Below are 72089 nucleotides of genomic sequence, written 5' to 3'. Positions count from 1 at the left end.
TGTACTTTGCGATTTACCTTGCTCACATAAAATCAAATGTGGAATAAAATCAAATGTGCGTCACCACTTTGGGTTAATACATTTACAAGTCCATTCATATTCATAACTATATAAAATCAAATGTGCTTGTGGCAGGTTTATACCGAGGGTTAATACATTTACAACTTGTATCTTACATCTTATACTACTACCGTGCACTGTTTTCAAAATAGCTTTGTCAAGACGAAAGTGCACAAATCATCCAGATCTTTTTTGCTATTTTTGTGGTAGATTTACTAGCAAAAACCAGCAAAGAGATATAACTCAAGATATCAAGAAAATATACATGGCATATTTTGGCTGTCCACTTGGTGATCTAGACAAGACATGGGCTCCTCATAAAATATGCGTTACTTGTGCCCATGGCTTGCATAACTGGTTGAACAAACGATCATTGTCTATGCCATTTGCAGTTCCAATGATTTGGCGAGAACCAAAAGACCACTACCAAGATTGCTATTTTTGCATCACAAAAGTAAAAGGATTTTCTTTCAAGCAAAGGGACAAAATAACTTATCCAAACTTGTAATCTGCTAGCAGGCCGGTTCCTCATGATGAAACCATGTGATGAAACCTCATGATGAAACCACCTTTACCTCCACAGGGAGGCCTAGATTCCATTGAAAATGATGGTGATGACGTCGCTTCATTAAGCGAACTCTCATCAACAAGTTCTGAGTATCAAGAAGAAGAAGAAGGCAGGCCACAGTTATTTTCCCAGGAGCACCTCAATGATTTGATTAGAGACCTTGATGGCCTTTCAAAGCAAAAGTCAGAATTTCTTGCGTCAAGATTAAAAGAGCGAAATCTGGTTGAGGAATTTTAAATCTAATTTTGGGATATTTGAAGGCCTCTGGAAACCACAAATCAAGATTAGAAATTTTGGACCTCGCCTTCAAATCTGGCAGACTTTTTTCTTTAGAGTTTTTGCAACTGTCGAGAAGTTTGTGGCATAAATTAGTGGTGCAATACAGATGAGCCTAGCTAAGTGGGCGAAGCACATGGCTATCGCTGTCAACTCTTCCTACGCTCAATTGCCAAAAAAACAGATTTTTTGTAGTCGGACACTGCTGTAAAAAAGTTGTTAAAAAGAAACAAAAAATTTTAAGGCCACTAAATAAACAATCGTAATTAGGAACGATGGACCTGGTTTTAAAATTGGAAAATTTGAAAGAACAGACCTTTCAAAGATAAAAACCTTTTTTCCATTAAGATAATCACTTGAATGCATAAATATCACCCGAGACTATGAGGCCCTTTTCTTATACTGTATTTAAATATCTCGTTAACTTTTGCAGAAACAAGCACAGCGCTGTATTTCTGAACGTCAATAATAGGTAAAGACATTTCTCTAGACTAGAGACTCACTGCAAGAAAGAAAGACTGGCAAATTGCGTGTAAAATAGGGACTTTTTGAGACGGCAGTGGGGAAATTAATTTGGCGTTGTTTAGCAACACTCTCAAAAACAATGAAAACGTACATACGGTTTAATGGACTGCAAAACTTCATCTAGTTACCATCAATTTTGAAGTTTTAATGCTAGTTTTCATGTTTCAGGTGTTGCAGTGAGCCATTACAGAAAACTGTCACAATCAATGTGCAAAGCCTCGCGTCGGGCTGCTTTGCGTCTTGACAGAATGTGCTGTTTTCATTATGGAATTTTTGAGCGGTATGTTATTATCGGGTATTGACCTAAAGTAACCTCTGATGACGAAATCTGTATTATGTAACGTGTTTTCTGGAATCATTTTCTCCTACGTGACATTCTTTAAACTTGGTTGTTTACATTTAAATGCTACGTGACCGAACGATGGTTCTTTATGATGTAACCTTCTCGAAGTTACTGGACTGAACCGCCAACTATAAATAGTGGTGTAGTTTGTGTAATGTTTATTCTGAGATTCTGATGATGATTCTGAGATTATTATTATGGTAATTATTATGAGTTGATTATGAGAGGTGTGCTATGAGTTGTAGATTGGTAGTTGATGCAGAAATTAGAGTTATTTGAGAAGCCGTTCGTTAAAGTTCTTCAAGAAGTCAGATTATCATTTCGCTAGTAGAATTATTCGACATTTAATTGACTGCTTTTCGGTTGACCCATTAAACTACGTCATTGAACCTTTCCAAGTCTTTTTCCTGGTAAGAGATAGAAAGAAATCGTGACAAAAACGAAACAAAGACCTCGCTGCTTTGTTTAAACTTGATGGCCCTCTGTGCTTTTGTCATGATATTGAAGAACTTTTTCACAATTTGGGAGAAGTTCACAATCCTCATGAGTGGCGATTTTTCATCGATTCCTCGAAAAGAAGCCTGAAAGCTGTTCTTTTACATAACGAAAATGAAAAGCCATCCATTCCCATAGCACACTCGGTGCACCTAAAGGAATCTTATGAAAACATCGAAATTCTTCTCAATGCTATTAATTACAGAGATTATGAGTGGAGTATTTGTGGAGATCTGAAAATGATTGGAATCTTAATGGGGATGCAAGGGGGATATAGGCTACAAAGTACTGTTGTTTCTTGTGTCTGTGGGATAATCGCACTACTACTGAGCACTACCAGTAAAAGGATTGGCCAACAAGAAGCTCCTACAATCCTGGAAGACAAAGTGTCCAAAATGTCCCGCTAGTTAATCCTGACAAAATTCTTTTACCGCCGTTACATATCAAACTCGGCTTGATGAAGAATTTTGTGAAAGCAATGGGCAAATCAAATTCAAACGGTTTTCTGTACCTCTGTAAGAAATTTCCAAAACTAAGTCATGCAAAGCTTAAAGAAGGAATATTTGTTGGTCCACAGATTCGAGAAGTTTTAAAAGATACTAACTTTGAAAAATCATTCACTTCATCAGAATGTCGAGCATGGCAATCCTTTAAATGGTTATGCTCTAACTTTTTGGGAAATTTCAAGGCTACTTCCTTCAGAAAAGGTGTTGAAAGGTTGCTCTCAACTTACAATGACATGGGCTGCCACATGTTCCTGAAGATTCATTTTCTTCATTCCCACCTGGACTTTTTCCCTGAGAACCTTGATGCAGTGAGTGATGAACAAGGTGAAAGGTTTCACCAAGATATCCAAAGCATGGAAGCACGCTATCAAGGGTTCTGGAACGAAAGGATGATGGGTGATTACTGCTGGATGCTGCATCGCGATGACCCAACATGTACACCTAAACGAAAATCATATGCCCAGCGATTTTAATGCAGCAATGTCTAAGTGTCATTGCAACATTCTACACACTATCTTTGGTATCATGCTGAGCGTTTTTCTTGTGTTTTTGTTTGTTGGTTATTTCATGTATGCAAGGTGTTGCAGCTGATCTTGTGTAGCTTGTTTGAAGCGCACATTCAGCGTCAACCATGACTGTTTGAAATATAATACAGGGAGCTTAAAAAACCTGACACTTCAGTATTGTGCTAGCTCAAGTATTTAGTACCTCAGACAAGGTTTAAGAGGCATTTTTTGCACTCTAGTGTCTATGCATACATATGCAACTAAATAGTGTTGAATCTGTGAAAGCAATGCACAAATCTGAAACACTCTGCTCTCTGAAGCTAATCTAAATTTAAAAATTGTAACGACAAAATTGGTATTTGAAAGCAATATTGACGTTTCTGGTCAAAAATTTTCAGACCAATAACGTTAAAACCTGATGTGCTAAAGCAAAACTAGGGCCAGATTTGAAATTAGCAGCAAATTGTGGTGTAAGAAAAGTTACTCCCATTCTCGATTAAAAATGTTTTTCAAATTTTATTTACCTGTGATATTCAGTACCACTTATAAAACACAAATCAATCAAGTGCTTCAAGCAAACAGTTTTTAATAACATCAGGTTCAAAATCAGTTGTAAACATTACAAATCAACGTGATGAACAAAAACAAGCACTGCTTGGTTTGGGCAGCCTATAACAATAAAAATGCAACAATTTTTGTTGGCTATGTAGTATCACTGAAAGTTTCATAAAAAACGAATGAAGTTGTGATGGAAATTTTACTTTTGTACCACAGATAGGGCCTACATAACTTAGAGTAGCAGTGAGGTTTTGGCGATTACAATCATTAAAAATGGTAGTCAGTCCACGAACGTTATAGAAAAAAAGAAAAAAAAAAGCAAGAAACAGTGTAGATCTTGATCGGGAAAACTTTTGAGACAACTTTTGGTAAAAAATCAAAACCAAGCAACAAAACAAAAATGCAAATGCGCTTTTACGATACACTTTTTTCCGCTGTGCGATTGTATTCTTGATCTTTTAATTTTCTGTTGACAAAATGGTTTCTTTCCATTGTGACAAATGACATGATATTGCTTGCTTTCGTTTATACTTATGATCTAGCAAAGTAACTTCTTAACCAAAATTATAGGCTATTTGTTTATGGGTGAATACAATAGTGATATCGAGATTTAAAAGAATACACTGCTTTGTCACATTCTTATTAAAGTTAAAACTATTTACCCTCTCTAAACTGCAAGACCAAGTCACTGCTGGTTGTCGCATTGGTCGAGATCACACTAATATCTATTGTTGTTCCAGGTGATGTGTATACCTGTTTAGGGTATAGTTGAGTATTTCCATAATATGGAGCTTTCACCTGAAGAAAGAAAACAAAATAAAAGCTCAAATGACGAGCCAGTAATGTCAGATGGTAATTTTAAATCTAATTTTGGGATATTTGAAGGCCTCTGGAAACCACAAATCAAGATTAGAAAATTTGGACCTCGCCTTCAAATCTGGCAGACTTTTTTCTTTAGAGTTTTGCAACTGTCGAGAAGTTTGTGGCATAAATTAGTGGTGCAATACAGATGAGCCTAGCTAAGTGGGCGAAGCACATGGCTATCGCTGTCAACTCTTGCTACGCTCAATTGCCAAAAAAACAGATTTTTTGTAGTCGGACACTGCTGTAAAAAAGTTGTTAAAAAGAAACAAAAAATTTTAAGGCCACTAAATAAACAATCGTAATTAGGAACGATGGACCTGGTTTAAAAATTGGAAAATTTGAAAGAACAGACCTTTCAAAGATAAAAACCTTTTTTCCATTAAGATAATCACTTGAATGCATAAATATCACCCGAGACTATAAGGTCCTTTTCTTATACTGTATTTAAATATCTCGTTAACTTTTGCAGAAACAAGCACAGCGCTGTATTTCTGAACGTCAATAACAGGTAAAGACATTTCTCTAGACTAGAGACTCACTGCAAGAAAGAAAGACTGGCAAAATGCGTGTAAAATAGGGACTTTTTGAGACGGCAGTGGGGAAATTAATTTGGCGTTGTTTAGCAACACTCTCAAAAACAATGAAAACGTACATACGGTTTAATGGACTGCAAAACTTCATCTAGTTACCATCAATTTTGAAGTTTTAATGTTAGTTTTCATGTTTCACAAGCATATGTAAAAGCGGAAAACATTAAAACTACATAACACCATTATCACTTTCTACACACAATCACAAAGAAGAATTTTTAGAATCGCATTGAATGAACGTATTCTCAATGACTTGTAATATAGGGCTGTAGGAGAAACTCTTTTGCTTTAACAAATCAGCAATCGTCAACTTCTCTGGTTAGGACATAGAATACGACATCTAATAAACTCAAATTATATCAAATTATAATAAAGTTCGTTTAATCAAAATTGATCAAAGGCAAACGAAACCAAAGAACATCCGCAGAAAACATCCATGCAAACAATTCAATCACTTAAAAAACACAACCCAGAAGAACAACGACAAATTAATTGGCTGAAAATTGCAATTATGGAAACTTTTTTATTGACGCTATTTTGGTTTATCTGGTGCAATGGACATAAAACGTGGAGTTCGCCAGGGATGTATACTATCTCCATGTCTATTCAACCTGTATACTGAAATGATTTTCAGACAGATTGATGGAATGGAGGGTATCAGCATAGGAGGTATGAACATATCCAACCTAAGGTATGCAGACGATACTGTTTTATTGGCGGAATCAGCAGAAGCTCTCCAAACAATAATAGAAAAAGTGAACAATATTGGAAAGGAATATAACATGAAAATCAACATAAACAAGACGAAAACGATGATTATTACAAGAAAAGAAAATGTACCAAGTTTAAATATTACTATTGGCGGAATGCTGATCGAACAAGTCAAAAGTTTTACCTATCTGGGACACACAATAACTGAAAATGGCAGATGCAATACAGAAATATTGAGACGAATAGAAAAAGCAAGAAACAACTTCGTGAAAATGAAAAAGATATTAACAACACGCAAAATTAACATCAACACTCGAAAACGAATTGCGAAATGCTATATATGGACTACACTACTCTACAGTGCAGAAACATGGACACTGTCATCAAAAATGGTTAAACGACTTGAGGCATTTGAAATGTGGATTTATAGAAGAATGCTTAAAATTTCATGGAAGCATAAAATCACAAACAAAGATGTACTATCCAGAATACAAACCAACATGGAAGTTTTACAAACAATTAAATTAAGAAAATTGAAATATTTTGGCCACATGATTCGCAATAATTCTATTCAAACACAACTACTAGAAGGAAAAATGAACGGCAAACGAAATAGGGGCAGACCACCAAGAATTTGGACTAATGATATTGAAGACTGGTCAGGACTTAACTACAAAACTGCAAAAGAAAAAGCTCAAAACAGAGAAACTTGGCGTCTCATTGCCTCCAACCCTCGACGAGAGGAAGGAACTTAATGATGATGATGATGATTTTGCACCCAATTGGTGTAAAATAAATTATTATTATTACCATCAAATGTTTTATTAACCCTGTTTCTTGATGCCAACCAATTGTTAAAAAAGTTTCGATTCACAACTGTCACAACAAATTTTATTAGGCTAGTATAAAAAAAATTACATAATTTTAAACAAAATATAAAAATTTGAACTTGCTGAATTCAGCTAAAAACAAATGAATAGTTTTCTGAGAAATATTAAACTTCTTAGAACTATATAGTAAAAATACTTTACAAAGAGATTAAACTGCGCAGTTGTCAAAACAACATGGAAATTATCAATGAGACCTTAGTCTGGAACAGCAAATGAATATTTAATTAAAATTGGAAAGTCATCTTGAGAACTTGTTAAGAAATAATATACAGCAACAGCAATGATGAGACTCCGAACTAGGGTATGAGAACCTACTTTTGGAATATTAGTGATTTTCCCGAACCAGTTATTTGACATACTACATGGTTTTAACAAATTACTTAAAAAGTATAGTCACCACCTATGAATTCTTACCATAACTCCAGGTTGTTATGGTATTGCTATTGTGGTGTTGATAGAGAGAGAACCTATTGTTAAAGTATTTGAATTGCACTATTGTCCTCCGGTATACTAGTTAGACTAATCTGAAAAATGTTATGATAGTTAAAAGTTTGCTTTGTAATTTTCTAAATCAATTGAACAAAAAACGATGCGATGCTCGTAAAAAGAGTATTTTACTCTTTTCGATTTTGGGTCACACTTTTATAGCTAAGAACATCACTCAAGTTAAAACACTTTTGTTTACCTGAATTTGAGTGCAGCATGTTTTGTTGCCAATATCAACTACAACCACTTCAATGATGTGATAGGTTGCTGAATGAATTGTCCAAGTACAGATTCGAAAAGGACTCGACGCTACAAGTCCAGATATGAACTGTGTGGCGGCTGTCGCCACTCGAACCTTGCTGTTTGTTTGACACGATTCTGAAAGTTACACACTAAGGTTGACAATGGCGTAAGTTGCAGTGGGTCGATTGTTTGAGGGTTAAGTTCGAATTAAGTTTGAAAAGAATTTGCATAAGATTCGGCTTTCAATCTCGTATATATATACATATATATTGTGATAAATCATCATATGAGCCAAGTTTGTTTTTGTCAAATTTGACCCCATTCAGCCTTATCGCTGGGTTCGAATATAAATATACAACTTGTGTAGCCTAATGATAGTTTGGTGAAAATAAATTTTTGTTAGCAAACGTAAATTGGAAAACATGATCATTGCTTAGCCAGTAGCTGATTCAAATAAAAAATTTTGGGGGTCACGATAGTTTTCAAATAGTAAAAAACTTAAAGGCCTACTAAATGATAATTTCAAACGGGAATTAAGCATTAAAATGCGTAAACTGAACATTCAAGAACACATTTAAAAAAAAATTACGGAAAAAAATTGTTTTCAAAGGCGCTGGCAAGGCCCAAAGTCCAATATTTCATTTATTTTCATTTTTTTCAAAATAACCAAAAAGTGCAAACACTGCTCGAGAATATGTCACCAAAGACAGCAATAACAAAAGCCACGTTACCGCATCTGATGTTTTGAGCAAATTGTCTGATATTTTGATGTTGAAATCTGATGTTTTGATGTACATACATACATAGCCTACAGTCAAATCGCCCGCAGTAACAATTATTCCGAGATCAGCTGATTGCTTCTTCTTCGTCGTATGAGCTGTTCTTCTGGACTATATGTTTGGGCATGATGTCATCAGCCACTCGACAGTCTCGTCATCCAGGGCCTTCAGTCCAAGCGCTCCATGTGGTGGTTGATGGATTGGGCAGTCATGGACGACATGATCTACTGTCTGGTCTGTGGCGCCACACTCGCATCCCGGTGAGGGAGCCAGGCCCCATTTGCACATGTCTGAACGAAAACGACCGACGCCGGTTCGTAGGCGGTTAAGCCGGACCCACGCAAGTCTTGCGAGGGACATTCCCGGAGGGTGGGGATCGACGTCGGGTAGGAAATCACGGAGTCGGGAGGTGTTGTTTTGCCACTCCATGTTCCATGTGTAGTTCGTCCAGTGTGCCGCACTTATTTCAAGATCTTCAACGTTGTTCAGAAGCTGTCGTGCGGCGGGCACAAATGGGCGTCTTGATTTCAGTCGCTGCTGTCCTCCAGGCAGGCGCTGGAATGTACTGTGGAGGAGGTGGTCGGGGTCCAGTGCGCGACGAGCAAGGGAAATCATGGCTCCTTTACGGCGAAGCTCAGCAGGTTGGATGCCTGCAAGGATGGGAAGGCAGTCCGTTGGAGTGGGACGCAGGCATCCAGTCACAGTGCGTAGTGCGTCATTGATGGCGGTGTCAATGTGGCGGGTGTGAGAGCTGCGGCACCACACTGGTGCGCAGTACTCAGCGGTAGAATGGACAAGGGCCAAGGTAGCTGTGCGAAGGGTTTTCGCATCAGCTCCCCAGCCGGAACCCGCCAGCCGCCTCAAAAGTGCAACGCGCGCAGATAGTTTTTTGCGCAGTGACTCCAGGTGTCGTCGGTACGTGAGTGACCTGTCCAGGGTTACGCCGAGGTAGGTGGGTTCGGCGCAGTAGGGGAGGTGTTCGTCATCGGTGGTAATGTTGATCTCACGTTTTGCTTCCTTGTTGTTTAGGTGGAAGGCCGCCGACACTGTCTTTGCCTTGCTGAGCTGTAGCTTCCATTTCTGGAGATATGTTGATATAGTTGACATGTCCTGGCTTAGGTTCCTCTCCATTGACTGCCAATCTCCGGCTGGATGCAGGAGAGCCAGATCGTCTGCATAAGCATACTTTCTGGAGATGGTGTCAGGCAGGTCATAGATGTAAGTGTTAAAGAGGAGGGGAGCCAGGACAGAGCCCTGTGGGACGCCGTTCCTGAGTCGACGTAGTCTACTTCGTCGGCCGCTACCGGTGGAAAGGGTAAAGCTGCGGTTTTGCACAAGTTCCATAATCATATGGACCATGTGCCTGTCAGAAAGGAGACGGAGTAGTTTGCAGGTAAGGCCGCTGTGCCATACAGTGTCGTAGGCAGCCGTGAGATCGACAAACACGGCGCCAGCCTTCTTTTTTGCCGAGAAGCTGTCCTCGATGTCTTGGGTCATCAGGGTGACCTGGTCTACAGTTGATCTTCCGTGGCGAAAGCCGGCTTGTTCCCGAGGGAGCTGAGGGTCTATTATCGGTTCGACACGGGCGTAGATAAGTCTTTCGAGTATCTTGAAGGGGATACAGAGCAGAGAGATGGGGCGGTAGCTCTTCGGATCCCCTGGAGGCTTCTTCGGCTTTGGGACTGCAACCACTAGGGCTCTTCTCCAGATTCTTGGGATGCGCAGGTGACGCAAGCAGCAGGAAAGGAAGTAGCTGATTGCTATAGCTGTAGCTGTAGCTGCTAGTAGCTGTAGCTGCTAGTAGCTAGTAGCTGTAGCTGTATAGCTGTAGCTGCTATAGCTGTTGCAGTAGCCGATTGCTAGTCTTTTGTGACGCAGACTGTACAGTTGCATGCTTCGCTGCTCAAGCCCAATCTCGTTTTGAAAGCTCTGACAAAAGCACGCGCGCAATGGTGGTCAGACCGCAATGGGGCAAAATTTTATTGAAAATCGTTTTATGGTAGCATGTTAAACAGAAAGAACTTAGAAAATCGCCAAGTCAGGTTTTTCCTTTAGTATCCCTTTAAGGTTGTAAAATGTAGGTTAAAGTTTTAAATCTGTAAAACCAAGTAAGTCGTTATAGGACCCGCAAGGCTTATTGTATTCCAATGAAATTGCTTTTTGGACCCATACTTTATGCTTTACTATAGCCTAATTAGCAAATTAAAGTTAAATTTATGTACTAGTTGGAGTTTAAGGTTTTGCTTTATAGATAAATTTAAATTTGAACCTAATTTTCTATAACGAAAAAAAAATTTTTAAAATGTTTTACTACCTAAGTACCGTCGTTTAGCCTATGTATTGAAAGGAGTCTGAATAGCCTACATCACAGTATGCCTACTTACTTTGGCATATAAAATTTGTTAAAAAAGGAAGCGGCTATTTTTACACACTTGTTGCCATGGGTAAAATCAGGTGTTGCCAGAGTTAGGATTAAAGTTTGGAAGGATAGGATTAAGGTAAGGGTTGGAGTTAGGTATAAGGTTAGTGTTTTGATCTTTGCCCAGGACCAAAAAAAATTCCAAAGTACAACTTCAGTTCAGTTGTTTTTTATTTTTGACCAGTTTTTTGTTTTCAACAGCTTTAAACTTTTATTAGCGCAGAATTCCTTATCTGGCAACGCTATTAAGGCTAATTTTACACTATATAGTGTAAATATAGCCACAGCCTAAAAAAAAACTTTTATTAGTTGATTTTCTATGCAATGATTTAGGCTAATTAACGATTTTTTTTAATGACAATTTAGTTTGTATGCTTTTCATGATTAGCCTATTTACGGAACAGAGAAGTTTTGAAAATCTGCTCTACTTCCTCTAACCACAGTCTCTATATTACTAGTCTGGAAGGCTAACGAAAAAGGCAGTGTCATCGCTAGTGAAACAGCGCCCTTAAGTGGTGGTATGGCCTGTTATGAAAGCAAAGCGCCAGCAAGCAGAAAAGCAACTTCAATAGATTGGATTTTGGCGAGACTTAGATAATATAGTACCGGTTCTAGTAATATAGAGACTGTGAGTCAAAGGCAAATCTGACAGAGGTTGTTGTTTACAGCGCCACCTAAGAAAGCTATGGTCAATTCACAGAATCTGCTTGGAAGGTATGCAAATACAGGCATGTTGTCTACTATCAATGGTGAAACTGTGCATGATATTGTCATTGCAGACTTGTTTTTAACTAATAAAGAATGTTGGTTACTTACAGTTATTATCTAGAAAAATTCGTTTGGTCTACTTTTCTGAGGCTTAGGTTAGCATGACTACAAGTAGTTAAAAGATGATGTGAGTTCCAATTATTAAGAAATTGAATTTTAGCTTCTTCAGCAGAAGACCAAAACATAGGTTGTTGAAAGGCTGGTTAGTTGATAAACTTTTCTGCTGGGAATATTAGGTACTGGTTAGTTTAAAGGAAGGCACTTGTTGCCAATGGAAATTGACCTAGACTCAAAATTAATTAATTGAATCTTTATCCTCCAACTGGGAAAGCTTCTTGCAGAGCTTAATCCTGGCAATTTCGCATACTTTTAGAGGCTTTGATTCACTGACGCAGGCCCGGTCACCGAGATTGACAGAGTGAAGTTTCCGATTGTTGAAGTCTTGTTGCTGGGGAATCATTCCATCCACTAGATATCGCTGAATGGAGAGCAGTCCTTTAACATGCGTTGCTCAAGCGCACACCCCGAGAGTCGAACCAGCGCTGCTTGATCTTGAAGTTTCTTTGTTACAGAAATAGCGCTAACCAACTGAGCTATCGGAGCGGAACTTTTATCTATTACTTACTTTTGTCTATTCAAAGTTTATAAATATATATGTACGATTGAACAGGTTATTTATTCTGAAGAATTTTTAAAAGATATTAATTACATTATGTAAATCTAGAAAAGGCTATATCAGACATGTGCAAATAATGATGCACTGGTCAAGTCTATACTTGTCACAATCAACAATTTTTCTGTTCATTAAGAATATGTGAATTACAGTCCAAAAATTGCCCATTTTTGTGGCTAGTTTTCTAGGTTAGGCCCAATAAGTTTATTCTAACTTGCCATTGAATATTTATTGTTTGTCAGTTTACACTACAGACTGCAGATACACTGGCAAAAAACTTGTTTGTTTACTACTGATAAAAATATAAAGTTTCGTTATGTATGTAATCTCCTTTCTTGTTCCGCTTAAGATATTTCGCACGAAAATGAGGAAGTGCATTTGACATGACACATTTGTAGCCTATATATTATGAGTTCTTATTCACTACTGTAACCATGGTTGATTTTGAGCCAATTCCACTAAAAATATGCTTGCATGCTAATTCTCGTAAGCACATACATACGGTAAGCAAAATAACTATGTTTGAATTAAACACCGATGGGCTAAAATATTGGTTACCGGTATTGGTAACTTACTTTTGAATGCAAACAGCTAGCTTCATAGAAAAAGAAATACAGCACTTCTGTATTTCAGATATGTCACATTTAACATGTTACTCGTGGGCCACTCATGATATAGAAAACAATTTATATGCATAATACACACAGAGAATGTTCATAAATACAGTTACAATGCAGCAATAAGTGTACAGAAAGGTTTTTTATTATATTGTTTTAAAAAGTCATTAAAATGTTGTCACAATGTTTGGAGGCTCTTCAAGACATGAGTGAAGAAGAACTTACTGAACAATATTTTTTGATGAGGTACGGTATGTTAAACTACACTTGTTTACATGCAAAATACTATTCATATATCTTACTAACTATGGTAAGTCTTTTTAAGACTCCTATTCATAAATGCTCTCTGCGAGTCTGACGCTTTGTCAAATCGTCTTATTTCAAATGTGCCATTTGCAGCTTACTCGTTAACAATTCTCCGCAACAGCATTATCTGTTACCGGGATAATGTGATTATTATTCTTGTACTTTTTGTTTTTGTCTTTTTGCATGTATGGTAATTAATATGGACTTATTGGTCTGATGCAAATAAATAGTAATAATATTATCATCAATATGAAATTTGGAAATGTAGCCAATGAAATACTTAACAGCAGGTTGAAAAAGTTAGCTTTCAAAAGCATAATATGCAATATACACCATTATGATGGTGCTACTTTAGAAGTGCATTAATTCAATAATTTCGTAGCTATATTTACATTTTGAGGTACCGGTAATGAACGTTCTTCTTTGGGTGCCATCTTTTTGCATACTATATATACAGCAATTGAACGTGACTTATTTTACACATATGCATTACATTACTGATATGCTAAAGAACAATGACATCAAATGGTCACCCAAGTTCAGAGAGATTACTGGCACTTGATGAAGTTGGTGCATTACTGAATTTATTTGTATTTTACAGTTGAATGAAGATTTGGAAGGTGGAAATTCGCCTATGACTGGAAAATTCTCTTCGAAAAGTGGGGTATTACACCGACATATTGCGCAATGAAATTAACAACCTTAATCTGCCTAATGCATATCATGACTATTGTGAAGAAAAGCTTATTGCCAGACGTGGACTGTGCAAGGTATGCAGTACAGCAATCCATACAGAAACCCTCTACGAAGGCGCTTTTGAAAAACTAGACCCTTGCCATGTTGACATGTATTGTTTTCGCTGTGATGGTCAGAAATAAAAAAACTGAACTTATAAAAAAAGTGCTGTATGCGTATGAGGAGTCATATTTTTTGTCACTACAAGACTTCTTACATGGTAGAAACAAAACAACTAAACAATCGCATAAGCCGAACAGTGCACTACGTAGCACTCTGAAAAGTATAAACAATTCTAAAAGCAAACATTGAAGGAGGATTCCTGTTGTATTTTGTTATCCGTTTTTGATTTGTACAATAAACATCGAAGCATACATTCATCGTATGCTTTTCAGCTGATTTCATAGCACATTACTTTGAAGAATAAAATAGGCTTTCTATTAACACCGTAACTTAAATAAAGCGCAGTATGCCGGAGTAGTTAGTCTAATGTTCACTCTCGACATTAGATCCCTTTACTGCAGAGTACTTTACCATATCTAAAGTTTTGGCGGTACTGCTAAACATTCGAACTGTAGGCGCGGTATCACATTCAACTCTTTGACCGAAGTAGTGTTCAAGAGGATCCTGCTTTATTCTTGTAAGTACATAATCTGCACCAGCAGCAAACGTTTCTCGAATTATTGCCGGCAAGGACAGGGACGAGAAGAGCATATGAAGCTTTACTTAGTAGCATCTTCTCTCTATTGACATCCCCAACTAAATCTGAAAATCAATGACCTATCATAAATAACATTTAGCAATGTATGTTACAATTAGCACACGTGTTCATCACTAATCAACTATACACAGGGATGCCAGATTAGTGAATCTTCGCAATATACGAGTACAGTAGCAGTGAGCACCATATGCTTATTGCTTAAATTAAAAAAACATAATATGTGTGACACATTATGTTATTGATTAGGTATAAGCTCTTAATTTTTACTAATGTCAACCATCATGACATACACCATGAAATTACACTATTTTATTGTGTTGATCTTACCTGATGAAACTGTTTTTCCCACTGTGCTGTTGAAGCAGCAAACCTTTTCTTTTCATCACTTGGAACTTTGTACAAACAAAATCCCATATTTGTAGTGTTTTTTGTTTTTTTTGTTTTTTCATATCTTTATCCTGCATTGCGGGAAAGCGGACTTGAGCGCTATGCATCGGTGTACGCTTGTGCTGTTACATTGTTGTAAACAGCAGTTTATTCTACCACATTTACGCTTAACTTGTGACATTATTAATTTAAATAAGCATAACTAACATACTGTAATTCACAATCCTAAATAGCGTACAGCATTTGATTATGAACTGTAATGCTAACAAAGGCGGTGGTTAAGCGGTTGCTGCATTAGTGTCTACTAGTAGTCTCAAAGTAGACTAACTGTCCTTCAAAAAATGGCACGCTTAAGATAATAAAGAATAGGAAATTACAACACAAAGGAAATAAACAAAAAATAACCTTTGTCATCATAACTGCCTTAACTGGTCCATTCAATCAAATTCCCAGTCAGTACATAATCAATTTTGTTTTTTGTTTGTCGTATCCAGGCTTACACCTGGTGATTGAAGATTTAGATTAAGTGGACGGGAAGGCAAGGAAGCCAATGTTCGTGTCCACCTTCAGGCATGCCTTTAAGTGTCCTGCCAAAGACACAGCCGCATGCTCTAGAGCGGTGTCGAACCGGCACCCTTTCGATTGCCGTTTCAGTGCTCTCACCACTCGGCTATGCAGCCGACACATAACACTGTGCTGCGTTTGAAAATTTTTTCTCAAAGGTCAAAAATGTTTTAAGTGTTTCTGAATCAATTTTTTACGCTGAAGTCAAAAATGCAACCAGTTTTTTTCAATCAGGTCAAGTTTTTTTTTTATCACATATTTAATTATGCTAGCTTTGGTCATTATTGTGCAAAGAGAAACTAATTTCTGTGGTAGCTTAATTGGTCATGCATGTTGTCAATTTTCCCAAGATGGTATTTTTATTTGAATGCAAGGTTTTTGCAATGACAGCCATTTTAAATACTACAAAAAATATAATGACACAGTTGAAATAAAGGCACTTACAACTAACCAAGAAAGCTTCCTAACACATAATTTTGTTCAACGGCGATCAACCTAACAGTAGAAGTTAATATGTACACTATAGACACGTAAACACTTAACATCACAAATGTGTTTTAAATGCGAAATACTCGCCAACATCAATGTGTGCAAGAAAAACGAAGTGTTCAAAATAGCTTAACACAGAAAGCGTTGTTCGGCACATGATGATATTCCGACGATAAATACAATAACAATATAAATACAATTACAAATGATTTATGCTGACAAAAATTGTCGCTTCAAAGATCTTCTTCTATGTGTAGAATTGGAAAGATCTCTTTTTAAGCACCAACAGTAATCTGCAAGCATGTTTACGTCCCAGTATCCTTGGTACCTTTCTTCCACCTGGCGAAGGTCTTCGTGGAACCTCTCTCCATGTTCTTCGCTGTAGTTACCACAGTTGTCAGAAAAGTAATCCGAATGCGAACTCAAAAAGTGCATTCAGCTCAAGCTGTGTAAGAGGCTTGGGTTGGCTTGTACTTTGCTCTGCATCCCATGTGCCTTGTTCACTTGCTTCGCTCTCTGCAGATGAAGAACACTCCATTTCGCTTATTTTTCCAGGTGGTTCTGGAACAGGGATACCAGGGCCATGTGATGCTGGTTTCATGGCTGAAGGAACATCAGGGTACTACACATGTTGTTTGTTCTTCCGGTTTATTCCTGAAATGAAAAAGAACACTGTTACTCTTAAATCAAACAATAAATGAAAATGACTCCATACAGTACAAGTATCAGCATACCTTGTAAGTTGGTCATGTGAAAATAACAATCAATGACATGGTCTTTTCCTTCTCTCCATACCATAGGAATACCAAAAGGAAAGCTCTTTATTTTCATTAGGCTCCATAATCTCAAGCTTTCAACGAATGCTCTACAACATATGTGCGGAGCAAATGCCTTGTCCTGATCGCTTTTAATTAGTTTTACTCCAAAATACTCATAATATGCTTTATTAACAAACTGCATAATTTTTGCTTGGCGCCTATGCAGGGTGACCTTGCCACATTATATAACAGAACCTGTCTGCATCATTTTTGCACTTTCTCATTGTACTGTAAAAACAAAACTTATCATTATTACACAAACGTGTCTAATATACTGACGTGGTAAAGTATTGAGTGCACATAAGTCTTTACATAGCTAATTTCCAAATAAAATACAATAACTATCATCTTGACTGCACACTAACGCAGCCTGTAAAAACCAGTGCATATGTTTAACTTTTCAAGCATCGGGTGCATTCGTCATGTTCTTCTCATTGTGATGTCACTGAAGTTTCATCAAAACTTAATTCATTTGCTAAATCATTTTTATGACATCACAAATCTCAATCGCAAGACGCTGAAAGCAGCAGTTGTCGAAAATTTCAAATGCAATTTGCCAAAAAAATTAGACCTGATGGAAGAAAACGGATAACAGTTTTGGATTCAGCATCAAAAAGTACACTAAGAACCGTCAATACTTTAGTAACCTTAAAATTAACGCAGCACAGTGTAATCAATTAAGATGCTATATATGTTGCAAACCAGGTACCCTAAATATGGAACACGTTATGGTATCTGATTCTGCTGTTTCTTTCATCAGCCTTTGTGACATTGTTGCTTTAAAGTACTGAACCTGCATACTTACCGGTAGCCTACCGTACTCAAAATTGTCTTGCTAATGCTCTTTGTTTACAAATTATTTTTGGGAGTGGCTATTTTGAGTGCCACAGATTGAAACCTATCAACTTTTGTTGTATCACTAAATAAAACAACTTTATACAATTTTTTAAAATAAGTATCAACTGAATTAGTTGATCAATCAATGTTTTTGGAAATGATGCTGGCTAAGTAGCATCTCTCAATTAAGGTACTAATTTCAAGCCTACTTCAGCTTAAAACTTCCACAAATATTTAGTAATTAAACCATTCAATTATTAAGCTGCTGTATACTTGGTACATTGAAACTTATGAACTTTAAAGACCACTACTTCAAACTATAAACTAATCAATTCCTTAGTAATTTGAAAAATCACATCATCTTTTAACCACTTGTAGTCATGCTAACCTAAGCCTCTGAAAAGTAGACTAAACGATTTTTTTTTGTTATTAACTGTAACTAACATCCTAAACATTCTACATTAGTTAAAAACAGTCTGCAACCACAATATCATGCACAGTTTCACCTTTGATAGTAGACAATATGCCTATATTTGCATACCTTCCAAGCAGATTCTGTGATTTGACCACAATCTCTATATTAAAAACTTAAGACTAACTTAGTAGGATAATCTGGTGATAAGAAAAAATAGCCTAGGCCCTAGGCCTATTTAGCGGTAATATGCAAATAAGAATTTAGCCTACTTAAAGTTAAAACAACTTGCAGTTGACATTACTCGGCTAAGCCTTCCTAGACTTTTGGCTACGAATTGCAAAACTACCACACTACCAAGCGGTGTCTCAAGTGCTACGACACTGCCTAGCATAGCAACGCCATTGAGCTTCCAGAGTTAGTAATATAGAAACTGTGCTATAACAGCACTATGCTTGAGCTAGCGAAGCAAGCGAGGAATTTTCACAAAAACGGTTAAACATTGCATTTTTTTCGATTTTTGGTACTAGACAAATGGATAAATTCTCTATTGGATTGGCTACTGGTATATCCAAACAAATTCGAGTAGAGTTGTAAAAGTTATAGAGTGTAGAATTGACCAGCTCATTTGGCCAGAAAAAGAAAAAATTCTGAAACAACGCATAATCGATGCCATTCAAATATGTAAATATCGTAGTTTCATCAGTTCTAGCGCTTAGACGCAAGAAACTACAAACAAACGAAAAAATATATAATCCTTAGGTAAAGTTTTCACAGACTAAACTAACAAAGTGCCGTACTTACGGATGGCGGTATATCTCATTTTTAATCCAGTGTACCCATCCACATATTGCGTCAAACCAATTCCGAGTCGATTAGAAGGAGAAAAATACGCTTTCTTCAGTTCTTTGGCGTAGTTGCCTGATAAAAACCTCTTGCTCACACCGTCAGATTCATCCGAAAACTGAAAAAACATTTATTGGCATTAGTGATAATGCAAACCGCGCCGCGTACGCGGCCGCTTGTGACTTTTTTGCGCGTGTCGCGCCGCGTGGAAGGTTGAAATGACCAAGCCGCGCCGCTTGCCGCGTAAACTTTTAACATAAAACTTTAAATTTAAGTTGGAAACACCGACTACTTTTTTTCCCTTTAACGGAAGGAAAAAACTAGAACATCACACGGCAAAGGCGAAAGAGAAAATTGAATTGAGTCCTGTCTTTGCCATGAGTTACCAAGGGGGTGGGGGGACTTATATACCAGTCCCAGGTATAACCTGTCCCCCCACCCCCATGGTAACTTATGACAAAGACAGAACTCAATTCAATTTTCTCTTTCGCCTTTGCCGGATGATGTTCTAGGCCAGTGTTTCTCAACCTTTTTTGACCCAACGCCCCCTTTATGAACTGGCGAAATTTTACCGCCCCCCAACAAAAACGATTGATTAGGAAAAGCAAATATATATTTGCGAGCATGAAAACAGTACACTGGCAGTAGTGATTACGTCATAATGGAACTCACCAGATTTTGTGATATACTGAAAAATTACTGAATTTAAATTTTAAATAGATAGCGTTTGTAAACTAAACGGTTGGTCAATCAAATACGACGATGGTGTAAGAGAAATTGTTTGGCTGTCGTGCGAGCATGTAGAGTAGATTATCTAGAAAATGATGTGACGAAATCGTTACACTGGGCGGTAGATGGGTTAAACCAGAATGCCCCTTAATAATCAAAACGCCCCCCTTAAGCCGAGGTAATCATACCGCCCCCCTGAAAAATCAAAATGCCCCCCGGGGGGCGATACCGCCCCCGTTGAGAACCACTGTTCTAGGCGTTACCTTAACGGAAATCCTAAGCTAGAAAGTGGAAAGCTATGCAAATGGCTTGCAGTTGACAGGGTTTTCGGGGCTAGCTTGTGAGGGAAGCTGTACGAGTGTTTTTGGTTAATAGCCTAGCTAGCTGATAAGCTCAGCTCCCAGTTACCAGGCTATAGGCCTACCGCATTAGATACTATAACAGTTAGCCCAGCGAGTTAAGGCTATAAGTTTTACTCTTGACGTCTTGTCTGTCTGTATAGAGTGTAGTTCATACAACCACTGACATTAAAATTGCATTATTGCTTACAAAAAGTGTTCAAAAGTCCTGATACTGGATCCAGGAACATTCTATTTGAAAAAGCATGATGTCTTAGAACTTAGATGCATTGCTGTTAAGACAATATGATCTGGTTAGCCTAGTCAATTAGTACACAACTGTACCGGTAGGTTACCAGTTATATGCCATGGGTGTTTTTTGTCACAATTGACTTTCTAAAAAGTAACGCGTTAAAATAATTTTTGAAAATTTTGTAATTTGCGGTGTGCGGTGCGGTGTGCCGATAGGTGATTCAGTTGCGGTGTGGTGTGCGGATAAAAATTTTGGGTTCGCTGCATCTCTAACTGGCACATGTGATTAACGCCAAGGATATGTCAAAGAAGTGGGTTTAAAATAATAAACAAACAAAGATTGTTCATTAAACATGAGTTTAAAGAAAATGTTCAATAATAAGGATTACTCAACGAGCTTACGATAATTAATTGATCCTTCATTGATATGCATGCAATCATAATATACAGTTTGGGTAGAGAGGTAACTCTTTTAAACCATAAACAGACATAACTCAGCAACAACACTACATTTAACATTATAAAAACAAAAAACAAAAAGCGAACGTTTTCGGCTAGTCATATAGCCCTTTTCAAGCTTATAAGAAAAAATACATTATTATGTAAATATCTTTGTATATTGCTCAGCGCTGTTTGCCCGTGTACAAGCAAATTGACGTAGTGGCTATGGGTTCGCCTCTGGGTCCCACTCTTGCCAATTTCTTTCTAGCCCACCTTGAAAATAAGATTTTTTCTGAAAATGCTTCCCAATTCTTTCCCAAGCTTTACTTACGTTATATTGATGACATTTTTGCCATATTTGATGACGATAATTCTTGTTCACAGTTTCTTGAAGTACTCAATACGCAACATCAAAACATAAAATTTACTGTAGAAAAAGCCACGGAGACTATACCCTTTGTTGGATGTAGAAATCAAGATAAATGGTAATGGATTTGATACTTGGGTTTGGCGTAAACTGACAAACACTAATCTTTTCCTTAATTTCAGCGCTGTTTGCCCGTCTAATTACAAATCTGCTTTGATCAAGTGCCTTATCTCGCGAGCTCGAGACATTTACTCGAACAATGACTGTTTCAATAATGAAAGTAATAAATTACGCTCATACTTTGGTGCTAATCATTATCCGACTTGGTTTTTTTTAATAAGGTTCTTAGAGGGTTTTTGAATTCGGTTTCCACTACGTCTCCAGTTGAGGAGCCTGATTTCAAAAACTTTCTAACAATCCCGTTTGTTGGCAAGGAATCCAAACGTTTTGCCACAAGTTTGTCCAGATTTATTGCATTGAAGTTTAACGTTAAGATTTTTCCCGTTTATAAAACATTTAAAGCTGGTTATTATTTTCAGTTGAAGTCCAAAACTCCTTTCCGCTTATGTTCTAACGTCGTGTATAAGTTCACTTGCTCGCATGATGCGAGATCGTCATACATTGGTATGACCACTCGACATTTGGTGACGAGAGTGGGAGAGCATTTGAATTTAGCTAATTTTAATAAAAACAGTGCAATTAAAGACCATATTAGAAACTGCCAATCGTGCTCAAACAATAAACCGTCATTGCAGTCTTTCAAAATTGTTCGTAAGTGTTTGTCCGAATTCGACACCAAGATTCATGAGGCATTGATCATCAAATCTTTAAACCCAGGGATCAACAGGCAATTATTTGCTTGCGGAGCTTCTTACCTTTTAACAGTTTTTTGATTGAATTATCACGTCTTGTGCTTTTCGCATTACTTTATTTTGTGCCACTATCTCTTGTGCTTCTGTCTTTCTTGCATAATCTGCCTGAGTCCTTGTCTGAACAATCAATTAATTTTACCTTTGAAATACTTGACCCGTTGTGCTGCGTAATTTTTCAGTTATCACTTTGTGAGCGAGGCAGTTTCTCAAATGTTTAGATTTGACCATATTTTTGCTGTGATACTATATGATTCTTTAGCATTTCTTTTAATAATGTCTTTTTTCTTATAGGCTTGAAAAGGGCTATATGACTAGCCGAAAACGTTCGCTTTTTGTTTTTTGTTTTTATAATGTTAAATGTAGTGATGTTGCTGAGTTATGTCTGTTTAATCATAATATATTTACGCAATTTAGTTTTTGAAGCTAACTAGTAAAAGATGATCCAGCAATATTTCTCTTATTTATATTTGGAAACACTTACAATTTGAGCAAAAGCAAGTGACTACTTGATGTTTAATCTTTTTGTTTTGGATTCTTTTAATAAAATTGTCAAAAGAATTGCAAACAGCTGTTTCTTTACAACGTTTTTAGATTTCTAAATTTTTAAATCAGATTTCTATACACTTTCTTTAAAAGCAACCACATAGGCCTACTTCAAAAGTTTGGAAACAACTAATTGTAACTTATGTCACACGACGTGAACCACTACCGGAACCGACTTCAAAACTTTCAAATTTAACCAAAATTTTCTCAAATGTAAAATTTGGTTTCTTCACAAGAAGAATGCATTTTTCTTCCAATTTTGAAAAACATTAGCAAAATAGGCACATTGACACAGCTACACTATTCCATTTGGATTACTCACCCACAAATGGCTGTGATAGTAATGATACCGAGTATCAAAATCATCAATCGAAAACTGTATTTTTGTATTTTCAGGTGATGAAATTGTGAACTTGCAGGACACATGGTTCCCCCAAGCACCCCTGTGGAAAGGAGGCCGGAGTTGTTTTTCTACCCCAACTTCAGCTTCTAATTCTCTTTGCCCGCAAGCATCCACTAAAAATATTTATTACGTTAACAATACATTAAAGAAGGTAATAATTACAGTAGAGTGGTGGTAATAGAAATGATAGTAATAATATTATTATAATGTACCTATACTTTCATATAGCGGTGTACTATCCATCGCAAATATGCTTTACTCTAGTGCGTGCAGTAACTACATAGAAAGTGGGGTAGCCTAAGCATTATACCTGAATCCATTTCATGAGTTAAGTTAAGGTAAATTACTGTATCAACATAACGTTGAAAAAGATAAAACTGCTTGCAGCTAAAAAAAATGTTGTAACGCTTATTGTGCCAAAGTTTAACAAGGTTAATATAAAACCTGCTCTAAATTGGAGCTCAAAGCCCTTCCTGATCACACTGTTGTGCGAGAATAGATCAATTCTCATACTGGGTCCAGCAGAAGTGTACACGCTCCCTGTGAACAGCTCAACAGTTCCAACCTGAAATCATGAGAATAAAAAAAAATTATATTTGTTTATTCCATTTTTATTAAGCCTTTGTCAGGTGGCATAGTTTTACAACGCTAACAGTCGGCATAGGTACAACAATGTACCTTCACATATGCTGCATGAAAGTAAGGGTTGACATACTTTCTGTATGGTTTTTATTGGTCCGAACATTTCAATATACCGCTTAGACATATCGTATTATGATTTTTGGCGCTTGCTATGTCTGCCAAGACCACAACCGATGACAATGTAAAACTAGGAAAAGCTGTGTGGTTAGCGCCCCACCTATTCGAGACGAACATTCACATACAAAAATAACGCGTATTATTGTGAAAACAAATAAAAAGGCTTCCTAAATTATCGTTGAAATTGTAAATAAGATATTTCGCACTCTTTTGTTATAACAAAAATTTAGTCCTTCAAAATTAAGAATCCTTTTTTTTCTTGCATTAATTCCATTCAAAATTTGCGAAGGTACAATTTTTACCTATGCCGTATATTAAGGGTATGAAAGCAACTTGACTCCCTACCTCGGAAACGTGTAGAGATATTTTTCTTAAATTTAGCCTATGCAATTTCTCAAAAATGTAGAAATGTCAGAATATTTCGTATCAATACGGCTTCTAGTAAAAGAATTATCAAAATTTAAAAACGCAAAAGTTACAATTGTACCTATGTCGCCGGACGAAGGTTAAAACAAAATCGGCTATTGTTTCTTCGCTCTAGGCCAGTGGTTCCCAACCTTTTTAGCCTTGTGGCACCCTATCAAAGAGATAAATAATTGGCCGCACCCTGGCAAAACTGGATCAATTTTATGAGGTTTCTTTATTTCAAATAACTGTAAGAAATAACACAGAATGAGTTGTACAATGTGTTGTAAACAGGGCCTCTGAGAAAAATTTTCACTAGGGGATACGAAGAGTCATTCCGGGCCCCCCTCTCACTCCGGGCCCCCTTTTTCATGGGCAAAACGCGTGATGTTTGCTTAGGCGTATTGCACACCATACAATATTTTACTGCAGAGTTGGACATCTCTGCGCAATAATAGTATCAGGCAGCAGGCTGCAATACAACTATTATTTTGTGTTGTGTATATCTTGTGATCTGTTCGACAATTTGTGTATCCTGCATTGAATTCGTGTGTCAGTTGTTGATGGTGCTGTTGAAAGGTGTCGCTTGTAGGCTATACAGCTTTAATGTAAAATTTTAAAATTCATTTCACTTAGATGTATCCTATAATTAGTCCTGATGAGGACACTATGTGGTGTCGAAAACGTTGGATTTAGTAGTTTTTTTCTTGTGCTTAATTAAAAATGTTAAATCCGTTAACGTTACTGAGTGTCAGAATATTACACTTATGTAATATAACACTTACAGTATGTATCTGGAACAACAAGTCAAGCTCTCTATCAAAGCTTCAAATATAACATTTTGTTAAAACATAATCAAATTAATCATCTGACCAATGACCTTTTTTCATTAACTTTTTCATTCACCACATGCCTAGCAGAGGTGAACGAAGTCACTTTTTTTTATTCCGGCTGCGCTCTTGCTCCGAAAGTATTCACTCCGGTTCCTGCTCCGAAATTCATTTTGAAGTATAGTAAGCGTGAAACTACCTTTTTCAAACAGTTTTTAAAAAATACAAATAAGCCCAAAAATACCTGGGCTTTTTTAAAAAAAAACTAGCGGGTTGGGCTTTTTAAAAAAGCCCGGGTTTTTCTCAATCCTGCTTTTACTACACTATGTCCCCCCCCCCCCCCGGCAGGAGAAAAACTAACTTATATGATTTAATTTAGGGTGTTTTTAACAAAACATTTTTGCACGTAAAGCATTAAATCACCACTTTGGGCCTCTAATTTGCGCAGAATTCATTCAATTACCTTTCCGGGACCTTTTCTACATTACGGGTCCCCTGGGACTAAAGAATAACAGCTTTTATGCTTGAATTCAGTCGTTTAGGATGGTTTTAACCAAACATTTTTACGCGTAAACTATAAAATAACAATTTCGGCCCCTCAAAAATCACAGTCCTGGGCCCTCATGGGTACGCCGTACCCTCCGTACCCCCTCTCGTAGGCCTTGGTTGTAAAATTATGTTGTAAAATTACGTTTAGTCTACATATGTTCCTACGTTCTGGTTTCTGTGCCTAGAGCGCTTCACGTTGATTGTTTTCTCAGTTCGCGTTCAGTTCTCAGTTCAGCGCTCAGTTCTCAGTTTTCTCATTGTGTGAAACAGATCTACTTTGTTCGCTTTATATTTATGGTTTGTGTTTTGTAGGTACACTTCGTTTCTTAGTTTTTTAAAACTCAATAAATGGATGTTACAATTTAAAAAACTAGGATGAGCAAGTTAATGAAGCCGAAACGCCTTGCTTTAAATCCAAACGCAAGCACAGCGGCAAAAGAATGGAAGCACTGGAGGAAGAGGTTTGAAAATTACTTGGCTTCTCTCCCCGTCCAAGACGAAGGAGAAAACCGGCGGGATGACCTGCGAATACTCACGAATTGTGTGAATTTTGAAGTCTACGAATTCATCGAAGACTGTCAAGATTACAACGGTGCATTGAACGTTCTTCAAAACTTTTATGTGAAGCCTACGAATATTTTATTTGCGAGGCATCGTCTAGCCACTACCAAACAACACCCAGGACAATCCTTAGACGAATTTCTTCAAAATTTAAAGCTTCTAAGCAAAGAATGTTGCTTTCAAGCAGTCGACTCGGCTCAATATCAGCAGGAAATGGAAGAGCGACTGGTGGCAATGCCTCTGCTAGTTAAGTAACTTTTGAATTCTCTAGACACGAAGCTTCCCCCATTATCAGTGTGTACACAACTAGGGAAACCACACAAAGAAAATAGATTATCAAGACACTTAATCACCGTTTCGGTGCACATGTTTGAACACGGATAACAGAACGGAAAATGAAAAAAATTTTGAATACCAAGGAGGTGAACCCGATTTTGTAGTTAATCAACAGAACGACCATTGCTCGGTGATCGCTGCAATAACTGATGAAGCATCTCTTTTCACAAACTTGACGAAAGACTGTAAGCCGATAGCTGTTAAGTCAAGACGGTACAACGAGTCGGACAGAAAGTTTATAGACGCAGAAATTGAAAAACTCTCTTCCAAAGGTATCATTCACCCCAGCAATTCGCCTTGGTGGGCCCAAGTTCTGGTCGTTAACAACAAAGAAACAAATAAGAAGAGGCTATGCGTCGATTATTCACAAGCAATAAATTTGTTCACAAATTTGGACGCGTATACACTGCCACGCATAGACGATCTAGTTCATCGGTTGTCTGTTCATAAGTTTTTCTCAACATTCGATCTCAAAAGCGCCTATCACCAAATCCCTATCGCTAAAAAGGACAAAATTTATACCGGGTTTGAGGCTTCCGGAAGACTTTGGGAATTCAACAGAATCCCTTTTGGAGTAACAAATGGCGTTCCCTAGTTTCAAAGGAAAATGGATGACATAGTGAAAATTGATAAATTGAAAAATACCTACCCTTACCTAGATAACGTTACGGTATGTGGGCGTGACAAAAGTGAACACAATGAAAATGTCTCGCGCTTTCTTCATTCAATTCAGAAATGAATTTTTACGTTAAATGAAGACAAAACAATCTCGTCGGTCAAAGAAATCTGCATTCTCGGGTATTGCGTCGGCAATGGCAAAATAAAACTAGATCCCGAACGACTACGGCCACTGCTTGAATTACCTGCGCCCCAAAGTACCGAATCTCTCAAAAGAGCTCTAGGATTATTTGCCTATTATGCACGATGGGTCGTGAACTTTACTGACAAAATTCAGAATCTGAAAAACACTACGTCGTTTCCATTGAATCCAGAAGCGTTGAGAGCATGGCTTACGTAATACAGGCCTTGACATCGTGCGAGCTGGAGTCCAAGCTGGAGGCGAAGCTTGTTTTTACACTGTTTGCAGTAAAGAGTTCTCTCAGATTCGATAAGATAATAAAGAGAAAGAAAAAAATTGCTCCTCCGCGATCTCGTAGTATTTCTCGCATGTATCATCACAACGATTGATTCAGAAAATATTTTACGCGAAAACAGCCAACTAATTAGAAGGGGGCGTTTTTCTTATTTTGGTTATGAAATAGCAATGTAGTGTTGATTTTTTTTTAATTTGAACAAGTTTTTTGTTTATTACTGTATGTGTAACTTTTAGAAGCATAATTTGTACAAACGTATATTAAAGTAGTCATTTGTTCGAGTTACTAACAACCATGCCACATGTTGAATCGGTCCTTGTGAAGATAATAATTGGGAAAATAATGAAATCTATGCTGCAAGCAAGAAGATGTGAATTTTTGACAGCAGCAAAGTATAGTCTACTAATACAAGTTATTAATGTTGGTAATGTTATAAGCTAATGTTGTAGCTGGTGAATAGTCACTAACTGTTGTACATTGGATTTCTTACAATCATTAAGTTGCTAGATAGGTGTAGTTTTTTCATTATAGCTGAACCTTGAACAGTCAAAACATCAAAGAGGACTTCCCTACTATAGGTACAGCCAGGTTCTCAGCAATCAGGATTTGATAAAATTTTAATAAACAAATTACAGAGTAGAAGTTACTCTTAATGCATGTTTGTTTTTGACAGAGAATTTTACCAAGAGAGTATCTTTGGGCAGGCTAGGTCAAAGCAAGAGATTAAAACTTTAGTATTTTTATATGTTACTGATCAGGAATAGGTTAATAGCCTATAAGGAGCCTAAAAGGTAAGCCTATGCTTGAATAAAATCATATAATTAACTACTCGCATGTTATATTTAGGTAAGTTAATAACAATTAATTCATAATGGGGCGTAAATGTTGTGTGATGAAGTACAATTATTACTTGCTTCTTGTCAAAGATATGATAAATGTGTAGTCTCGCAAACTTTTGCAGTTGGTTACTGTTCATTGCAAAAATTTATCAGTTTTTTCATGCAATTAACGAAATGACTTGTGAAGCATGACTAAATTTCTTAAATCAATTTAGCAATAGATATTAAGAAGGCTGTGGCTATATTTACACTATATAGTGTAATCTCAATAGTGTTACCAGATAAGGAATTCTGCCCTAATTAAGAAAAGATTAAAGCAGTTGAAAACACAAACTTGTAGTTCGGAATTTTTTTTTAGTCCTGGGCAAAGATCAAAACCCTAATCTTATTCCTAACTCTAAACCTTACCTTAACCCTTCCTAACTTTATTCCTAACTCTGGCAACACCTGATTGTAACAATGGCATTAAGTGTGGAAAAATAGCCACTTCCTGTTAAGAAATACAAAAAGCTAGCTAAATCATCAACAACAAAATGGCAAGGCTATTTGATTTAATTCTGGTCGTTAATGAGGCTTCGACTACTAGTACTACTACTGTAGTGTATGTGATAGTGATTAAATAATGCTTTCAGAGTGCTCAATGTGTTGTGTGTTGCCATCATGACTTTTAGGAATTTAATAGGCAAATAACTTATTGTAGAACATACTGTACATACAATACACAACAATATTGCTACAATTTACCTGTCGAAATTATGGAATTGGAGAAGTACTTTATTGGAAAATTAAAGGAGTCTGATGAATGTCATAAAACGAGATATTCCAAACGACAAGAATTGTTACCCATTGAACAGTTGAAACGAAATGAACTAGAACTTGCATAATGGAGAGCGGGAGTCAAAGTGAGAGATTGCATTTACGACTCAAGTGGAAAGATATGCCTTTATCATCATTAAGTATATATACATATTGCGCGATTTGAAAAGAGACAAACGAGATGCTGCAATCTCTTACAACTCCATTATGGAGTTAAGCTTCCCAAAGCACGCCAATCAATAATATTAAATACCCATGGCAAGAAGTTTGATAAAAACACACAATGCAATACACCCGGATTGAAATTATGCATCACTTGCCAAAGACAAGCAAAAAAAGAGCTTGATATTCTAGCCAAGGGCAACCCGTTTGACATGGATGAGTGTGATGATGCATGCAAATCTTCAAGTACATCTGAAACTGACAGATCAGAATTTGCGATTACAGATAACGAAGGTGCACTTGATGCACATAATTTAAATCAAAATCTGTCATGCTGTGTGATCATGCTTTTTTTATTAAAAATTCAATAATCAGCAGTGCCCTATTTATGGCATATGCAATTATGCATTTCGCTTTACTACTGTAGAGCATCATTAGTGCCTTAATTGTATGACACTTCAAGTCTATTGATTGAAAACATTATGAATATAGCAATCGAAACATTCATGTCAATTGCAGAAGCTTGCAACAAAACGCATTTATCATACTTTTGTACATGAAGCAGGTAGCTTTTCTTGAGTTTAGCATGCATTGGTTGAGGGAAAAATCTTTTTGCAGATTTGAGATATGGGGCATTGAAATGGAGTACCCCAAAACTTTTTTACAATAAAATAAAGTGTTTTCCTTTGCTTTTTTCATAAATGTAATCACATATTTGAATTCCTTGCCCCAAAAACTATAAGAATACATACTTTTTATTATTTCTGTATCATAAAAAATAAAAATTCTAAGCTATTTTTTATATGAAAACAGCGCCTTTAGTGGCAAAAATGTAATCGTCGATATCTTGAAAACCTCTTGAGGTATTTTGACAGCGCAAATACCAATCTTCATCTTTTCCCAATAGCTCTAACATATTAAAAAATAAAGAAATTCTGAGAGGATGGGTTACAAAATTTCAAAATTTTGACTGTATTATAATAGAATGACCTAACCAATACATGATATTGTCTTTCATTGTGCTTGTATTTGCGTTACTGACGTTAAATCAATAATAGCAGATTATGCTTGACAAGAAATATTGTTTTCTTGTGTGCATTTGTACCGTTTTATTTAACACCTTTTGTTCCACTATGTGCTTTATTTAAACGTGCCATTCATTGTAAATCAAACATAGAATGCATATAACTTATCAATTAAATAAAAAAAAAATGATTATTATTTACTGATATGGTATCAATCGAGCAGAATTTAACAAAATGGGCAAACAGGCCTTGAAAAGTGTGTTTAGCAAGTTATAGACATGAGTGTTTGTTCGCCTCCAGCTTGGACTCCAGCTCGCACGATGGCAAGGCCTGTATTAAGTAAGCCATGGTTGAGAGACTTTGTTTCTATTAAACAAGAAATCTCCCAATCCGCATTGGCGGCCATCGACGAGACGTTACCTTTTGTTGTCGAATGCGACGCGTCGGAGGTTGCAGTTTCTGCTACTCTTAACCAATCAGGAAGACCAGTTTCTTTTTTGTCAAGGACTTTTCAAGGGAGCGAACGGCATTATCCTGCCGTAGAAAAAGAAGCTACTGCAATCATAGAGGCCGTTCGCAAATGGGAGCATTTTCTGGCGAGACAACATTTCACCTTGGTCACAGACCAAAAGTCGGTAGCATTTATGTTCGACAACAGGAGACGCAAGAAAGTTAAAAATAATAAAATGCAGTGTTGGCGTCTCGAACTCGCATCTTTTTTGTATACAGTGCAATATAGACCCGGAAAGGACAATGCCGGACCTGATACATTAACTAGGGCGTATTGCGCGTCTACCGCTAGTTACAATTTAAACGAAATTCATCAGAACCTTTGCCACCCTGGTGTGAGGAGACTTTCCCACTTCGTACAGTCCAAAAACTTGCCATTCTCAATGGATGACATAAAGAGAGTGTGTAGTAACTGCAGAATATGCGCAGAATTAAAACCAAGATTTTTTACGCTACTTGCCTACTCACCCCTTCGAACGCATATCGATTGACTTTAAAGGACCATTACCATCCAGTAGTCGCAATGTGTATTTGCTCGTAATAGTGGATGAATTTTCTCGTTTTCCGTTCTGTTATCCGTGTTCAAACATGTGCACCGAAACGGTGATTAAGTGTCTTGATAATCTATTTTCTTTGTGTGGTTTCCCTAGTTGTGTACACACTGATAACGGGAGAAGCTTCGTGTCTAGAGAATTCAAAAGTTACTTAACTAGCAGAGGCATTGCCACCAGTCGCTCTTCTATTTATCATCCCATCGGGAACTCGCAAGTCAAGCGCTTCAATGGTATTATTTGGAAAGCGATACGTTTGGCATTGAAATCTCGTAATCTACCTCCTAGTCGTTGGGAAACGGTGCTACCCGTTGTGCTGCATTCTGTTCGTACGTTGCTGTGTACTGCAACTAATGCTACACCGCACGAGTTGTTCTTTCGTTTCGACCGGCGATCTCCAACTGGATTATCACTGCCGTCTTGGCTATTGAAACCCGGCCCTGTGTTACTGCGCAATTTTGTGGGTTCAAAGAGCGATGATCTGGTTCAGTGGGTCGAACTAACCGATGCCAATCCTATGTATGCAACTGTAAAATCTCCAGATGGAAGAGAATCAAATGTATCGCTAAGAGACCTAACGCCGTGCCCGGACGACCCACCGGATCAATCTCCTTGCCCTGAACCATTCGTCACGGATAATTCCACATTGGAAGCTGCTGAGTTCTCTAAATCAGTTTTGGATGTTGGCAATGACCCGAATAACATTGGACTCGATACTTCTGATGATAGCGCAAGAAGCTTCGGTTTAGAGTGCGACGACGTAAACCCAAACATCAGACGTTCCAAGCGAACTAACAAAGGCGTCCCACCACTACGATATGGCGATTCCGTTACGTTTTAGGAGGGAAGAATGTTGTAAAAATTATGTTGTAAAATTACGTTTAGTCTACATATGTTCCTACGTTCTGGTTTCTGTGCCTAGAGCGCTTCACGTTGATTGTTTTCTCAGTTCGCGTTCAGTTCTCAGTTCAGCGCTCAGTTCTCAGTTTTCTCATTGTGTGAAACAGATCTACTTTGTTCGCTTTATATTTATGGTTTGTGTTTTGTAGGTACACTTCGTTTCTTAGTTTTTCAAAACTCAATAAATGGATGTTACACAATGCACAGTATAGTGCGCGTAAATAAACGTATTTATTCAAAAGTCAGTGTTAAATTATGGCTTGACTTCTTGTACAAAGTCCCTTAATATCGGGGGGGCAAATTCGATAAAACCACCCGCATTTCTTCCTCGATTATAAGCAGTTGTTCCCGTTTTTTAATTTTTATGTTCGTTAATACGGAAAATCCACTCTCACATAGGTGGGCTATAACGTGGAAAACTGCAGCATAAGCACAATAGCTTTCTTTCAAACGCGAGGATATTAATTTTAAATTTTTATCCAGAACTCGTCAACTTCTTATCCAACAAATGTTTCTAATTTTATAGTGGTTCGCAAACAATCGTGCAATTTAATAATCGTGCTGGTTCACACAATCTGATAATCCATCACTGCAATTCGAATTTGTGCGCCGTGAAACGCAAAATAAAACCATGAAACCTGGCAATAGCCTAATGATGCGTTTAATTTGGCTGGTTTTGAATCTTTATCCTCCGACTGACAAAGCCTTGATAGGTTACTCCTGGTAGTTTCGCATACTTGTAGAGGCTTTTGACACAGGGCCGGTTATCGAGATTAGCAGAGTGAAGTTTTTCCGATTGTTGAAGTGTTGTTGCCTGGGAATTATTCCATTCACTTAGTGCCGTTGAATGGAGAGCAGTCCTTAGAATGCGTTGCTCAAACGCACACCCTGAGAGTCGAACCAGCGCCGCGTGATCTTGAGCCGGGCGCGTAACCACTGAGCTATCGGGCGGACGTTTTTATCGAAAGAACAGTAACGAGTCAAAATCTCTTTTACGCTGTTTTTCCTTGGCGAGAAAACAAAGGCTTACCGCGGATTAGAGTTAAAATAAATGAATAAATTCTGCACTTAACGGGTTAAAGTTAAAATAAAGATTGGGCCACAGTATCGCAATATCTCGCGGCACCCTTGAGCATTGCAATTGGCACCCCGGGGTGCCGCGGCACCCCGGTTGGGAACCACTGCTCTAGGCTGAATGTTAGATATTCGTAGCTATTTAAATTGGATTAGCTTCTTATTGTTGTGGAACCAAAAAAGCTATTCAAATTGATCAATAAGTCTCAAAAAAATATTTGGCTTGCTGTTGAACGCGCCACCTCTCATCAAAAGATTCGACGAAACTAATTATCATAAACTAAACGTTTTTTTCTAATTATTCCTCACACTTTATTCTAATCAGCTTGACACAATGAATTCATTTTTCTCACCTTAACGCTAGTGCAGCAAGTTTCGTTGCTGACGAACCGAGCTTTAACTTCAATAAGGTGATATTGGGGAGCTATGATATCCCAAGAGCATGACAAATCAGCTGCATGTTGCATAGGATATCCCGGAGAAGTTAGATTTTGAAGACGTTTTACTGCTGATGCTTTGTAACCACAGAAATCTGCAATAAAACTTTAAAAATTTATTTTATTTGAAAAAAAGTTAGTCCGCGAAATAAGTTGCTTTGTCAGCAAATTTTCTTAATGTGCATTCTACTCTTTTAGAATAAGCGGTAGCCTCAAAGCCAAACATCTTGTTAATAAACTTGTGTCACAGACACACAGAGAGATTTGTTTTATTATATCACAGTGAATATGCTGATGAACTGATGCTGCTCCACTTGGGGCTGTGAGCCTACATCTTTTATTCGTGCTTGTTTGTGATCCTTTTAAGCTTAATACACGAAAAAGACCACTTACATGACTCGTAAGATATTCGAAATTCCTTTCTAACAATGCTTCTGGTCGAAATAAAGGTCAGTTCCACCTTGTCTCCAAGTGAAAAGTATTCGTTTTTCTCCAGCATTTCAGCGGCATTTTTCTTAGAATCCACTACCTTTATTTAAATGAATAGCGTTATTGGTTGCAAGCATCTTATCGAATGTACCGTAATTAAAAGTTATTTGCTGTCAAGAAAATTCAGCTTCTCAGCGACCAAAATCCGTCCTTTTTACATTCAAAGTTTTCAAACGTTGAATCAATGTAAAATGACAACTTTTGCTTGTAGTTATTTGCCTGAAACGTTAAAAGGTGACGAGTCTGATAAAACAATCACACTTCCATGCCAACAACGGCGCAGTAAGTACCACCAGACAACAATAATCAAGTACTTTTTACTTTGATCGAACGTTTGCAAATGTCTAACAGCAGAGTCTGTAGAGTGGAACAGAAAGAAGTCAGCTTGCCCAACCTCACAAAAACCAACAAACACGTTGTCTCCGCTACACGTGGACTTCATATTGATGTAAAACATAGATGCGATTGACTGAATGTGGGAATCTTTATCCTCGGACTGAAAAACGTCCTCCAAAGCTTAGTCCTGGCTGTTTGGAATACTTGTAAAGGCTTTGAACCAGTCACGCAGGCCGGCCACTGAGTTCGACTGAGTGAATTTCCGCTTTGTTGAAGTGTTGTTGTTGTGAATTATTTTAACCTCTTAGTACCGTTGAATCGAGAGCAGCTCCGAAATGCATTGCTTAAGCGCACACCCCGAGAGTCGAACCAACATTGTGCGATCTTGTTTTGTTTCTTCTTGCACAAATCGGACGCTTCATCAACTGACCAATGGCACGTAGCCTATCACAATATCTTTTTAACAATGATGAATAAAATAAGAAACGCAATAGATTAAGTTTCGCTTTTAGCGGCATGATCTTTCCTTATTTTACGATGTCGATACTAACGACCTGTTTTAGACTGATGCTGCGAGTTTGCTTTGGTAAATACGGTAAAATAAGAATTGTTTTGCATTTGAGATTTGCTATCACCACAATCTACGCGTCCAATATTCTGGATGGTTATTGATTAAGCAGAAGGCAAAGGAAACCAATAGAAAAGAAAAATAAAGCAGTTTTCAGTTACGTTACCGTAACCATACTACTAGAGTATTTTGTGTCGTAACCTTTAACGGTGTGCCGTATGCGGAATGGTGGTACACAGTATGAATTGTAGAAAAAGAATAAATTGCAACAGGTCGTATAATCAAACAAATTGACCAAAAAGAAGCTGACCCGACTGGACCACGGCTGAGGGCATCAACACGCGGACAAGTGGGATTAGTAGAAATTGTACTTGCAGTAGAAATAAATTGGTGCCTAAAAGTGTTGTTCCTGCAAATACTAATGCTAATGCTATCAATGCGATTGAATAACTTATGTAAAGTAGAGAAGACTAGTAATTAAATGGAAGAGCTTGAGGACATGATTCCAGATATGGCAAAAATATTCTATCTGAAGAAGAAAATTGAAAGGTCATTGTATGATGACTAGAGTTGGTAAGAAAATACATATGGTAAGTGAAGAAAACTGGGTAAAATTAACAGCCAAAAAGCATGGCAAGGGGGGCTGTATAAGCTGGCAGACCCCTGCTAGTAAAGGCAAATTAAGGGTTTCATGTAGGTTACTAAAGATTGGACAAACAAAGGATGATGATAAGCTTGGATAACAACTTCCAAATTTCATTGCACAATAGGCTACTATTTAGGTGAAGACTTTTCTTTGTTGAAACTTGATCCGCCACTGGTCCATAAGCAACACAGTTCACGCAACAACATGGCATCTATCACAATACAAAAAAGAGGGAAAAATGCAAATGCTTTTGGATTTGCATAATAGTGCAGGCCCTTAGGGGCAAAAATAAGCATCTTTAGGCTAAACGTGTTAAACGTTGGTTTTTTGCATTTTTTTGTAGTTAATAAATCTAACTTCAATTTTAGTGGGTGCCGCAACTTTTTGGGCCACGTGATCACCCCCAAATCGGGGATTCTCCAAATCAATTTTGAGCTCTTTTCACGGCATTTCTATGCAATTAGATACGTTATTTTTTTTTATTTGGACTGACTGCCACTACAAAATACACGAGATAAAAATCACCCAAACTTATGTGATTAATGACGTCATTGTGACGTCATAACATCAATTTTTTGCTTGTTTTTTCTTATTCTAGTCGCTTGTTTGTTATTGGTGTTACTTTTTTGGTTACAATAAGTTACCAATGCTAAAATAATTCTCTCTTCAAATATGACGTCAGCATTGCATCATGAATGACGTCATAACTTTGTTTTGTGATTTTTTTCCAGATGTTTTTCGTACAGGTTAGTATGGTAGGTAGGCAATAACCAGTATTTTATACAGGTTGATTAGTGATAGGCCTATCATGAATGTGACTACCAAAAAAACTACTCATCATCGGCGTATGAGCAGATCTTTCCAGGCTAGATTGGAGGGCAGGAAATCATCAGCCACTCAACAGTCTCGTCGTCCAGGACCCTCAGACCATGAGCACCGTGTGGAGGCCGGTGGGTTAGGCAGTGGTGGATGACATGGTCTGCGGTCTGTTCAGTGGCACCACACTCGCATTCTGGTGAAGGAACCAGGCCCCACTTGTGCATGTCCCAACAAAAACGGCCGACGCCAGTTCGCAGGCGGTAAAGCTTGACCCACGCAAGCCTTGCGAGGGACATCCCTGGTGGACGGGGATCGGGCATCCAGTCACAGTATGCAGTGCATCGTTGATGGCGGTATCAACGTGGTTGGTGTGAGAACTACGGCACCAGACTGGGACGTAGTACTCAGAGGTGGAATGAACAAGGGCTAGGGTAGCAATACAAAGAGTTTTGGCATCAGCTCCCCACAGGAGAGGAGCCAAGACTGAGCCCTGTGGGACGCCGATATTAAGTCGGCGTAGTCTGCTTCGACGACCGCTACTGGTTGTGAGGGTAAAACTGCGGTTTTGCACAAGTTCCATCATCATATGGACCATGTGTCTGTTAGGAAGCAGACGGAGTAACTTGCAGGTAAGGCCGCTATGTCATACGGTATCATAGGCAGCCGTGAGATCAACAAACACGGCGCCAGCCTTCTTCTTAGCCGAAAAACTGTCCCCAATGTCTTGGGTCATAAGTGTGACCTGATCTACGGTTGATCGTCCGTGTCGGAAGCCAGCTTGCTCACGGGGGAGCTTCAGATCTATTATTGGTTCGACACGGGCGTAGATGAGTCTCTCGAGGATCTTGAAAGGAATGCAGAGCAGTAAGTTTGGGGGGTAGCTCTTCGGATCCCCTGGGGGCTTCGGCTTAGGAACTGCAACCACAAGAGCTCTTCTCCAGATTCTTGGAATTGTCAGGTGGCGCAGACAGCAGGAAAGGAAGTCTTTTAACCAGGACTTTAAGGAGGCAGCAACATGGAGTATCAACTCTGGGCATAGGTGGTCAGGGCCCGTGGCTTTACCTGGTTTTATGTGCTGAAGGGCGGCGAAAAATTCCTCAGGGGTGAACTCACCCGAGATACTGTTGCCGTCTGGGGTTTACCCTCCAGAGGTCCTTCATTTCTTGTAAGACGGATCTGTCTGATTCACGATCTCTCGATTTGTATTTCCCATTCTCCACGAGTTGTGAGGCGATGGAATTTGCTGAAACCGGACATTGTTGCTGAGAGGCACGTGATCTACCAGTTAGGTTGTTCAATGTACACCATGTTATGCGGCTGGAGTGCGTGAATTCGATTGATTCAACAGCTTCTGTCCAGTAATCCTTCCTCTTTGAGTCCAGCCTTACCAACAGGGCTATGGCTGAGCGGTTGGTATCGTTGCCCTGGGGGGCTTGGAGGAAGTCGGAGTAGAGGCTTTCGCACTCCTTATCTCAGCACGTCATGTCGTTCTTTTGTCGGCCGCGGAGATGGAGTGTTTTTCCGCTGATGTTATTGCATCACAAAAGTCCTGGTAGGCTTCTACCACGTTGTTGTCGTGTGGGGATGGGATATACTGTGTGGCTTCGTTGCTGAGGAGACTGTAGTACTTCCAGTTAGCCATTCTGAAGTTCCATCGCTTAGCAGGCTTGCTCGGGACAGGCATTGTGAGCGTTGGAGCCGCGATAAGCGAGGGTCAATGTTGGGACTGGGGGAACCTGTCTAGCACACGTCTGTCCGGTTAGCAATTATCGGGTCATCACTTGCAAAATTGGAAAAAACGCAAAATTGGAAAATGTACTGCAAGTATCTGAAAAGCATTTTCCCTAGGTTTTTTGCATTAAATCATCACCTTTATGCTCGTTGGACATCAGTTCACATTCGTGATATTGAAGCATTTGAGCAAACTGATACCACTTTGAAGACACATTTTGCTGAAGGGAAGTTTGTGGTTACAAAATCCGATAAGAGGTTTTCTGCAATGGCACTTGACCAGAATCATGAGCAGTGCAATGCTGTTGTTAAAGGTAAAGGAGGTACTATAGATTTGTTTCAAAACGAAGAAGCTTTAAAAGGATGAATGATTTCTCAACCAATGATTGTAGAAGCGGTGACAAACTTTCATGATGAAATTAGCTATAGTGACAAAAAACTCCAATGGCTACATCACGAAGAAAGTAAAGGTTATCACGAGAGGTTTCGTGAAGAATTGATTTGTTTGGTACAAACGTTTGAAGAGCTTGGCAACCCTTTCACCGACTCGTCTGGAAAAATTTTGACAATGTGCTCAAGGCAAGCCTCCAATGATGAAGGTGTGCAACAGCTTCTAAACCTTCATAACTTTGGAAAAACAAAATTTGAATCGTTTGGATCTTCCAGTTTTCTTGAAGATGAAAATTTTGGAGAACCAATAACCAAAGTATCGTTAGACTTGTTCGGCAAAACGCGAACACCTAAGAAGAACACACAACCCATAGTCAAATATAAATCATCCCTTCTTCATAGAGTGTTTGTTTCAAGCTATGTTCGTGGCAAAGATGCTTGCTGTCCTGTTCTTCAAAGCTGTTCTTCAAGCACGAAGTATCATTGTACCCTATAGCATTATCTGCAAACGGTTCTTTGAGATCTACAACAAAATCGGCTCTCCTCACAGTTTTAGAACGTTTTGAATATCCACAATGTACTGTACCAAGTTGCAACGTCTATGTCATAGACGGTTCAGCACTCATGCAAATAATAAAACCTAGAGGTAATGTGAAAACATTTGAAGAATACATTTTTTAAATCGTTATCCCTTACGTTACTGGCAAGGCAGCAAAGTACAATCGTGTTGACATTGTCTACGATGTATATCTGAAAAATAACATCAAATCTTCTGCAAGAAACAAGCAACGATCTGGATGTTACGCGGCTGTCACAAGTAATACTCGTCTTCCTCTCAACTGGTCTAAGTTTTTGAAAAATAACACAAACAAAACTGCGTTACATCAACTGGTTCAACAAGCCGTGATAACTTCAGTCGATCCAAACTTGTCTACGATTGTTGTTACATCGTTAGATACAGCTCTTAGCAATCAAACATTGGACATGTCTGAGATTTCCTCGTGTGATCACGAAAGAGGAAGAAAACCGCTAGTTTTTTCATCTTGAATTGACAGTGTTAAGATTCAGACATTGCATAATCTGGTGTCGTGTAGGCCTATTCATTTGATTTGTAGATCAATTACATATTATTTTAAATTTTGAAGTGGCATGGCTAAAAGGGAAATTCACCCCTGGTAGTTGCTTTTCTGGTTATACCCTTGCTGACGTCATTATTGCGTCATACTGTACTGGTATTATTGTTATTGGTTGCAATTTCAAAATTTTAAGCATTTGTAAAACTTATAATGATAGTAGTTGATCGCTTTTTTCGGAACAAACGTACAGTTGGTTCCTGAATTTCAAGTTGTCTAGTCTTAATAATGTAATGATGACGTCATAAAAGATGCAATCATGACGAAACTACTTTTGGGAATTGTGAAATGGTTCTAGTAACCGGTACCGGTACTCCAACTAAAACCAACAGCAAACGACCAAAATTGGGTAAAAAATCAAAAGAAACCTTGATGACGCCATAATGACGTCATCAGTCAAACTATGTTGTGTTTGTTTTGTCTCACTTATTTGTGTGTGCTTTTTAAGTAAAAATGTGCAAAAATCAAATATGTAGTGGCACAAAAATGCCGTAAAAAGAGCTGAGACGTGATTTCTGGGGAAATCCCCGATTTGGGGGTGATCACGTGACCCAAAAAGTTGCGGCACCCACTAAAACTAAATTTGGGTCGACCAACTGCAAAAATATGCAAAAAAACAACGTGTAACACGTTTAGCCTAAAGATTCCCCTAAGGGCCTGAACTATAATAATTACAGTCGGGCATTTGAAAGATGTTATTATTTTCGAAGATGGTTTGATGATGTATCGCCTAAAATGTTTGCAGTTTTTTTGTGACAAAATAAACACCGTGTTGTTGCTTGGCTTTGAATAAACATTGTTTAGCACAATACCTGAAATGTGACGCAACAAGGCTCTTTATCTGCGTTTTGCAAGGACAACTTTATATGTTGATCAGTTGGTGCAGAGATATACCACGTGCATACTTGATCCGCTAAGTGTCGTTGTGGGTAACCAGGTGATAAAATAATTCCTTTGCTGCCACCTGCCGACAATCTCTCCCCACATGCCGCCGCTGGTGTAAAAAAGTTAGTTAAAAGACTTTTTATTTGAAAATCAGTATTTTGTTTTATACAAACTAAACCAAAAATGAAACACTTTAGCTAGTGTGAATCGTGGCACGATCCCGTATATGGGATCGTGCCACTGTTGCAAATAATTTTTGTGGATGATGTAAACCAGGACTTATCATGACATTATCAGACATGTAGACATCAGGTACCAGACCTGTAGACATTACCAGAAATGTAGACGTTAGGTACCAGACCTGTAGACATTACCAGACATGTAGACATTACGTACCAGACATGTAGACTTTACCAAACATGTAGACATTACCAAACATGTAAACATTACGTACCAGACATGTAGACTTTACCAGACATGTAGACATTATCAAACATGTAGACGTTAGGTATCAGACCTGTAGACATTACCAGACATGTAGACATTACGTACCAGACATGTAGACTTTACCAGACATGTAGACATTACCAAACATGTAGACATTACCAGACATATTGTAGACATTGCCACAGGTTTTAATACATTTTATCCAAGTTTTCTATAAAAAAAAATTCTTGTTAACTGCACAAACATAAGATTGATCATTATGCTCGTTTCACAATTGAAAATGAAAAATAATGACATTGCAAGTTTTTGCGTGCTCTGAGTGAGATGTTATAAAGAAATAAGCTTCTGCTATGAATTGCCTAGCTTACGACTTCATTTTCGGTTTTGCATTTTTTACCAGAAATATTTTTTTTTGCCTTTACCTTTTCTTTGTCAAATTTTTTAATAAATTTTTGCCGGTGTAGCAAACCAGGACTTATTGTGATATTACCACATGTAGACATTACCAGAGGTTTTGATTAATTTTTTAGCCAAAAGAAAACATTATTTTTAACAGCAACAAAGATAAGATTGGCCATTATTCTTGTTTAAAGTTGATTATAAAAATGTCTTGCATGACATTGCAAGTTTTTATTCATTCGAGTGATTTTGAATATATATTTACATTCTGCTTCATACGAACGACGACGACGACGACGACGATTCATTCGAGCAAAATGTCCCGAAAAAATAAGCTTCTGCTATAAATAGACTCCATTTTTGATTTTGCATTTTTACCAGAAATGCATCCTTCATAAAATAATTTCATTTCACCACGTTTAATGCATACCTATTGCTTTGTACGTTATCTGAAATCCTCTGTACGAGAAATTTCTGTGTGCTTTCAATTGAATTCCCATTATGTTGCTCTTGGAGAAACGAGTCACTGATACATAGACTCTTTTGTCTATTACCAGAAACCTTTCGTCTTTGTTGGAGAGGCCGTTATAGAACTGGAATTGAGAAAAGGTAAGCTTACAATATCACAAACATCAGCAAAAATGCACGTGCAATTACGTGCCGCTTGCAATAAATACAAAATATTTGAACTGAACAATAAATACTTTCAATACACTACAAAAAGTGCTCAATGCCAAGCAAAAAGCCAAGCAGAGCAAATTACATCAGATTTAGTTACTGCTTTCTAAAACCTCTACAACCTGTTTCACTCTTAAAGGGGGATCATCAGAAGGCCCTTTCTATTTGAATAAGGACCCTGTGATGGTCCCCAGAAAGTAGTAGCTTTATTTGATGTAAACATTTGAACTAAATATATAAACTGTTACTTGAACCAGAAACGTAAAGTCGCTGTCAAAACTAAAGTGATTGAGTTTAATAACTTTATTTAGGTTATTGGTATACTCGTAGACTATAAAGCAGGCATGGCCAAATGGCGGATTGCGATCCGGTTCCGGATCTTTTCACCTTTTTTGTGGATCTTTCAAATTGGCTTTGAAAAAATTTTGACTCACACACAATAATGTGATATGGTTGAGTAAAGGTAATGCCTTGCGTAGGCTGTGGGACCTTCGTAAAGAATTGATACTGTTTTTGAATGAAAAGGGTCAAAGCAGCGCTCTGCTTGAGGATGCCAATCTGTGCAGTCTAGATTTTCTTGCTGATAGTTTTGCCAATCTGAACAATTTGAATCTGAAGCTACAAGGCAAAGGTCACGCTACTGTTCAAATGTGGTCCGCAGTGAAATCATTCACGCAACAATTATTACTGTTCATTGCGGATGTCGCCAAAGATATGCTCCACTTCCCATGCTTGAAAGTGACTCTCCAAAAGCCTTGCTGTGATGTTGATTTGCTACCATTTGTGACATTTCTGGAAAAGTTGAACACTGAGTGTTTAAGTAGGTTCAAGGAATTTTATGCAATCAGTTCAGTCATAGACTTTGTGTCACATCCACTGTCCACTGATGTTGATGGCAGTTGGAAAACCCAACTTACAGGTGAGTATGCATTACTGGTGCCTCAAATACAGATAGAGCTGTGCACTAGTCTCAAAGGAGATGAGATTTCTATTTCAAACTCAAATGTGTTTTGGTCATCACCTGTAAGTTTGGAAAGGTACCCAATTACAGTTAGGCTAGCTAGAAGACTACTTACTTGCCTTGCCTCCACTTACCTGTGTGAATCGTTGTTTTCACCATAAATTTTTTGAAAAACAACCATAGAACACGACTTACAAATACTCATCTTCATGAACTTGTAAGAATCGCTGTAAGTAGCAGGAAACCACGTTTCGATAGTAGCCTATTGTGAAATCAAAGCCCACTCATCATTTTTCTCACTAATACCAGACCTGTTCATTACAGCACACTCATTCACTGATTTTTAATCAAATTATGTATATATGTCGTATCATGACGCCTTGTTTTAGATGTACCCAAATAATTGCATGTTTTTTGTATGATACAAAAGGAAAAATGCACATCTTCAGCTTATTGTGGATCTCTTAAGTTGTCAGATTTAGCGGTAGTGGATCATGGCCAAAATTATTTGGCCATCCCTGCTATAAAGTATTTACAAAATTCGAAGTATGTAGCCTATGTCATGTATATATTACATAGATGCATATGCGGGTGTTGTGTCAGCTATTTGCTATGAACATAAAACAAATTACCAAAATCATACCCAAAGAGAAACGGTATAGTGATAATGATATCTCGCTTCAAAGCTATCGATGGAGAATTGAATGCGCGTGGCCTGTGGTGAAGTGATGGTGTACCAGCAAAATAAGTAAATTGAAAGATATTGGCTTGGAAAGGCAGGTCCGCGAAAGGTTTGCTTGGCATCTACATGTGCTATTAGTCTCTTGTTCTTACAGATATGCTCTGAAACGGCAAGATATCGTAATGAACATAATCAATTTGATCAGCATAAATCTGAACGAGACACTTCGGTCAACCGTTAGAAGAAATGCTGGATTTAAAAGTTTAGTAAACTTTTAGTGTTGAATCATAGAGAAATAAAACATAGTAACTTTAGCAGGTTTAGCATACTTTATTACACACAAAAATATAACATAATTAAAATAAACTCAAACATTTTCGACACGTACGTGTGTCCTCATCAGGAATTAAATCTGCTATTTTGCAATTTAGAAGCAAAATCTGCAATTTAGAAGGAAACTCTCTACCAAAGCTTTATCAAACTTTTAGTGTCTTTATCAGTTTGACAAAAAAAGCGAAAAAAATTGAAGAAGAAAGTGCATCATTTGTTATACTTATTCTTTTTCATTGTTATCACATTAGTGATGCTTCAACCAAATGCTGCCAAGCTAGATAAAATCTGTTTTTTTTACATTATATTATCGGCTGTTGAAATCAATCGAAAAAAGACCAATCCTGCGATTTGAGTTTGCTTCTGTGAGTTTGAGTTTGATTTTGATTTGAGATATAATATATAGCGCTAACTTTTTTCACTGTTTTGTGCAAGAAATAACGCAACAACATCAATCTTAAACAGATGAACATACTAACTTGATCATTACTAAGGTATTACTTTTAACCAGAAGCTGATCAAGCAAGTAGATTTTTTTTGAGGAAGAGGGGCGATTTCAACCAAAGGCAATGATGTGTAAGTCTAAATTAGTCCGATTTGCAGATACACCATGAATAAAGTTACTTTTCTGTGCTTTAGGAGCCAACCACTCCCCCCCCTCTCTGGATCGGCCACTGACGTTGACTTAATATTTTATGTAAGAGAATGCAAAGCTACGTTCGCTTTTAAGAGAATTTTTTTAAACATATTTCCATAATTTTTCACCTTCTTATTTTTTCACTTATTAGTATATGAAAATAGTAAAGCTAGTTTTGAAGTAGTTCAGTTTTGATGAATGAAGGTTTGCATCCCATCATACTGTAATGTGATGTCTTTTCTTTCCACCACACGGCCGAACGTTTTAGTGTAATTATTCAATTTTATTTGTTTTTGCGTATGAGTGATTTCTCCGGCAAAAACTTGACAAAGTCACATTTCATCCAGCAAAATTCGCCTTTTGCATATTGCTTTAACGTCTACAGACGTTGCACCACTGTAAAAAGAATGAACGTATTTAGATAAAATGCTTTGGACAAAGCCTTGCGAGAGCAATTGGCTTATTTCGTTGTCACAAACCTGACCGATAGGAAAGCACAAAGGAGCTTGAACCGATGCTGCTGTTGGCGATAAATTCGATTTGCATAGTTTTACCCGAAGATGTGTAGCTCTTCCCGATCGACAAGTTTGTTTTCGATCCCACAATCTAAGAAGAACATCGAAACTCAAACGGTAACCCATAAAATCAGTTCTTTTTTCACAAGGAGTTAACGTTTGCGTGCGTACAGTCAATACAAATCAAGGTATATTTGTTTGCTAAAAAGAGAGACACGCAAATATTAAACGATCGTTTAGAGCAGAGGTTCCCAACCTGTGGGCCATGGCCCCCTAGTGGGCCATGAGCCTTTTTCAAGGGGGCCATGGAAAAATTTGATAAATAAGAATTTTTTTAATTTCCCTGACATACCAGATCAAGCTACTATACTAGTAAAAGATCCTTTGCATCGTCCTGTTACTAATATTCCAGACACAAATGATGATGCGCAAAGCGAACTTTTGAAGCTGCAAGAGACGGCAACCCGATTGAGCTTTGAGAAGGATAGTTTGACCACATTTTGGGCAAAACTAAGCAAATCGTACCCTAAGCTTAATGAAATTGTCATGCCATTGCTGTTGAGTGTTGCCTTTCCCATCAACATATCGTTGTGAATGTGGGTTTTCAACAATGTTACTTCTGAAGACAAAGCAGCGCAGTGTCTTGGATATTCAACATGACATGCGGCTTGCTCTTTCCACCACCAAACCAGCAATTAAGACATTGTTAGAGCAAAAACAAGCTCATCAACCATCACATTAACTGCATATATGTAATGTAATAACTAATTAATGTACTATTATGTTTATTGTGTGTTGTATTTATATCATTTTATCATTCCAACTACCGGTTACTGTATAAACAATTTTTTTAAAATTAAAATAAAGTTTCTTAATTTTTTCAATCGGTTGAAAAAATTAAGGGGGGCCATTGATTTTTCAAAATTTTCAAAAGGGGCCACGTTGTAAAAAAAGTTGGGAACCCCTGGTTTAGAGTCTAAATAGTGTAATCTAATAGATTGATTTTCACTTTTAGCAGCATGATTGTTCCTTACTTGACAAATGTAGAAATTCATGGTTATGCGTCAATTCAAAGCCGATAATTTACTTACGATAATGGCAATAATGCTAACACTAACCCTAACCCTAACCCAGGGATCTCTGAAGAACAGAGATCTTTTCATTCAGAGATCCCTGCCTTAAAATTTCATCTTTGTATCATCGGCTTTGAATTGTCTGCTTTGAATTGTCGGCTTTGAATTGTTGTGATAACGATATTAACGACCTGTTTTAGCCTGATGCTGCGAGTTCGCTGTGGTAATAGCGAATTGCACTAGCTTTCGGAGCACAGTTCCCCATTCATGTGCTATGACTGGGGAACGGTGTTCCGAAAGCTTGTGCAATTCGCTATTACCACAGCGAACTCACAGCATCAGGCTAAAACAGGTCATTAATATCTACATTGTGAAGTGTAATCTAAGTTCAAAGTGATCTAAAGTAAGAGTTTATGTCCATAATGAATAAACGCATTGCACTAATGAAGCTGTTTTTTTCGTGAGAGCATAATTCCAAATTGGACAAAACAATACAATAACATGTATTGTGAAAAGCATACCGGTAATTATGTTTTTGTTGGAGTTTGTTTGAATAAGTGCCTAAATAAGCAACCAATAATTTAAAAGGACGGCGCAAAAAATATTCCACTCATACTGAATACTGATGCCGATATGAGTCCAGTTTTTGTGCTAATATAATCATAAAAAATCTAGCTAACTATTTGACCACTTAACCCAAACACTGGACTCCTATCATTATTGATATGCTTGGAGTTATTCTCTTTGCGCCGTCAGTTAAAACTGACGCCAAGAGGATATGGGCTAATAATGGAGGCCTAAAATAAAATCGCTGCGTACAAACACTTGTGAACCCCTTCGGTAATAATTAGTAGCCTATTACACATAAATTAACCTGCAATTTGTCGCAACAAGACCGCTTTGTGATTTCATCCACAGATATTTCGATTACATGATCTGAAGTTGCTATAATCGTCCACAGGCAGATCTGGTTCGGCAAATGCCTGAAAGGAAAACCTGGTGACGTCAGTTTCTGTGGTTCCTCCCAGGCTTCCAGTCGACTCCCGCACGAGGCTGTGGAGAACAAATAAAGTTTTACGCGTCTTTGTAAAAAGTTGCTGTACGTTGAATAAATGGAAAAATTGGGCTAAGTTAGGTAGTTTTAAAGAGATTATGGTTGAATGATTAGAACCCTGGTATTATGCTCAAAGACTATCGGTTTGACACAGCTAAATAGCATGTGGTTATGATTTAGTAGGAACTAGGAAGGTGTGTAACAGAAGCGGTAGACCTGGATTACCACCAACGGTTAACATAAAGCAGCAGAAGGATATTGATGAGATGCTGTCTTCTGTCGGCTAACGACTGGAGATGATGAAGACGAAAATCATCCTGATTACATAGATCAAATGCTCTGGTTGAATTTCAGAAGGTTATAGACAAATTGTTCGTAAGCAATTGTTCGTAAGCAATTGTTCGTAAGCAATTGTTCGTAAAGCAATTGTTCGTAAACAATTGTTCGTAAAACAATTGTTCGTAAGCAATTGTTCGTAAAACAATTGTTCGTAAGCAATTGTTCGTAAAACAATTGTTCGTAAACTTTTTTTCGTAAAATGAAATCCGTAAAACAATTCTTCGTAAAGCATTTCTTCGTATACATCAAATTTTAACTGCATGCACGAAAAAATGGTTTAGGAAGAATTGTTTTACGAAGAATTAACTTTACGAACAATTGTTTTACGAAGAATTGCTTACAAACAATTGCTTTACGAACAACTGTTTACGAAAAAAACGTCGGACACCATTTCAGAAAGGTTTATTTATTGATTACGCAATGCACATGGCGATTCACTCAGATAGCCAAGCGACAGCAACACGTCTATTGAGATGTTTCAATTTCAAAAAGACAGAACGAGATTCTGTAAATACTTTTATACTAAACGAGAAATGCGACATCAGGTGACGAAGTAATAGAATAAGAAACATTAATTATTGATTTCGTATAGACTATAGAGAGTCTAATGATACCAATACTTGATGAGACTGAAATGTCAAACTCGTTACAAATATACAAATATGTGGGACATCAAAGTTGGTATATGTTAATACTACGAAAGAGTGTTCAATGCCAAGCACAATGCTAAGCAAAGCTAATTCAAGTAGATTGAATCACCATTATCAAAGTAGCCTTTACAGCCTGTTTCATTCTTTGCGAGATCGTCAGAAAATGCTTATTCAAATAGAAATTAGGCATTGGGCAGTATGTAATTCGTTATTTAGTGTAATCTCGTAAGTGGGATGACTGCTTGCAAACACATAATTAAACCATAGAGAAATGAAACAGAGTAACCTTAGCCGGTTTAACATACCGTACTTTTTTACACACAAAAATATAACATAATAACTCAAACGTTTGCGACACGTAGGCCTACGTGTGTCCTTATCAGGAATTTAATCTGCAATATACATAAAATGAAAATTCGTAAGATAAATTAGACTTTGCACTATAATAGCTGTAACGACACTCTGGACTGAAAGCACAAACTGAACAAATGACACAAGAATGATTACGAGTAAATTATGCGGTGGGAAACAGATCACATGAGGTGTAAACTGCAGGCATTGGACAAACAATTAGAACACACGTAAAAGGAACGATGAGCCACAAGCGAATAACTGCCGGTTGAGATATGGATTGTTACGTTTGATTCTTAAGGCTTCCATGATCAGTCTGAAAATCAGATCTGCCTCGAGAGATGATTTTAAATTGGTCGATCGAGACATTGTCAGTGCACGTTTCACAAGAGGTGATGTGCTCTTTAATTGCACTTTTAGTTGTTAGGTTTGGGTTTAAGTGCTCCCCGGTCCTTGCCAACAAATGTCTGGTTAACATACCAATGTATGTCTGGTTTGCGTCACGCAAACAACTAAATTTATACACAACATTCGATGAAGAGCAAAGGGGTAGGCGACTTCAGTTGAAAATATTGGTGCACTTTTCGCCTGTGGCGCATCGTTCCTTTTGCGCGTGTTCTAATTGTTTGTCCAATGCCTGCAGTTTACACCTCATGTTATCTGTTTCCCACCGCATAATTTACTCGTAATCATTCTTGTGTTTTTTGTTCAGTTTGTGCTTTCAGTCCAGAGTGTCGTTATAGTTATAGTGCAAAGTCAAATTTATCTTACGAATTTTCATTTTATGTATATTGCAGATTTAATTCCTGATGAGGACACACGTACGTGTCGAAAACGTTTGAGTTTATTTTAATTATGTTATATTTTTGTGTGTAAAAAAGTAGGTTAAACCCATTAAGGTTACTCTGTTTTATTTCTCTATGGTTCAACAAAGCAAACTCTCTACCAAAGCTTTACATACAGTAATTAAACATGGTTTAAAAAACGTCAATTGGTTGTTCTGGGTAAGGCTAGGTGCTGCCCAAACAACAAATCAGACGTTGAATCAATGCAAAAAGCGACTGGTTTGTTGTCTTGGTGGGCAAGACGGTAAACTGCATCCAATGTGACGACACTAATTTGAAAATCTTACAGTTTTGAGAAAATTAAACCTAATAAAACATTGAAACAGAAATAAGTAAAGCATAATAAAAAAGGCTTTAAAATATGTCAATTAAATTGATAAACTTGCAAATATATAAAACATTAAATAAACAAACTTTGCAAACAAAAAATAAATGGAACGGAATTAAAAAATTTTGAAATATCAAAACAAAGAAAGTTAAATAAATATCAAAGCACAGACGCTGAAGCTACAGTGGTTACGTGCCCGCCTCAAGATCAAACGGCGCTGGTTCGGCTCTCGGGGCATGCGTTTGAGCAACACATTTCAAGGACTGTTCTCCATTCAGCGGCATCTAATGGATGGAATAATTTCTTGGCAACAAGACTTCAACAATCGGATAACTTCAGTTTGCCAATCTCGGTAACCGGCCCTGCGTCAAAAGCCTTTAAGCTACAAGAATGCGAAACTACCAGAAATAACCTATCAAGGCTATGTCAGAGAGAATTAAGATTCAAAATCAAACCAAATAAGAGGGCTTTTTTAATTTAGTAGTATACAGCCACCATCCACAGAATCAATTACCAATCGCCATGTAAGTGATACGAAAACCAGTGTAGGTGTAGGATTTCGGGACTCGCAGATTTACAGTCATTGCATTGCTTCCTGAATGCTGCATCAAACCGGTTTGATCTGGTTTGGACAATATCAGAAACCTGTCAGAGGATGCTGTTGAGAATCCATTGAAGAACTGAAAAATAAGCCATAAAATCATTTATAAAATGTATCACCTCAGTCCTCAGTAACTGCAGTAGCCTACAATGTTATTCTTTTGTTGTAGTTTTCATGTTAGGGTCGTTATTGTGTCAATTCAATAACATTTTGAATTTCCATATAGTACTTCAAACACATATAATATGTTTACTTAAATAAATTGAAAAAAGCTAGTAACGTTTGAAAGAGGGTAGTTATTTTCTTACAATATTTATCTTTACTGACTTGTCGAAAATTAGATATTTAGAAGTTGCTGTTTTTGTCGCCACTGTAACAGCCAAGTCAACATATTTTGTTGTTTTAGAAATTAGCTCAGAAAACAAGAGAACTTGCAATATAAGCAAAGTAAAAAAATTATCAAGACCAGATTTTTTATGCCTTTCACCTTACCCATCATACATCGGAACTGGAAGACCTTGAGCAAAAACAAGCATAACGATCGCACCATAGTTGCCCAAAGCACGTCACTAATTGATTTGACCGTTAGAAAAGTCAACGTCTAGCTAACTGGATCTCAAACATTCTCTGGACTATTTGTAGGTAAACCACTGGAACATAATTTCTTATTTCACCAAAATTGTTGTGTCAAACTCCGCTATCTGGCGCACTTCATCAAGTTAGATCCATAAAGCAAGTGATTAGGTCTGCAAAACGTGCCTGCCAAATGGCAGCTTCAACTAGATACTTTTACCTCTGATTAACAAGAAAAATAAACCAGAGGAACCAATCAGAAGTGTTTTAGGTTTGCATACTCTAGCAGGGGCCACAAGTATAGCTGTGATTCTCCAGTTAGCGAATTTCATCCACTTTACATTGATTCAACGTCTGCAGATGTTGAGTCTATGTAAAAAGGACACATTTTGCTAGCTGGGTCAGCTATACAGGGATATCTCAACGAGCCAAAATATATCATCATCTAATTATTACTATCGATTCTGATTATTATCCGTAAGACTAAGAGAGATATAGTTTGCATTGTAGCAAACAATCCTGGACTGAATGTGAGCTTTCCTCCGGAAATTGCATTTCTGCTGACAATAGCACTTAATCTAACAGAATGACATACGCATGATGTCATCATAATGTGCTATGTGCCAATATGTGTTCTAGTCAAAATAACACAAATTGTTGTTGCGTACCGGTATCATAATATTGTTGCGTATCGTGACATTGCTGCGTATCGTGACGTTGTTGCGTATCGTGACGTTGTTGCGTATCGTGACGTTGTTGCGTATTGTGACGTTGTTGCATATCGTGAATTTATTGCGTACCGTAAAGTTGTTTTTTGTCGATTCCATAGATTTATTAACATTTTTACACTTACATTCAAGTTGTAATGATAACAGAAGATTAATGCGGTTTGGTCTATAATGGTTTTTTTAGCAATTGTCACATTTTAGCACCCCTGTGCAGATCAAAGTTACGACATGTAAAATTTAAAAAAATACCTTAACGTAGGCTATACAACCTATAAACAAAATAAAACGTCATTTTTGGTAATGATTTTCATAATAATTGCAATAATCGCATAATAATAATGAAAGCAGACTTGACTTATAAACTTGCTTGGGCTGAACGAGAATCTTGATAAGCTGGCGAAGGCGACTGGTGTGAGGTGGTATGGGCATGTTTTGAGGAAGCATGAAAATGATGTTTTGAGAGGTGGAATTGCGAGTAGATAATCGTAGGAAACAAGGTAGACACAAGAAAACATGGAAAAGCAAGTTGAGGAGAAAAGCAGCAAGGTGGACTTGGAAAGAGCTTCAGACAGGTCGATGAGGAGGCAAGATGTGAAGGCAATTACGGTACGTGGAGGTGGATCCACCAACATCCACCATCCACCATCTTGCTAACAGGAATGCCACCAAATTAAAACTGGTCTCCTACACTACCACTAGTAGAACTTTCCTATAGTGACACTTGAAGGAACCTTTGGAAAAGTGTCATTAAGCGAAATACCGCTAAAGCCAAATTCTACGTACTACATAATTAACTACAATTTAAAATCGATTGTCTGGCTTACAGGGTAGCGAGACACATGCTAAACGGAAAAAGTATGTGCAATAACTTTTAAATCACGCATTTTAAATCTTATTCGAGCAGTGATTTCAGTGTCGATGGTGACAAAGCCTTCCTGCCGTTTATTTTCATCCCGGTCGACATTAACCATGTTTGATGATTACAGACATCTGATTCAAATTGTACATCTCTTTATGTTGCACAGTGCACACTGATCTGGTTTTAGTAACCCAAAATTTTATTATTCTACATTTTGCTAAATAAAAATTAGATTAAAAATAAAAATCCAAAAGCAACGACAACCCATCGGCCTGAAATACTGGTATCGATACATACATCTGTGTATTTTCCGGTATATCTTTAATATGCCAATAAACACATTGATGATGTAAGCGGATTTTCATTAACAAGAAGATTTAACTGAATTTTTTGATTGAAATAATCTTCATGATTTTGTTTGAAACTTTTCGTTTCGAAAGCAAAAATGAAAAACGTTCACTGTAATTTATTGTTACAAGAACATTTATTTTTACCCAAATATAAAACGAACTTCCATAAGCCTGAACTCCAAAATCTAAAATCCGAAAACGGATCCTTGAATTCTTTGGAGCCGAGATTTTGTATTCACAATCCAAATACGAACTGCTGTCGTCAGGAAAGGACGGTTGTTCTAAAGACACTTTTTCGTCCAGTTGATTTAGTGTTACCGTCAGTTGGCCACATTTTGCATCTGAAGTAAAAATAATAATTTCAATGAAACAGTGGGGTAGCCAAGGGGGGGTTACAAACCCTCTTCTGCCTTTGGCATGCGTGTGACGTCAAGATATTGAGAATGATGCTTTCAGTCTCTTTATGCTTAAGAATGATGCTTTCAGTCTAAACAAAAATTGCCTAATTTTAAACAAAACTGCATTAAAAGAGCGAGTTTTGCCAATACCAAACATTCAAACATCTCTGCCAGGAATTAACAAGTAGAAAACATAAAGACTTAGCTTTATTTCCGAAAAATGCCGAAGAAAACATGATCTTATCCTTTTGCTATGCCACCTGACAGCACCATTTTACAGGAATATTCATAGCCACATTTTTATTGAAAATGCTCTCAGAATGCACCAAATTTAAAGTAATTTTTTTAATTTTTCTGGGGGAATTCACCAGACCACCCGCCACTGGGTGTCATCTCACGCAAACACGCCATCGGGCTTGGCCCGTGGGTCGTCAAAACCCCCCCTTTCAAAATTCCTGGCTACGCTACTGCTATGAGACTACTCCGAAAGCTTAGTTTTATGATAGTAGATTGTAAGAATGTTATTTCCTTCCAAAATTAAACAAAAAAAATAAAAAATAATCAGAACCATTTCACAAGAGTAGACTGATTGCTTTGAATTAGGACCGTTCGAATCAGAAAAGTTTTGGAACTATTTTGTTTCGACATAAACAGTCTTCTTGTCTGTTTTGTTTCAAAATAATCGTGTCAGTGTCTCAGTACAGATTTTTATTTAGTTTTGCCTCGAAAACATATCTCATCTGGTTCTACAGAAAACAAGACAACTTTGGAAATATCAAACGTATTCCAAATTTTTGCGCAATCAGGCGATTTTTATTGAATGAAATTTTTTGTCTTCGTTTACGCCTTTACGAAACAAAGACTATTTCAAAACAACGCCAATTTTTCGAAATATTTTAGTTTGTTTTGAAGCAAAATTGGTTGCTTAATTTCATTGTATAACAATTTTTTTCAACAAACTTTGTCTTTTTTTAAAAAGAAATGATTACACAACACAAGAACTTTTAGAAACCACTTGCTTCGTGTTTCTTTTGATGTTAAATTGAAAACCAACAAAATAATGCTTGCACTATACAACTCTCACCTGCTTTATTCATTGACCACCATATAAAAATGGTTAAGACAAAAAATAGCCTCATTTTGCTCAAAGGTTACCAATTAGCCCAAAATAAGCGTAAATCTCGCCAAAGATGAACCTGTTGGTAATCCTATATTCACCGAAATAAAATACCGTTAAAACATCATCCTTGTTGTACTAGTTGACTATTTTACATGACAATAGGATAGGAAACTGTCTTCCTATGATTTATCGTTTCATTCCATTGTTAAAATAAATCCATTCTAACGTGTCAGTGGAAAAGAGCATAACGAGAAGGAAGACAATGGAGACGCGACGAATGAGGAGGAGTAGTTCAGGAAACAAGGAACAATGCCAATCTGATTTGTATCTATCTAATTGTTAGATCTATAACCTACTGGGATGAGGGCATACTGCCTCGGCCGTTGTTTAATCATAAATGCAGATTTATGATACAAAGCGCAGGTGCAGTGCAACAAGAATTGTTGTCACTCTAACTACACATCAATGTCATATGAAAAGCATATCTTATTCGAATATTTTCTGTTTTAAATTTTTTGTTTAGTCTTTCTTTATTTCAGCGCCTTGAATAAAGGTTTTGTAGCGGCAGTTGTGGCAAGTTTAGTTTCTCAAGTTAATACTAGTGGGAACGACCCCATGATATCATTGACTTTCATTCAAGTTGAGTTGTGTTTTTCGACCCAGTTGGGTTATAACTTCTCTTGATTTGCCTCACAAATACGTAACCACCTGCTCACAGATGTTGGACGCTATGGCGCAGATATGCTGCATTTGGGCTTTGCAGAGAATGCTGCTTGTGAGTGCAGACGACAGACCTTGACAAGGACTTCCCTTTGTAAAAACACTCCTGTGGTGTGGAAGGTTAGTCTCCTTGCCCTTTGCACAGCACAAACACCCCTATGGTGTGGAAGGTTAGTCTCCATTGGGGTGACACCAGGCAGTGGCTAACCGACGGGTGCCCTGATATATAGCGACAACACGAAGCCCTAATATTTAACGAAAATACAAGATCTTACATCAAAATTCACCTTAATAAGATCACCAGAAGGAAGTTAAGGTATTATGCATATTGTTACCGTAACTCTTATTTGAGATCATAAACTTACACATTGGATTGAAAGCCACATTGTAATTAAAGTTATTTTGAAAACACATTTGAAGTTGGTTAGCAAGCTGCATATAGTCCACAAATTTCCAACATTTTGAAGCAAATGATTTATACCAAGAAAAACATAAGACGACGCATCGTTTGAAAGTCGGCAATAGGAAAATAACTTTTAATAAAACCTTAAAACCACACGGCATGTAAATCAATTTATGAAAAACATCAGCCGGTCGTTACTTGATGAGGGCTAACATGAGCATGGCCGAAAACGTTTGTAATTTTTAGCTTATTTTCATGTTATTATATTATTTTAAATGCCGTCTGGTTGTTAGGTTTTATTTGTCTATGGTTTAAGAAAATCAGCTCTTTACCAAAATTGTATAAAAAAAAGCATAAGTCGAAAAGTTGAAAACCTACGTCTGCATTACGATTGGGTCTTTTTGTAGTTGCAACTGAAATGTTATTCGATTAATTATATTTCTCTCAACCAGGCATAGGAATAGGTGAATGCGAAGGCAAGTAAACCGATTTACTTACGCAGAAAATCGAAAATAAAAATACTTTTCTGTCAACAATGCATGTAAAAGTAATTCTCTTGGTTGGTGCCGACACATACTATCAACGAAGCTCTGGGATGTATACTTGCTAATTAGTGGCATACTTCATTATATTAATCATTTTGATGCGAAAATATATGTACAGAGATGGAGGCGCACTTGTTGCGTTAACATTGAGTTAGGTTATAAGTGTGAATATATACAGTACATGACATTTGCAAGCCATAAATGTGTTTAAAATTCAACTGCCCTTTAGTCACCCAGCCAGCAAAGTTGCTATTTTTATGTCATTTTAAGGTCTGGCAATGTTAAAACAATATAAAAATGCATTTTTTTGCTATCTTGGAAGCGATGGAAGCCATGAGAATCTCTAGTGTAACATAGAAAAAAGTATCAATCAATCTTTTTCTGTCGCAAAGTTCATCAGACACAATGTGTCTTGTCTTGTGACTGTAATACATGAATCTAGACGTTTCACATTGAGATCGAGTATTTTAGAACATGTTTTTATGAATAATACACGATTTCATGAATGAATTAACCTAAAATTACATTTCTCCTGCGACTAATCCCATAAATTTTTAATTTTTTATTTGCATTTTGCTTTTTTTTATCCAGGATCAGTTTTTACTTACCTTCTTTATAACAACATTTGTTGATAAGTTCATTTTAAACTCTGGCCAATCAAAGATTCGCATATGTAACTACTGTATGATCAAAAAGTCATAGGATATGACTAGGGAACTATGTTCCGAATGCTAGTGCAATTCGCTATTAACACAGCGAACTCGCAGCATCAGGCTAAAACACGTAGTTAAAATCTACATAGTGAAGTAAGCAACGATCCTGCTGCTAAAAGCGAAACTCAATCTATTGCAAATCCTCAAAAAGTTACACACAAAATCTTCACATGTTAGGCTAGTATGTTCCATAGTATGTTCTACTGTAGTTTTCAAAATCTATTTTTTTCCTATTCCGCAGAAATTTGGATGACGTACAAACTAGGATCGTGTCTAAAAGTCTGATCAAATTTTCATTTTAAATGTATTGGCGTCATCAGATCTTTACAAAAGCTGAAAAAACACGTATTTCATGTTTGTAGAATATAAAAATAATTCAATAAAAATATATACACTTTCTCATTATTTCACAGATTTATGTTCATTTCAAAGTTACGTATTAAACTTTATGTTGGAGATTTAAAGCAATGTGTCGGTTTGTATAAGTGGGCCATTATATTGAACATTGCACAGTCTCATAATTTGAAAATGACCATTTTGATCGTTTCAAAAATGAACTGTTGGTAGATTAGTGGTCAGAAATTTCGTTATAATATGCTTGGTATAAGAACAATATGTGCCAAAAAAAAATTGTCATTCTTCCCCAAATGTAGTAAATGATCTTAGCACTTAGTATTCGGTCATTAGGCTAAAGGTGTTTTACTTCTTTTGCGTCACTACTTTTGGTTAGTATCTTGTCTTGTAATTCTGGTTCGATTCCAGATCGGTTTAAAGCATATCAAAAATTAACAAGTTGTACTGATCTTCTTCTCTCGTATTGTCGCTATATGTCAGGGCATCCGTTGGTTAGCCACTGCCTGGTGTCGTCATCGATGGAAATAAGGCCTTCCATACCATGGGGTGATCTATATAGCCGGCAATCCTTGATAATGTGGGCTGCCGTCTGCATTTCGCCACACTCACAAGCAGCACTCTCTGCCAAGCCCCAACGCAACATGTCTGCACCATAGCGTCCAACACCAGTGAGCAAACGGTTACGCCTTGATGAGGTAAAAAAGTAAAAAAAAAAAGTTGTACTGATTGTGTTCTGCAATGGAAAGGGCAAACCAGGATGAAATAGAGACATCGTAAATTTGATAAAAATCTGAAAATTGTTAAAATGCTTTCACACTAGCAGAGCGATAATAAATCAAAACAACGTCATCATAACGTTGGAATGAGTGGAAGGAACGTAGAGAACCTAAAAAATGAACTCATAAGTTGTTTCAAGGAAGGATTTCTACTGTAAGAGTTTTTCCACCACCCCGTTAGCTCAGTGGTTACATGCCCGGCTCAAGATCACGCGGCGCTGGTTCGACTCTCGGGGTGTGCGCTTGAGCAACGCATTCTAAGGACTGCTTTCCATTCAGCAGCACCTAGTGAATGGAATAATTACCTGACAACAACACTTCAACAATCGGAAAACTTCACTCCGTCAGTCTCTGTAATCAGACTGGCGTCAAAAGCCTCAAAAAGTATGCGAAACTACCAGGAGTAACTTATCAAGGCTTTGTCAGTCCGAGGATAAACATTCAAAATCAACCAACCAAGAGTTCCCTCGCAGATTCACAATGACTCTTCAGAGACTTAGGACACACTTGGCAGTAAAGTGTCGGGACGTATAGCCAGTTTAAACTATATGACATAAGTATGTTTAGAAAGTTATGAATATGATTATACTTATAAACCGAAACATTTATTACAGGAAAGTGAACCTGTAGTTTGTGGAAGGGAAAACACAATACAGACATCGATCCGTCATGCAAACTGATGACCCGTAACGTTAAGTGAACCAAAAAGAACCAAACAGGGTCTGCTGTCAATGCTCTTTAAGCTACATGTGAAACTGTTATCTAGACATAACCTAAAAGCAAATAACCAAACTGCTGGCATGTTGTTTTTAACATTAACCTAAACCTTCACTGGGAGGAATTGGATACGAGGTTACATGCTAGATGGTTATCTCTTCAGAGACACAAGTCTGCGAATGCGACAAGCTCAAGTTCGGCTATTTTAAACGCAACAAACAACAATGTCAAAGCGTTTTTCGTAATAATGGATCAAACACTGTATGTGGTCCAAATCTCAAAATTAGCACGAAAAAAGTGACAATCAGTTTATCTCTTTGACTGAATGGACATTTTCAAAGACCTGAAAGACCTGGTAGTCGTACTCTCAGATGTAGAGTAACCATTTAACTATTGGCTGTTCATTACGCTGGGGATAAAGCTTTGGCTTTCCAATTATGCTAACCTGGTTTGACTCCCGGCTTAAGTTGGTTGTTGAAAATCACTGTTTACCTCTACCCAGGGTGTTGTAAATTGGGTGGCCATAGTTGCTGAAGGAAAGGCGGCCGAGAGAAAAGAACTGGCCATCCTACTCGCGTTAGTGCTGAAGGCTTAGTGCAGTGAGATTCTTATCTTATTTCCCAAAGCTCTGTAACTGAGTATGGGACCTTTATTCATTGCAAAGTTGAAAAGATTGTCGAGAACACGGTGCTTTTTGTTAGTTTAATTCGCAGCTAATCAAAGAAATCCAAGCAAAAATTGCTTATAAACCTGACAATTTAGGTTATATCCATTTCAATGTGGTTTATTGACATTTTTGTTGTTTGTAATTCAACTATGTTAAATACCCTAAGTTGAAAATTGACATCATTCATTAGAAAGGTCATTACAAACTTTAACAAGACATGAACGTTTTGTTCTGACGCTGCAGTAACAGTCAGCCTGGGTTGATACTGTTGCCACAGCCATTCACAACATAACAATGCTGTCTCAGATCTGTTTATAAGTGAGCTGAGAAGGTCAAGTATGATTTGCAATCCAGTAACAACTTCGGAAACTTTAGATTCTTATGCAACTTTTATGTATTTTTAGAAGCAAATGCAAAAAAAAAACAGAATATCTATTTTGATAAAAACAACATCAGCACAAGTTGAAAAAACGCATTTTCTCATCGGGTCTTATATCTGAATTAGGTGAAGGTCATATTTATTTTGTAATCTTGTTTGAAATCTTATAAGCAACAGTGATCAATGAAGATGCAGAAACACGGCTTAAATTGGTTCTAGTCGTGTAATTCAACCTCTTCTGGCAGACTAGCCGCTTTTTATTGCATAATGGCAACGAAACAAAACCCCGACCATCACGAAATATTACCTTGTTGGATTTGACAAACTAATTTTCAACGTAAACAAACGTTTATTTTAAGTAACAATGCTACGACTTCACAATCTCACAGATTTCTGTCAAGTGCTCAATAGACCTGTTTGGTTTCCGTGTGCTATTTGCTTAAGAAACCGTGTTATTCCTACCGTTTTTGCGATCAATAGGTAAAAGTGAATTTGTATTTTGTGTCTGACAAACCCAATCGTCGTTACAAGTACCATAACTTTACGATATTATCAAATTATTAAAACATTTGTTATTATTTATATTTTAACCACTTTATTTTCATTCACGACCAAAGGATCTTTCATTTACTCACCCAGAAAAGTTGATAATTTTACATCGATTCAACTTCCAGCAAAGTTAAAACAATAAAAAAAACGCAGCACTTTGTAAGGTGGAAAAAGTTTGTCTATTCATTCAGTTCTGAAGCGCCTTCTAGTCTACATTAGTGGTTGTGAGCGTTTACGTTCAAGGGGACATAGGTTCGACTCTTCCGAAAAAGAAGCGGCATTGTTTCACCACAAAGAATCGTAATGACCTATCCGAAGATAGACACAAAGATTGGTTTCCTTGCCTTCTCGTCCACTCAAACTAAATTGTTAACTACCGGATGTAAATCTGGAATGCGACAAAAAGTCTTCATGCTAAAAAAGAAAAAGAAAAACAAAGCGTCACTCGTTTGTGCCTTTTCGATGTACTTTGTCACGAAGGATGAAGAATTATAAAAATTTTATTCCTTCTTAAAAAAAAATTATATCACTCAGAAAATTATTTATTCAAGAATGTGCTTGTGTGACATCAATCTGTCCTGACAGATGCGGATTGCGGCCCACTTTCTCTTCAGTGAGGCAATAAAAAGCGTCACTTCCTAGGAGAGATAAACAAAGAATAAATGAAAGGGTCTTTGATAGCTTGAATGTTATAAATATCGCCTTGCTTGCTTACTTTATGGGCACATTGTTATTAATTCTATTCTTTTATAATGCGAAGCATTTACAAGCTACTGCATAGTAAAATTTTTAATTTACCGATGTAGATTTAGATTCAAGCGGTTTTATGGCAATGTTTTTTCCGAAAATTACTAAATTTCGAGCTCATTTTACACCGATGGGCTGTAAAATGATTCAGTGCAATCTCATGTTTGAATTCCATGATTCCAAATTTTTAAAAAATCTTGAATTCCTTAATCTTGAATCGTGTAACAAATAACATAAATAATATATGTCTCTTATATACGATCTGGCTTATTAAAATTAGATATGAGGTGACACATTTTCCTTGATTCAACGTTAAAAAGGGTATTTTTTCAAGGAAATTTTTGCAATTTTATAATTAATTAACTACAAAAATAGATACGAACAGGTTTTCCATTAATATAAAGCATTCACTCTGAACATGATATGCCCTTCTGTATGTAGAGAGCAAATTTATGATCTGACCAAGATGGAGTGGATATTTGCATGACAAAATAGTTGAATGTGATCTTAAAATAGTATATAAAGGAAGGGCATCCCAAGATAAGACACATCAATGGATACACTGCATCGAGCAGTGTATAGAGTAACTGATGCATTTTTATCGCGTCAAGATGATTGCTGTTTAGACCATTGGTTTTTAACTGCGAATAAAATTAACTTCTTGTAGCACATTTTATCCATCTATGAGGAAGTTGAGTAATGAAGGAATGGTAAATGCCAAAACTACAATTGACTTAACTAGTATGGGTAAATTTACTATTGGAAAGTCAGTAAAGAGTAAAAGTAATACGAATAACATATTACGTATCCATTTTCAAGCAAGTCAGTCAGTTTTTAAAACGCATAATCCAAAACACTTGAGTTTTATGAAAAAAACACTCAAAGCAACTAGCAATCCCAACAAACCAACTTATAAAGCTTTACCAATTTTTATCGCAGAAACGTAGATTTTGTAAACTATTAGTTAGTTCCAACACCTCACCACATAACTTCTTTAGCCATGTGCCATTTAGCTTTTAAAATGATGAAAACTTTTTTGATCTTCGGCTGTTGTTTGTTTGCAACAGAAGGAAGATATTTCTCTCCGGAAGAAAAACTAAATGCAATGTTTTCGGACACTGACATTCAGCAGCAAGAGCAAAGTAAGTCCTTAAATGTGGTATCGGTTTTATGCATAGGGTGAAAATTTTCAGGCAACCTCCTGATTTGGTAGAAAACTTCAAACCGCATAGAGTTCAACAACAAAGTCAAATTTTTAGATTGTTTTTAAAATGTAATTCAACCAATAGAGAATATTTAGCAGTAAAACCTGTGGCAAATGTGCAACATTATGTCTATAAAAGGCCAATGTAGAGCAGCTGTTTGTTTTGATTTATTCTACTCCCTAAATTCAAGTCATTTCTTCAACATCCTTTGTTACGTATATGCGACATTGGACGTCACGGGGTTACACAAAACACGCGGTGGTGATCTAATCCACTTGGAAACGCTGCCTGGGTATTTTTAACTTAATCAAAACCACGATCAAGTATCACGCGAAAATTTAAATTATTTTGAATAAAGATTCAAAATCGTTTGAAAACATTCTCTGGCTTTTATTTCCAGATGTGTTTATTGTTAATATTTTTAATTGCACTGATACTTTTGACAATATTAAATTTTGACTAATTGCAAATCGAATATTGTAGTCCAATCCATGTTAACAGACCACCAGGCTTTGCTGGTAAACACTTTTGATTTGAGAAAAAATGAATATCAACAAGATGTTGGAAAACTGAAATAATTCTTTTCACACACAATCACGTTTTCATTTAATAAGGTACAATTCGTCTAGTTGTTTGAAAAAGCTCTCACTGATAAATGCAAAAATTTTTATGTTGTTTTTTTTGTTCACAAGGCACCAGCTTTGGGTCTGTTGCAGACCAATGGTAATGACCTGATTACTACGAAACGCTATTGTCCAAAAATACGTTTTTGACAACGCTGGCAAGTTCTATTCCAACGTTGAATTTCCGAAAATCGATTTCCACTGATGCAAATATCTGTGTTTACAAAATCAGTGAAAAGCTATTGCACGAGCTAAACGTTGTTTAAACATAATTATTGCACCTTTTGAATAGCTAGCTATTCAAACACAACAGCATGTGGCAGCAAACTTGAACTGCTCTCATGTGTTAGCTTGGTGCTTGTGGTCGCTTTCAAAATTGACGCAAATCATAGAACAATATTGCCTATAAATGTATAGACGACCAAACGAATACAGAGAGAAGCTGAAGCCGCAAACCATGGCACTGGTTAATCAAAATGCACCTTTTCCAGTTAGTCCAATTGTGGTGGCAAAGCCTCTGGCCAACTTTATGGCGTCCGAATACAACAGAGTGACTTCAGTCAATCAACATTTGTACAGGCAGTCCCGCAATCCTTATGTCGCTTGCAAGGTTAGTATGATGCCAAACAAGTTTCTGTTCGCTAAAGAATTGCAACTTCGATTGTTTTTATTTCAACCAATCAAAAACCAAAGGCCTTTAAATTCATGAAGCCTATCTTATTTATTACTTGTTATCACGAGTGAAGAACTGAGATACTTTGATAAGTTCTTACAGTTATTTTTCTGTCAAAGTGTGTTGCAACGTATTCGATATTTTAAAATTGTAGCCTACCATGGCTGATCAATGATCATACTCAATAAAGTTCATGTCGCAGTCTAACTACTTATATAATTTTTTAATCATTGAAAATCGTTATTACTTTTACATCCCCAAGCAATATACATATTAAATAGTCATAGTTTAGGATACTTTGCGAATGGAGACTTTTAGAACTGAAGGATAAAAGCAAGTTACAAGCAGGCTTCTATACTCAAATGCATGCAACGATTTGTATAACAGAAATTTAAAAAGTTTACTTCGTTTGCACTTACTTATGCATCGTGTTAAATTTTCAATCCAGGAAGATGATATGACGTCATGCCACATGATGGTATACTTGGAAAAAACTTTATGCAGCCGTTCTGAGCCAAGCGCAAATTGTGAGCCTTCAGTTATAAGTGATGTAAGTAAACCACAAGGTTACATTTACAGGGTTGCCTAATTATTTTTCATATCTTTGGTAGATTTGATCTACATTAATGTGTTCGGATTTTGAAAGGCTTGATTATTTTTTTGAAACGAAACTGGACTTATTTCAATGCTTTTCATTTGCTTTTAAACCCCAAGCGCCTTGAAACTTTGTAAATCCTGGAATAGATTGCACCAATTGTAAGCTAAATGCGCAATGCATCATAGTAGAGCTAGTAACTGAAAAAACTGACACAGAAGTTCAGGGCTACCCAGGTTATTTCGATTCAACTAAAATGCAAACAGAAATGTTCTCTGTAAAGATAAATAGAGGAAGATTACGTGGAAATCCTGTGTTTTTGGTGAACGTAAGCGTAGGCTATACATGTTAGAATCCTAACAAACAAATTAAATAATGAAATAGAAGTAAATGTCATTCAACCTCTGTTCTGGTTCCTTGATGTTATTGAGGATAAAAAGTTATACAAGGATCCTTCATTTACAATGCAACCGAACAATTAAACATAATAAGTAAACAAGATCAGTTAGGTTCGAAATATTGTATAATTTATCGATAAAGTTTTTGCCACCGTAAATGCAGCTTCTCTAGTATCTTATTCAAATAGAACATTTCTGGCTTCTTGTCAGAACAATCATCAAACTCATTCAAATACAAACTTAATTATTAGTAAAACTGTTATCTTGCAAAATCGATTGAAATCATGTTTTTGTAGGATCGGAAAACATGTGTTGCCAAGGTAGATCTCATTCATGGAGAGATAACATCTTCCATGAAGTGCTCGAATTCCGGAGATCAGCTAGATGACGTGATTGGAGGTGACATGCCTTTCTTTTCGAACCGGTTACAGGAAGAAGACACAGATCAAGAGAAAATGAAACAAGAAAATGGTATTGCATTTTCAAAGAAGCAATGGAATGTTCTTGATGGATACCCTTGGAATATATAATCGCTTTGACCAAGCTGCTTAGTTTGTTATTGTTTGACATCTTCGTCCTAATTTTGACAAGTAAAAATAGATAGTTATTTGTTTGATTTCAATGAAATATTGCAACATTTTTCTCTCTCAGCACTAACCAGTGATAGAAAAATTTTGAAAGCTCTCTCCTTGTCACTACTTCTTTAAATTCTGACAGAGTTAAGTGGGCCCAGGCAAAAAATCCGTTTATTTTTACATTGATGAAACCTTTGCAAACGTGGAATCAATGTAAACAAATAGAATTGCTTTGCTGGCTGGGCAGTTTACTTTTCTGTTGTCATTGTATAAGGTTTATGGTACTGTGACGTAACAATCATCCTTCAAGACCTTGTGCTTACGTCAACCTTGCTGTGGATTGTTTGTGTTTTGGTAAAAGTAGTTTAGAGCAAAATTCGCCGTCGACATTTTCTGTACCAAATATATCAAACTTTTGACAATTTTTCTTTGCTCCATTTATTATCCACACTTGTTGTACAGTGTTTCCATGTATTTTTGTGATAATTTGTTGTCTTTAGTATTGTGAGTTTGAAGAACAATAAAATAAATAAAATGAAAAATGAGTAAATGAAAGAAAATAAGCAGCCGCAATGTGGCGCTGTAGTCAATACATACTGATGCTTCCTGCGCATGGATAACAAGCAAGGTAGAAAAGCATTTCATAACTAAACACAAAAAGAATCATAAAATCATAATCAATGACCACTTTTTCTCTTCAAGACCAAAGTACGTTTTAGGGCTGAGGTTCTTATTTGAAGGGCTGGGAGTCTTATTAAGGGGCTGAGGTTCTTTTTGGAAGGGGCTGAAGTTCTTATTCGAAGGAATAAGGTTTTTATTGGAAGGGGTAAAGTTCTTATTAAGAGGCTAAGATTCTTATTATGTATAGAGATTCCAGCTTAAAGAAATCTTAAAATTGTCCATATCAGATGTTCGAAAACTTTTTACCTTTATTTTTTCCTGGTTAACATGCATTGTTGCAAGCAAACTACTTTTATCAGCTTTTTTCAGATGTTAAAATATTATCTAAAAAGGTTTATCTTAAAATAAATAAAAAAAATCAATTTAATTCCTTTACCTTCTCGCTCTATATAAACATAAAAAGGCACATTTCAGGCACAAAAGAGAAAGTCCATGGCAGCCTACCAGAATCAAGCAGACCTTTTATTCGTGTTTGAATTTTGCCGACTTTTCAAAAGTGAATATATAAGATAGTGAACATTTACCAGCTCGCTTATCTTTTGTTAGTTAAACAATTTAAGTCATCGATAAAAATATGAAGATACAAAAATAGTGGGAGTAAAGGGAGAGGATGCTGCTGACAGAGTGATGTGGAGGCACCGGCGACCCCACTTGAAGTGGAAATAAACCCAGAAGAAGAATAGACAAAATCCTCCGCTTTATCAGGTTAAGAACTTTATCAGGTTAAGGTTCATGTAATGTCCACAGACACGGTCAATAAGACCAAGAAAGTGAGATCAACAGCTTTACAGCCAGATCATCAAACATTTTACATTGATCCATTATCTGTAAACGTTGAGTCAACGTAAATAAAACTTGATTTTGTAGCTGCAAAACAATTTCATTCTCTGAAGGGCGTCATATGACATATGAAGAGTTTCCGCTGGAAAATAAAACATTCATAACTGGTGATACCTCTGTGATAATATGCCGACCACAAGTTGGGCAACACTGCAACGCCTTTCAAATATCGCTGTCTTAGAAAAATTGAGACACGCTGTGTGGGCGTAAAAGGAAATCAGTAAAAATAAGTTTATCTTTGGACAACACTGAGTAATGACAACATGCTTGTAATAACTCTGACTGGTTTCCTTCGAGTTAAAATGTTCTTGGCACGTTGTTCCAAGACATACGTTTTTATTCAGTAAACTAAATGGAAATTTTCTACTTTCACGTTGCTTCAATCGCAAAGAAAAGTAAAAATAACTTGACTCCAGTTAGCAAACCAGTCCACTTTTACATTGGTTGAACTTCTTTCGACGCTGAATCAAAGGAAAAGGGGATGCTGTTGCCTGAGGCTAGGTTTTACGACACCAACGGCAATGCAAGCGCACCAACTAAAACAACAGAACACGAAGTATTTTCGCACTTCTGTTGACCATCTGTCATTGCACAAATCTTGACTTTGTGGTCTACTGACAACAAATGGTTGTCGTTGAGTGAATATAATAACAATTGAATTTTATCAATCAGCAGATAAGTTTCACACCAAGCGACCAGAACTGCCTTAGGACTGCATCTCAGAAACTCAGCTAGCAAACAAACCCCTTTTAACACTGATTTCAAAATTTGCAGACGTTGAATCAATGAAAAAAGCTGAATTGGTAGCTGGGAAATGAGCTAAGTTTATTTTCTTTTTTCCCACGATTATTGATGTCCTGATTTACTGTCAATGCGATGTACAACCTACTCGGTAACAGGCAACGGCACCTTCATTCATTCTGGTCTTAACACAAAGCGTATGAGATGGGGCTGCAGGGAGGGCGGTCATTCCCTGCGACAACAAACATCGTAAATTTGGGCAAAAATGTCTGGTTATTTGGGCAAATTGTAAAAAAATGTAGTCTAAATTGCTGCGTTTTTTTAAGTATAGATTATCTGTAAAGACAACATTTTGGCACAATTTTGATCGCACCCCTAAAAGATTTTATTCTACTACGACTATGTCTTGACATTAAGCACTTTAACTACTACGTAGAGCAGTGGCTCTCAACCTTTTTCGGCTTACGGCACCCTGCAAACAACCAAATAATTTGGCGGCACCCACAGTCAAGTCAAAAAGTTTCTGCATTAAATAAAAATAACTTTGAAATGAGTTTTCGCAAAAACAAAACTAACTACAGCTCCGTATCATATCATGTACAATTAAATGAAGTTCGTTTCGAACAAAGTCAGTGCGAAATTTGTGCTGAGTTTCAGCGCAAATCCTTTCACTGTCTGGGCGCATATTTAATAACTCTATTCTATTAACTTGCTGCACCCTTGCGAAACGTAAATGGTCGGTTGAGAACCACTGACGTAGAGGCTTACTCAATGTGAGGCAAGGGGGTAATTTGGGCTTCAAATGCATAACACATTTTTTACAACTCAAAACAGACATACAAGCAGAAGTTTCAATCATTGCATTGGCCGTAGCAAACAGAAAGTAAAGAGAAAATGATTCGCCTCAATGCATGTACACCCAGTCGTTGAAGATTTCGATAAAGAGGACAAAAAACTATTTCAATCGGTGTCTCCTTTAAAATAAATTATGAATGGATTCTTACCCTGTGTCACCAGAGCTCTGGAGGTTTCGTACTTTTAGTATTTTCTATTGAAGTTTAAAGTCTCTCCATAAATTTAGCTAATACAGGGTTGATCCAGTCTTCTGGTATCTGACGTTTAACCTCCTGTCGTGTTTTCAACTTCAATGAACTTTCCAGCAAAACATCTGGTGACGAGAGGATTAAATGTGCGGCTAACATTGCACTGTTTCAAATAAGCCACAGACATTAATTTTGTTTCACGATAAATTCTCCTTCGTGCATGGTTAATCGGATTTCTTCTTGTAACCTGTTCGATTCTTTGAATGGTTTAAGTCAAACCAATGGGTTGAGGTCTGCAATACCATGGAAATAACTTTGGTCAAAGTGGATATAAACTATTTTGTGAGAATTGTTCGAAAAAATCTCATGTAGGCTATATACGATTTCTCAGTTCTGTTTAGATTTTTTCCTCTGGCAAGTAAACAAAAATATAGGTACCAACACAATATAGAAAAATAATTCGCACAACAAGGATGGCAGCGAAAGACCAAAAGGTCACCAAAGTTAGCTGCCACCTGAAAATATAAGCAAAACACAAAAATTAAAGAACGAAATACCGGTACTTAACATTACATAATAGCCTACAGTGAAATAACAAAAACAAAAAATATAAAGGCTACTGTATGGGCAAGGCTTTTAGCGAGCCATAAATAGTTTTTAAAGTTTCAAAACAGACAGTTTATTTTACTTTTTTTTTTTTTTCTGAAGCATCTAACATACGGTACTGTAGAAGAAATACAAAATTATTGCATTTTGTATGGTTTAGAATTTGTAAATTCTTTTCCTGTTCTAGATTCCTGATAAGGAAACTCAAAACATCTTTTCGGGGTGTCAAAACAAAAGCTAATGGTTGACATGATTTGCTGTTGCAGTTCTAGCCAAAGATAAACTTATGCAGCAAAATATGCAGCCAGTCATGCATTCCACTTGTCCCAGATTTGACGGAATTAACCATGAAACTACACACTCATAAGTGAAGTGTAAAAAGTTTATGCACATTTCAAAAGAATTGATTTAAAACAATTTTATGGTTGGCAAAGTGAATTGAATTAGCAAGTGTTAGACACTTGTATAATTTATTGATAGGAAAGCTTTGTCACTTCAAAGTACCTGGACAAAACAAGTATATAAATGAACACACTTTAGTGTGGTTGCTCTTAAGTTTATTTGTTATGCTTCAAAAGAAAAATATCAAATATATCCGCTTCCTTCTGCAAGCACAGGATTGAATCAGTAAAATCCCTTTTCTGGTTCATTTCTTCGCTCGAGACACTAAAACAAACAAAAACAAAAGGAATTTGAAAATCTTCAAGAATGAACTTAAGCTCTGAACAATGTTACGATCAATGAGTGTGACAAATTTGCCTTAAAGTCAGCAGAAAGTTGTCACATTTTCAAAACCAGACAACTCAAGGTTTACGACTTTGGTTTATCTTGGCGATGACTCACGAGACTAAATAGTAAATAATGAAATAATCAATTACCCAAACCACACACATCTCTAACAGCTCTGTATGTCCCACTTGCCACAGCATGTTGTACAATACTTGTCTTGTGATTATTACATTCTTCGACCGATCTCTAAGTTGTGGAGTGGTATGATGGCCCAATAGTTTGTAGTTACATAAACTGACGTTTTCTTTTTATTTATTACTCATGCAACAAAATCCGTCATTTGAAAAGAATGGATTTTGCTGTCTTGTTGATTGCTCCACGTCTGCAGACATTGAATCAATGTAAAACTGACGGACTTTACTGCCTGAGTAATAGTTTGTAGTTACATAAACTGACATTTTCTTACGTTGATTTAACGAAAAAATGGTTGTGCTTTTCAGCGGCAACCAATCGTTTCAGTGAAGACCTAAAACAACATAAGGAAAAGTTGTTGCTCTTCAATTCACACAAAGGTTTAAGTGGGCCTTAACTTCAGTGATGTGTATAGTATTCAGTGAGGTTAGTATTGTAGCGCATTTTTGTAGCAAACAAAACTTAATATTTTTAAAGGAAGACCAAACTAAAAACGACATAGCTCACCAATGATCCCTACTTCTTAAAGAAAAAGACTTGTTTATAATTAAGATTTCACAGTGTAGATTCTAACGATCTTTCGTAGCCTAAGACAGATTGGGCTAAAACAGATCGTTAGAATCTACACTGTGAAGTAAGCAACGGTCATGCTGCTAAAGGCGAAACTCAATCAATTGCTTAATTAAGATTACTTGAAATGAACAACTTAATGCATAAATCGAATTTCGCTTTTAGCAGCATGATTGCTAACTATTTTACAAGCGCAGGTTGACAATCTTTTTAACCTCATGCTGCGGGTTTAAATGTGATGAGTTGGTGCTGCACACCTTCCCTACTTTAGGTTGGCTGCTTTATAATATCGATGTAGGCTAGTCTGGGAAAGCTTTGACAACCTGGAGGGACGAAAACAACAAAATTTCGGCCACGTATGGAATAACATCGATAATAAAAAATACTTTCAAGCCAGACTCAGATAGCAAAATCAGCCATTTTTACATTGTTTCACCGTCTGCAAACGTTGAATCAATATAAAAATGACTGATTTTGCTATCTGGGAACATCCAAGAAAGCTATTTGCGGCATGTGTGGTTTCAGGCGTTCTGATTTAAATTTGCTTAGAATTTTCTTTTTATCTTTGCTCAAAAGTGACTGGCAATAAATTACCTGATAGAGCAGAGCCAATTACGAACGAATAAATATTGATACAGAGTCCGTAAGTATTTTTACGCTCGATAAGACATAATTTATTATGTTAGTTAGAATCAATTCAATTGCGGTTATTGAAGAATGTATCATAAAACAAAGTTGTCCTAATATTTTATGATTGTAAATCAGGATTAAACATATTGTTAATCACCGCAAATAACTATTTATATCTATATCACTGACGTTTTGCCGCTAATAGAAATGTATGTTTTACTATGTGGTGCTTGTTAAATATTTTACAAAAATTTCGTCTTGAGTTGAATGCCTGTTGACGTTAAGGATTTACCAATTTAAATTTTTTGGTTTAACCAAGATCGCAAAAGAAAAAAAGTAAGTTCAGCCGTAAAACGCAAAATTGTATTTATCAACTGGTCAGGCTTCCGGAGAAACAGAAGACGTCTGGTTTCGTAAGAGGTTGAGATCAGTCTCAAGATTTGCCGATTGCTGCTTTAGTCTGTTTACTTATGAAACAAGTATTTTTGTTTGCGGAAAAGCTTTTCTTGTTGTACTTAATTCGACGTCAAAATACGTCATGTGGATAGAAGTTTTTCAAAGTGGCTGAAAGAGATTATTTGAGGACTTTTTAAGACAGTTGGTATTGGCTGACTGCTGACAAAGCAGCGAGAATAGTGAAATTAATTGGACTTGAGATAGTGCGTTGGTTAGTTGCCTTTTAAGGTAAGTTCGCATTTGTTTGAATAAAAAATTCTGC

At 37.0% G+C, this 72089-nt stretch overlaps 2 protein-coding genes and 1 pseudogene across 2 annotated transcripts; 1 reads left to right on the top strand and 2 right to left on the bottom strand.

Annotated features, from left to right (window-relative positions):
- Window positions 1-16476: 16476 nt before the first annotated feature.
- LOC145785890 (uncharacterized) lies at window positions 16477-17130 on the bottom strand (annotated as a pseudogene).
- Window positions 17131-33665: 16535 nt separating this feature from the next.
- LOC145785866 (cubilin-like) lies at window positions 33666-54677 on the bottom strand. The gene is made up of 10 exons (XM_082597576.1): window positions 54665-54677; window positions 53327-53523; window positions 50586-50751; window positions 47379-47557; window positions 45396-45522; window positions 43911-44110; window positions 42059-42221; window positions 40710-40891; window positions 34179-34314; window positions 33666-33880 (listed from the first exon to the last, which is right to left on the bottom strand). Exons 1-10 carry the CDS (start codon window positions 54675-54677, stop codon window positions 33666-33668), a joined length of 1578 nt encoding a protein of 525 aa, XP_082453702.1.
- A 7536-nt stretch (window positions 54678-62213) lies between these two features.
- LOC145765442 (uncharacterized) lies at window positions 62214-65859 on the top strand. The gene is made up of 4 exons (XM_082577262.1): window positions 62214-62412; window positions 63590-63708; window positions 64220-64321; window positions 65061-65859. Exons 1-4 carry the CDS (start codon window positions 62271-62273, stop codon window positions 65292-65294), a joined length of 597 nt encoding a protein of 198 aa, XP_082433388.1. The 5' UTR covers window positions 62214-62270; the 3' UTR covers window positions 65295-65859.
- Window positions 65860-72089: the final 6230 nt, after the last annotated feature.

This window comes from Aplidium turbinatum, chromosome 2 (genome assembly GCF_918807975.1).
Source record: "Aplidium turbinatum chromosome 2, kaAplTurb1.1, whole genome shotgun sequence".
Classification (NCBI taxonomy): Eukaryota; Metazoa; Chordata; class Ascidiacea; order Aplousobranchia; family Polyclinidae; genus Aplidium; species Aplidium turbinatum.
The sequence above is the reverse complement of the archived record's forward strand: the minus strand, read 5'-3'. Positions and strand labels throughout refer to the sequence as shown.

What these genes read in the sequence shown, in the direction of transcription:
- LOC145785866 (XM_082597576.1), bottom strand. An exon ending in TGTGCTTTCCTATCGGTCAG is followed by an intron (nt 44,111 to 45,395) that starts GTTTGTGACAAC and finishes TTGCCGTTTCAG; the next exon opens with AGCATATCTGTAAGAACAAG. An exon ending in CTTGTTGCGTCACATTTCAG is followed by an intron (nt 34,315 to 40,709) that starts GTATTGTGCTAA and finishes ATTTAAATAAAG; the next exon opens with GTAGTGGATTCTAAGAAAAA.
- LOC145765442 (XM_082577262.1), top strand. Translation starts at nt 62,271, where the DNA reads ATGTGCCATTTAGCTTTTAAAATGATGAAAACTTTTTTGATCTTCGGC. An exon ending in CATTCAGCAGCAAGAGCAAA is followed by an intron (nt 62,413 to 63,589) that starts GTAAGTCCTTAA and finishes CACCTTTTCCAG; the next exon opens with TTAGTCCAATTGTGGTGGCA. An exon ending in AGCCTTCAGTTATAAGTGAT is followed by an intron (nt 64,322 to 65,060) that starts GTAAGTAAACCA and finishes ATGTTTTTGTAG; the next exon opens with GATCGGAAAACATGTGTTGC.